This window comes from Mytilus trossulus, chromosome 3 (assembly GCF_036588685.1).
Source record: "Mytilus trossulus isolate FHL-02 chromosome 3, PNRI_Mtr1.1.1.hap1, whole genome shotgun sequence".
Lineage (NCBI taxonomy): Eukaryota > Metazoa > Mollusca > Bivalvia > Mytilida > Mytilidae > Mytilus > Mytilus trossulus.
The window spans coordinates 21,293,922-21,366,010 of NC_086375.1; the positions used below are offsets into that span (position 1 = coordinate 21,293,922).

The 72,089-nt window shown below is 31.9% G+C and overlaps 1 protein-coding gene across 1 annotated transcript; it reads right to left on the bottom strand.

The window, feature by feature from the left end:
- Positions 1-29,369: 29,369 nt before the first annotated feature.
- LOC134710368 (melatonin receptor type 1A-like) lies at positions 29,370-46,419 on the bottom strand. The gene is made up of 2 exons (XM_063570723.1): positions 46,222-46,419; positions 29,370-31,107 (listed from the first exon to the last, which is right to left on the bottom strand). The coding sequence occupies exon 2, from the start codon at positions 30,614-30,616 to the stop codon at positions 29,519-29,521; it is 1,098 nt and encodes a 365-aa protein (XP_063426793.1). The 5' UTR covers positions 30,617-31,107; positions 46,222-46,419; the 3' UTR covers positions 29,370-29,518.
- Positions 46,420-72,089: the final 25,670 nt, after the last annotated feature.

Below are 72,089 nucleotides of genomic sequence, written 5' to 3' on the forward strand. Positions count from 1 at the left end.
TACATGATTTGTCAAACCTCACTCTGTCTATCATGTTCTATCACATTGTCCTCCACATTTACATACGTAATACTGCCTTTACACATTTGCATTTCCTTAGTAACCGTGTTCACTTTGACTTATCAGTTAAGCGCTTGCTGCAGGAAGTTATTATAAAGTCATATGGTATATTCATCCCAGATGACAAGGACTGTCATCTGAGGACTTCATATGTATTGATATTTTGGTAGCCATTTTGAATGATGGCCATTTTGAAAACATGAATTTCCAATATAACATTATTCGCTAATCTTATTTATTCACTGTTTGCATTCACACTTTTTTTTACTAATATGCATTAGATATTTATAAAATGGTCAGATAAGGCATGCACATGTTTACAAAATAAAGATATCAGTATAAGAATTTCTAACTGTTACTTACACGTTTGCCTAAGTAACTTTGTAAAACAGAAATTTTTGACTGAACGTTGTTGTTGGAAAATATCAAAATTGTAGATTTCCAAAACACTGGAGCTAGATATCAGAAGAATACAATGATCGTTTAGACTAGAAGGAATGTGAGAAACGGCAAGAGAGGACATGTGAGGGTTTGCATGCAATGGCAAGCAGATCCAAACAGAACAGACATAGACATTTGAGCTGGCAATCACTCTTTTTGATGCAGGCATACAACAATGTTGGGTCTTGAATTTGTTTTTCTACCGCTCAATTTGAAACAGTTGAATGAGGGTTATGGAACTGCAGAAGCACTCCAGACGGCACAAATCCTGTCAAACAAATTTTCAGACCTCAAAATATTTCATCAGTAAAAGGGAAAACATACTTCTGATGTTGAAGATAAATTGCCAGTTGAAAGAAAACAAGAAGTAACTAGACACTGTTAAGTGATACTGAATTAACACAAACAATGACTGCAATGTATTTTTTCTGTGGTGATACATATCTGAAGATCTCCATGATACTTCGAAATTTAAAAATCGACAAAAATGGGACATGACTGTGCACCTGTACTACAAGACATATTTCCTTAGCCAAAGTAAGAGCTGGAGATGTCAAATCACCAGTATCCTGCTTAATGATTGATAAAACTTGACATAGCAAATAGGCAGAATAAAAGACATAGAAAGAAAGCCAAGAATCTTTTATCCTTGGAGTTGTGCTTTTCAAAATAATAAAATAGATTGACGACACACGGTCTGGCAGAGGTATTGTACCAATCTCTAAGCTTGCAGATCACGCTAAATTGTACAATAAACGTCTGGAACAACTTGTTGTTATCATGGAAGGAAGGACTGATGCAACGCATCTAACAAAATAGGAATGTAACTAACAAAGGATATCTGCAAGCATACAAGGTTCCTTAATATGTAATACAGGATGGCCAACCATCGAGACACAATCTAGTAGTATAGATGAGTGGAAGACAACATTCACCATTTCTCAGCTATAATAGTTCAATTGTGCAACTCGTCATCGAAGGGATGCAACTGCAACTGATCAGTCCTCTGATAGAGAGTAAGATGTCTCAAAGATTGTGGAACGGATTCATTTTGAAAGCCTACAATGAATGTCCCTGTAAACCTTTCTATAGTAGCAAGCCTAACCATGCTAACCCTTCAAACTATTCTAGTTACTTTGACTATGACGAGGCATTCTTCATCACGACTTAAACATTTTGTAAAAGACATGGCCTGTTTCTGAACTTCCCCAACATATTCATTGAGAATCCAGAGAAAGAAGCAACCTTTCATGTGTGCTTGCATATCATCTATGGTAGCTAGTATTCAATTTATCATAACTGTTGTATTAATCATTATTCCTTCCATGACAACTAATATTTACTAAGGACGTTTACTGTACCATTTTTCCATATCATCAATTTCAAATATTAAAACAATATCTGTTCCAGTCTGTGAGCCGTCACTGTTTTCTATTGTTTTGGCAAGCCCTATTGCAATGGATAACAGATTTTTGACTTTCTTTCTGTGTCTCTAATTCTGTCTTATTGACTTGTTGTGCAGTTTTAACACACATTTAGCATGAGATCGGCTCCTGAAATATTAATCTTCAGCACTGTATCAAGTTAAAAGAACAATGGTTAGTAGTTCAAGTGACAGTCACATACTCTATTGTCAATCACAATTGTTGATGCTTCATGATGATAGTCAGATACCTCATCACAAAGAAATAAAGAAATCATTGTTCTTTTTGATTCATCACAACTGTGGCTGGTTATTCTACTGGGTTTTTCAATCCTTGACTCATTTTGTTTTTCCTGACTATATATACTAAGATTTGCTTTGACAGGATTAGTACCTTTTGCCTTGTGATTCTCCCATTGTATGGCCTTCATCAACGTTGAACAGTTGTATGCTTACAAAAAATTACTGATTACCAGCTCAAATGGTTATGTCTGCTCTTTTTGTATTTGATTGGCATTGTAAATCATCATGTGTCCTCTCTTCCCGTTGCGGAATTATTTATTTATTTATAAGATTTGTTCAACTCTAGTGATTTTGATACCTACGTATTTTTCCTGTTCAACATACAGTGCTCATATTTTATATACGGATTTTTTTAATGGTAAAAAATTACCTAAGCCCTTCATACTAAATTGCAATTAAAAGAATTAACTTATTTCTTTATATACATTTATTTGTTAACATAAGCATACCTTATTTGAGCACTTGGTGAATATATCTTATATGAAAAGCAACAGTCATTAATAAATACTTAGCCAAACTAGTTGTAAATGCATATAAAACTAAGTATTAATTCAAAAAACAATTTAGGATAGCGAATAATAATATATTGCAAATTTACGTTTCCAAAATGGCCACCATTCAAGATGGCCACTAAATACTTCAATAGTCCTCAGTTTATATTCTTTGTCATAAGAAATACGAAAGTTTATCAAAATTAGTTAAGTAACATATTTTTCATATTTTTTCTAATAATTTTTATTGACTTTTTGGACATGATTTCAAAATGGCCGCCCAGAGCCGCCATTTTGATTTTCTGAATTGGGTCCATAGCTATAAATGTTAGTTATGACCCCAACTAACACTCTGCAAAGTTTGATGCTTTTACCACCTTCTGAGCAATTGTTTCACATTTCGACTGGACTATTGTTAGCTGAACCGTGAAGTCATTGTTAGGCAAGGTAAACTTCCCTCCTTTTAAAGTAGCTTAGTCCTACAGGGAGATAGATTTTTTATCTGTTGGGCTAGTCTACTATTAAAGGAGGGAAGTTTACCTTACCTAACAATTACTTCACGGTTCAGCTAACAAGCAAGCTAACCAAATATTTCCATTAGCTACATACTGACTGAAATGTGCTGTAATTCCTCCATAAAGAGAGTCTTTCATATATTTACCTTGCCTAGTTAGTTTGTCTGTTCCTATTTCTGTTTGTTTGTTTGTCCGTTATTTCTTCAAGTTGTTTATGTTAGATATTAAAAAAGCGAAAATGTGTTGCAAATTTCAGAACATATATGTAGTTTCTATCATCACTTGCAATCAAATAAAATAGAGAAAAAAGAAAAAAGTAGAAATTCCATCCATCTTAGAGAAGGACTGTCAATGAGAAGAAAGCCGGATAATAGTTTATATAAGCATCATAAACAAGATATGTGGTATAATTGTCAATGAAAATTTAGCCGGATATATAGTTTATATAAGGATCATGGACATCAGATCTGTTATGATTGTCAAGGAGAAGTAAGCCAGGATAGTAGTTTATATAAGTATCATAAACAAGAGATGTGGTATGATTGTCAAGGAGAGGTGATCCGTTTGGAAGTTTATATAAAGTATCAAGCTTAGGTATCATTGTAAAGGAGAGGTGAGCCGTTTATAAGTTTATATAAAGTATTTTGAACAGGAGCTGTGGTATGATTGTCAAGGAGATGTGAGCCGTTTGGAAGTTTATATAAAGTATCATGAACAAGAGCTGTTGTATGATTGTAAAGGAGAGGGGAGCCGTTTGGAAGTTTATATAAAGTATCCTGAACAGGAGCTGTTGTATGATTGTCAAGGAGAGGTGAGCCGTTTTGGAAGTTTATATAAAGTATCCTGAACAGGAGCTGTGGTATGATTGTCAAGGAGAGGTGAGCCGGATGTAAGTTTATACAAAGCATCGTGAACATCAGATCTAGTGTGATTAAACTCACTGATTGAACCAGGATTGAAGTTTTATATGTATGCCAGATGCGCGTTTCATCTACAAAAGACTCATCAGTGACGCTCGAATGAAAAATGTTAAAAAGGCCAAATAAAGTACGAAGTTGAATAGCATTGAGAACCAAAATTCCTTAAAATTTTGCCAAATACCGCTAAGGTAATCTATTCCTGAAAGTAGTGAGGCCTTAGCTTTTAAAAAATTCAAAGTTTTGTTAACAGTTAATATTTATTATTACGTACATATCAATGGTAACTCAAGTCAACACAGAAGTGCTGACTACTGGGCTGGTGATACCCTCGGGAAATTAAAACTTCACTAGCAGTGGCATCGACCCAGTGGTTGTAAATAAACTCATCAAAGATATAATGATTGAAGTTTAATATGTATGCCAGACACACGTTTCGTCTTTAAAGACTCATCAGTGACGCTTGAATAAAAAAAATGTTAAAAGGCCAAATCAAATACAAAGTTGAAGAGCAATGGGGACCAAAAATTCCTAAAAGGTTTGCCAAATACAGCTAAGATAATCTATTCCTGTGGTAAAAAAGCCTTAATTTTTAAATATTCAAAGTTTAGTTAATAGTTAATTTATTATTACGAACATATAAATGATAACTCAAGCCTACAAAGAATTGTCAATGAGAAGTAAGCTGGATAGTAGTTTATATATTAATATAAAAAAAGAGATGAGGTATAATTGTCAATGAAAAGTAAGCTGGATGTAAGTTTATATAAAGTATAATGAACAAATGATGTGGTATGATTTCAAGGAGAAGTAAGCTGGATTGAGGTTTATATAAAGCATCATGAACAAGAAATGTGGTATGATTGTTCAGGAGAAGTAAGCTGAATTTAAGTTTATGTAAAGTATCATGAACAAGAGATGTGGTATGATTAATAAAGAGAAGTAAGCCGGTGGATATTCATACGATTATCATGAACAAGAGATGTGGTATGATTGTCAAGGAGAAGTAAGCCGGTAGATGTTCATACAATTATCATGAAAAAGAGATGTGGTATGATTGATAAGGAGAAGAAGCCGGTGGATGTTCATACAATTATCATGAACAAGAGATGTGGTATGAGTGTTAAGGAGAAGTAGGCTGGTGGATGCTCATACAATTATCATATACAAGAGATGTGGCATGATTGTTAAGGAGAAGTAAGCCGGTGGATGTTCATACAATTATCATGAACAAGAAATGTGTTAGGATTGTTAAGGAGAAGTAAGCTGGAAGGAAGTTTATGAAATAACTGTTTCACAAATGATATCGGATATGTTCCTTACGTCGTAACTACAATCCCCTTCCCTTTCATGAATGTGACCTACCAAATTAGACTATTTACCGGATTTGTTATCACATAAGCAACACGACGGGTGCCACATGTAGAGCAGGATCTGCTTACCCTTCCGGAGCACCTGAGATCACCCCTAGTTTTTGGTGGGGTTCGTTTTGTTTATTCTATAGTTTTCTATGTTGTGTCCTGTGTACTATTGTTTGTCTGATTGTCTTTTTCATTTTTACCCATGGCGTTGTCAGTTTATTTTAGATTTATGAATTTGACTATCCCTTTGGTATCTTTCGCCTCTCTTTTATATCAGTATCACGAACAAAAGATGTGGTAATATGATTGTCAACAAAATGTAAGCCGAATGGAAGTTTATATAAAGTATCATGACCAGGAGATGGGGTATGATAGTCATGAAGACGAAAGCCGGATGGAAGTTTAAATAAAGTATCATGACCAGGAGATGTGGTATGATAGTCATGGAGAAGAAAGCCAGATTAAAGTTTATATAAGTATCATGACTAGGAGATGTGGTATGATAGTCACGGAGAAGAAAGCCAGATGGAAGTTTATTTAAGTATGATGACCAGGAGATGTGGTATGATAGTCATGGAGAAGAAAGTCAGATGGAAGTTTATATAAGTATCATGACCAGGAGATGTGCTATGAATGTCAATGAAAAGTTTGTATAAGAATCACCAATGGTATTCGAACCAAAACAGTTACAAGAGCAAATCAATTAAGAGCATACATTTGAAACCAATAATTCAAAACAATGATATCAAATCAGTGCAGCAATTTTTTACCTAGAAGTGGAAACACTTAGTTTAAATTAGTTATGTAGTACATTGTATATATAGCTTCAACAAACTACTTGTGTATGTCCAATTTAATCATGATTTACTGATAACTGGAACTGTTTCCAAAAGTTTATCATTATCTTGCTTAAATCATATGAATAATGATTGAATAAATCTAATTGTTTAGGCACTACAGAAATGATTTAAACCCCTGTTGTTTGCATCTTTATAATATACTTTTCGTCTTTGGTTTTGAAAGTTGGACAACGCTTTACACAAATATACCTTTTTAAACTTAGCAACAATTTTAAACACATGAAGAACTTAACTTTATCATTTACATATTCCAAGTGAAGACATCACCTGTTGTTGTTTTTTCATGTCTAAGACTCTTAAGAAAAATTTCATCAACTTTAAATGTTATGTGCATCAATACAATTCTCATTTCAGTAGCTCAATGTATGCATTTTCGTGATTTTACCATGTATGAAAACACATGAAACATAGACACAAATACAAGTTATACAGTTTTGATGAACTTATAGTAGCGTAGTAACTACCTGCAGTTGCATACTACAAAATGTTAATGCTATTAACAACTAATGAAGAAGATAGTGTTTTCAAGCAATTATGAATGATTGTGTGTGGTGTAAATAATATTATTTAATTTGCATTCAAGATAAAAAGCGCACCAGCATCTATTTGCAATGCATGAATTATTTGCATACCTTTATCACTAATCTAATACAACATACTATACTAAAAAGATATATTGAAGACACTATTTTTATCCCTTACAGTTATTTTTACTGAAATATGAGAAATAAACAATTCATCAAGTTATTAGATGTATTGCATATAATTGTGTTAGTACATAATGTTAATTGGTTAAACGTATGTGTTAAAAACGTGTAATCAGTATGACCAATTTTGTTATCGACATTATCAAGAGTAATAACCGAATTGTAATCTTAATTATTAACAAGTAACATAGTTCCAAATAAGTATGGTTTGCTATATTGATATCATAAATTTTCGTTTTTTTTGGTGTTTTTTTTTAAGAAAATAGCCTCCGTATTCATTGCTCATTTACATGTTCTCGTCAATGAAATGCATTCAGCTTGCCACGTGCTGTATATTGTAAAATGGCTTTTGCGGATTCACTTATCTAACAACAAATATACTAACGTGGCTTTGTCAAACGCCCTGTTTGTTTTCACTAATACATTTAATGTCGAGTATGAATTAATATAAGACATACTCTTTTGATTTCTTATTTCCTCCATTTTCGAACTTTATTAATTTCTGCAATCTAATTAAAATATTGATCTCTGATTACGTTATACTGCATATGAGATCTAACAACTATGAATAGAGGTTTCGCTTTTGTGACCTTTTTTTGACCCGAGAAAGTATTTATATTGACCAATCAAAATCGTCCTAATGAAAAGTGCTTGAAAAGAAATTGAAGATGGCGACGAAGAAAGACGATTTGGAAAACGAATATTTTGCCTCAGCACAAAGTTTAAGGGCTAAATTGTGAGCAAAGTCAAAGTTTGCAGGTATTTTGAGGCACAGAGATTGTATAGTCATGCTTCCTACGGGCAACGGAAAGAGTTTTTAAAGAACTAAAGAAACAAAATTATCTCACCAATAATTTCTTATACATTAACATTTTAAAAGACACTTGAAACTGGAGAAACACCCATTACAGGAGTGGAAACATGCTAATGTAGCCCCAGACTTTAAAAAGGGGTAAAAATACAAACCCGTAAACGACAGGCCAATATCTTCAACCTGCATACGTTGCATGCTCATGGAGCACACGGTCATCATTAGTAGCATCGTGTCTCATCTAGAAAACATAATATATTATAAGGGGGGAGAGGGTAGGAGGGGTCCTGATCTTGAAATCCAAGACTGCTTTAAAACTGGAAATCCTGATGTCCTGAATCTATTTAAAATTAAATTCCTACATCCCTAAATTTCGAAAAAAAGAATTCCTTAGATCCCAAAATCCCGAGCTTAAAAATACCCTATTTAAGAGTCCTGATAAAGGTCCTATCCCCCCTCATTATAATTCTTCAGCAAGGCTTCAGAAAATCAAGGTCGTGTGAGACACAATAGACTTCATTCAGGAATTAGCACAATCAAATAATAGAAACACACAAATTGACTTAATCATAATGAACTCAGTCTAGAGCTTGGATACATGTCAACTCGTACTTTCGGCAACTCGTACTCAGCCAACTCGTACTTTCGGCAACTCGTACTTCTACCAACTCGTACTTCTACTAAGTCGTACCCTATATTTTTTTAGCATTATAATACAAGTTTTCTACGTTTATATCCGTAGATATGGATATTTTAACTCCCTGAAGTATCCCAATGCACCCTGAGGTAGATCCATATAGAATATGAAAAGGATATTTTTTAGTGAACATTGCGTTGAACATGTCTTAGTTTTTTCATGTAAGTAGTAAATATTTATCTCTTCTTCCTGTTGTACTAGCTGATTATACAACTCTTTATAAATGCCTATAAGAATTAAAATGTATTGGTTTAATTTTTATACGACCGCAAATTTTGAAAAAATTTTCGTCGTATATTGCTATCACGTTGGCGTCGTCGTCTGCGTCGTCGTTGTCGTCGTCGTCCGAATACTTTTAGTTTTCGCACTCTAACTTTAGTAAAAGTGAATAGAAATCTATGAAATTTTAACACAAGGTTTATGACCATAACAGGAAGGCTGGTATTGATTTTGGGAGTTTTGGTCTCAATATTTTAGGAATTAGGGGCCAAAAAGGGCCCAAATAAGCATTTTCTTGGTTTTCGCACTATAACTTTAGTTTAAGTTAATAGAAATCTGTGAAATTTTGACACAAGGTTTATGACCACAAAAGAAAGGATGGGATTGATTTTGGGAGTTTTGGTTTCAACAGTTTAGGAATTAGGGGCCAAAAAAGGGCCCAAATAAGCATTATTCTTGGTTTTCGCACAATAACTTTAGTTAAAGTAAATAGAAATCAATGAAATTTAAACACAATGTTTATGACCACAAAAGGAAGGTTGGTATTGCTTTTGGGAGTTTCGGTCCCAACAGTTTAGGAATTAGGGGCCAAAAAGGGACCCAAATAAGCATTTTTCTTGGTTTTCGCACCATAGCGTTAGTATAAGTAAATAGAAATCTATGAAATTTTAACACAAGGTTTATGACTATAAAAGGAAGGTTGGTATTGATTTTGGGAGTTTTGGTCCCAACAGTTAAGGAAAAAGGGGCCCAAATGGTCCAAAATTAAACTTTGTTTGATTTCATCAAAATTGAATAATTGGGGTTCTTTAATATGCCGAATCTAACTGTGTATGTAGATTCTTAATTTTTGGTCCCGTTTTCAAATTGGTCTACATTAAGGTCCAAAGGGTCCAAAATTAAACTTAGTTTGATTTTAACAAAAATTGAAACCTTGGGGTTCTTTGATATGCTGAATCTAAAAATGTACTTAGATTTTTGATTATTGGCCCAGTTTTCAAGTTGGCCCAAATCGAGGTCCAAAATTAAACATTGTTTGATTCCATCAAAAATTGAATAATTGGGGTTCTTTGATATGCCAAATCTAACTGTGTATGTAGATTCTTAATTTTTGGTCCAGTTTTAAAATTGGTCTTAATTAAAGTGCAAAGGGTCCAAAATTAAACTAAGTTTGATTTTAACAAAAATCAAATTCTTGGGCCTCTTTGATATGCTGAATCTAAACATGTACTTAGATTTTTGATTATGGGCCCAGTTTTCAAGTTGGTCCAAATCAGGATCTTAAATTATTATATTAAGTATTGTGCAATAGCAAGTCTTTTCAATTGCACAGTATTGTGCAATGGCAAGAAATATCTTATTTCACAATATTGTGAAATAGCAAATTTTTTTTTAATTAAGAGTTATCTTTCTTTGTCCAGTAAAGAAAGCAAGAAATATCTGCAAGAAATTTTTTTAATTGGAGTTATCTTTCTTTGTCCAGAATCAACTTAAATCTTCGTTATATACAATATACAATGTATATTCACTTTTTACTACCAACTGATAAATTTAAATAATCTTTACCATTCAGTGATAACAAGCAGTTTTTTTACATCTTAATATTTTATGATGTATTTAAATGAGTAGTAATTGTTGCAAACTCCATTAGAATATCTTAATTGAAATTAGTTTTGGAATAAGGGAAAGGGGGATGTGATTAAAAAATTGGGTTCAATTTTTCTCATTTGAAATTTCATAAATTAAAAGAAAATTTCTTCAAACATTTTTTTGAGAGGATTAATATTCAACAGCATAGTGAATTGCTCTAAGAGAAAACAAAAATTTTAAGTTCATTGAATACATTCATTCTGTGTCAGAAACCTATGCTGTGTCAACTATTTAATCACAATCTAAATTTAGAGTGGACTCCAGCTTGAATGTTGTGTCCATACTTGCCCCAACTGTTCAGGGTTCAACCTCTGCGGTCGTATAAAGCTACGCCCTGCGGAGCATCTGGTATAGTGATATTAAGATGATAACACAATATTGACTGCTGTACCCCTATTTTTGACCTTTTTACTCTTTGAGTATGTTTGTTTTGTTCATGCATCGTTGACAATGTAATGGAATTTAATGCGACTTGTCATACAAGTTAGAGGTTTAGCTAACTATAAAACCAGGTTCAATCCACCATTTTCTACATTAGAAAATGTCTGTACCAAGTCAGGAATATGACAGTTGTTATCCATTCGTTTGATGTGTTTGGACTTTTGATTTTGGCTTTTTCTTTTGAATTTTCCTCGGAGTTCAGTATTTTTGTGTTTTTACTTTTTTTCATACATCATTTCAAGGAGAAAGTACCTATGCTTATATATTCCAGACCATATAAGTATTTGGATTGTACGTGTACCGTCCAGTACGAGTATACTCATATGATCTAGTACGAGCTTGACCGTACATGTATTTGGAACATATGGGTTTATTTTAGACACATATTTATCAAAATACTTTTATTGAGTATTACTTATTAATATAAGCCAGTTAAGGGAATAAAGTGGAAAACATTACATCAATTGAAATTGAATAATTCTGTATTAAATTGTCTGTTTCAATCTTATTTTAGCATTCTCGTCCCTGGTGACATGTGCTGACGGAAGGAACATCATATTTCTTACATTTACATGTCTTACATTTCCATGTTTTGTTCATGCCTGTTCCTTTGCATTTGCACCCATGCTTGTTTTGCAGCAGCATGCAATGAAATTCCTTTTGTTTTACAGATTGCATTTTCAATTTTGTATGTCAAAAGTTCTATTGCACTCATAACCTAACAATATGCCAAATAATAGTTTGTATAAAATTACATCCTTACCAATAATATCAGCAACCCTACATCCAGAGTTACTCTTCTCATAGTAACAAATATAAAAAAGAAGATGTGGTATGATTGCCAATGAGACAACTATCCACAAAAGACCAAAATGAAAACTTTTTCATTCTTTGCTTACTTTTTAACACTATTTTATTATAGTTTTTATTTTTTTGGGGACTGATTTTTATATAATTTATGTCCATTTTCTTCCATGATATACTGTACAGGAGATTAACTTTTAAATAGTTATAAGTTAAAAGTTAAAACATTAATTTTTTATTTCAATTACAATTGAACTTTTTATATTAATTTAAGATTTCGGTTATGTTGAACTGTGATGTTTATACTTTTAATGATATACATGTATATGTATCGAATAAACTTGACCAACGTCTTATAATCTGGCAGACCGTAAGTGTACATTCAGACCATATGCATATTTTGAAAAAGTATGCATACATGGATCGGACCTAATTCTTTATTGTTATTTAACTGATATATATTTATATGTAAGAGTGGGAAATTTAGATATTTGTGCAACAGATTAGTTGATAAGGTACATCCTACATTTGATTTGCAAGAATTTGGATTGATCGTTTGTCAACAACAATTCATAGTAATGAGGGAAGTTTTTGTTTATTTTATTTGACTTGTTAATATTTTTTGTTGTTGTTATTTGTTTGAATCCTATTAAGTGTCCAGAATTTTGGTCATTGCTATATATATATGGTATAGAGGCGTTTACCACATGCACATCTAGGTTGCCCAAATTTCAAAAGTGTCATAGGTTTGATATATTGGTTTCGAGTTGGAACTTTTTGCAGGTAGGGGGGGTGTCACCGGATATATGTATCAATTTTGTTTCATTATTGAACATATTGTGTTATTTGTGTTATCAGTGTTATATGTTTCACATTCATATCATATTCATATTAATGTTTCTTGACGATTGATGGCAAATAGTTTTACGCTGCATATTTTGAAACAATTTATTGCTTTGTACATTATGTTTGGTTTTACGTACTGAATATTTAAATTAGTACAATAGAAAATTAAAGCAATTCTTTATCATTATTTAAATTTCATTTATATATATTCAAATGGCATGAGTTGTGCATGAACTCAAAGCGCGTCAAAATTAACCATATATACATGTACACTATTATAAGCACTTTTCGAGATAGTGACTGGTCCATATTACACTCAGGAAGGTGGAAGACGAAAGTCACTGCTTCAGGTACAAAATGTACTTGTAACTTTATATATTCTTTTAGCCTTGTTTAAAATGTTTCAATTAAAGTTAAGTTACTTTAGGTTTTTCAAATATATAGAATTCAGTATGGCTTGAAAGCCGCATTTTGGTATACAAGTTAATGACAGAATAGAGCTCTGTTGCATGCAAATATTTTAGTCAAATATATTGTTCATATTTATTAGAACACAATTGTAAACTTAGTTTTTCAATTTACAATTTTCATACTTTCAGATTAATATCATAGGATATCTTAAAATTGGACAACTGGGTTAATGCAGAAAATGGCCCACACTTATCACCACGCCTAAAGTCTTTGTGCTTTATGGTGTCTTAATCTTCACCCTAGTCTGCGATATTGGTGTCCCATTTTTCCAGCGACAATAATTTGCCCTTAAGAAACTCCAATCTCCACCACAAAACATATGCATCAATTGAACTGCCCATCTTAATTCTATACTATAATAAAATGCCGCACTGAGCAAATCCTGAACAGTTGACTTTGGATTCAAACAAATGTTGTCATAGTTCTTGAGAAAAAAACAAATATAAACCCCTTAAAGAAATTGGAAAGAAAAAACGCCACCCCCTTGGAATAATTTCCTCCAAACTCAATGCCTGCCTTTCATTTGTAGTATGGAACCATGTTGTTTTTTTCGGGGTTCGTAAACTCGGTAAATTGTAACAAAACCCTGCGATTGAAAGTTGGCCACGGTTCGTTTTATCGAGAAAAAAAAGGGGGGACTGAGCGGAACAAATTAAGATTATTCATGTCTGTTTAAGCTTCCTACTTAGAGAAACATCTCAATTGAATATTATTTTGTAATGTTAATTCGATGTCAATGTCTACAAAACTGCTTTATTTATCGACTTTGTTTTTGAAGCGAGTAACAAACTGTCGGGCTTTATCTTTCGATGTTCTCAGGACATATCCTCATGATATAGATAAGCCATATTATACATTTAGGTATCGAATGGACTGCAAAGATGTGTTAAGGTTGATTCTAATTGGTTTAAAAAGTCACGTGTGAAATCCTCAGAAGTGAAACTACATATTGATAGTTGTTAGATCTCAAATGCAGTATAACGTAATCAGAGATCAATATTTTAATTAGATTGTAATTTCTGTTTCATTTCAGTGTTATCGTGTGAAGAGTTGTCGCATTGGCAATCGTATCACCTCTGCTTTTACATATTTGATTTTGACATCCCATATTTGATTCTCTTATAATGTGGGCTGTAACCAATCTTTTCATTTGCGAAAAAAACCCAAAGCAAACCCAACCATTTTTCTGTAGGAATAGAAAAAGAAATCATTTGTTTTGAACTTTAGTAACAATAAATCAGTGAGCAAGACAAATATAGTTCCTCAGTGTGTTGTTTTTGTTTCATCACTTAAATATTACTATTGTAAAGTCTATTGTGCTTATGACATACATATGATGTATCATACTTCCGGTGATGACCGTGAGTATTAATATAATTTTACTATTCAAAAAGTCTTAATTTTCCTAAACATTTTTTTCTCTCTAAAACATTTTCTAATTGTTTTTCTGGTTTTGTTTTCTAGTCTAACATTTATGAAAATATCACATAAAGCCGGTAAAATCGTCTACCATATAAAACTATATAGTATTTCTGCTTAAAAGCAAAATGTCAAACGCATGTGTTCTCAGAAGACATGTGAATTTATTTTAGAACATGATCTATCCTTGAACCGAAAAAAAATAATTGAAATAGACATCTCTATTAAGAAATCATTAAGATGCCAATATGTAAACTTGTTCGGCCCTGTCAAATGCTAAATTAGTTTTGTGAGCCGTCAGGTGTTTTCTCGATAAGGCTGTTCGTTTAAGTATACAATGATACATTTGATCGAAAGATATCAAATCTGGCCAGCAATCGTTAACATATTCTGAAATATGTGTCCCATAAATTCATTATCTACTCAATCGTATAGGTAGAGAAAACCTTTTTATTCAGGGTTAACATTTACTCTTTAAAAACTTGAAGATTATTTTACAAAGCGATATACATGCTTATATATTGGCAATAGATTATCTAAATCGAAAACTCAAAGGGTTGAAGGTAATTCATGGACTTGTTAAGTTGCTCTCGTCTGAATTTGCATGACATATTTGTTACTGGTTGCAGAGCAAAGAAGAAATGACCAATCAGACTCAATCCAGCGTTGATTCAATGAAGAATCGATCCGAAAGTCGTGTTCTGAATCCAGGATATGGGACATTATAGATCGCCTAAAATTATTTAACAAAGTAAACATAATATATGACCTCGACTGAAGTGTAACAGTAGTTATATAAACATGTATATTATTAATGTCTAGGATGGCACGTAATGAGACGGAAATGATATACTATCAGAAAGCTAATGTAACGTAGCAAAAAATCTCTGACAATTTTCTAAGTAAAATCATCAAAAAAACACAAGTTAAAGTGATTAAAATATTATCAATCAATTAATATTGTACGTCACAAGATAAATGCGTATAGACAGTCACATCAGAAAAAAAAGTAAATTAAAGGCGGCTGTCTATATGATACTTAAGGAATTTGTCATTTCCTGTCGCATTTTAAAGGTTTAAACATTTTGTCCCAAATAATATATGTTAAAGAGTAATCTAGTGACCTTATACCAGATATATGGGTCAGTAAATTCCAAATGTAGCGAGAGCGAACGAATTTGGAGCCATATATATGGAATTTACTAACCCCCGCAAATATCGTAATAGGTCACTAGCACACGGTGTAACGAATTTATCTTACCGACTACTAGTATCTTAACATGATGAATTCAGACGTAGTCGTAAACGCTGATATCACAATTTCAGATAAATACCTCTTACCATAACAATCAAGATTACAGGCTAATGAGCCTTGTTCACTGGGCCGTCCTCAATGAGACACAATGTTAAGCATCTAGTACACCACCAGTACATACTTGTTGGGAAAATACCGAGAGTACAACTGTTTTCGATGACAAAAATATTTATGGTGTTCTTTACAGAATTTAAGAATTTCATGGACTTTTTAATATTTAAATCTAATGTTCTGAAACTTAAAATCTCATACCGCATAGTCAACCTCAACGGTATCATGTGTGTAATACCCAACCTACGATAGTAGAGGGACATTATGTTTTCTGGTTCGTCCGTCCGCCCGTCCGTCCGTGCGTCCGTTCGTGCCACTTCAGGTTAAAGTTTTTGGTAGTTTTTGAAGTTGGAAGTCCAATCAACTTGAAACTTAGTACACCACATGTTCAATATGATATGATCTTTCTAAACAAAAAAATAGATTTTTTCCCAATTTCACGGTCCACTGAGAATATGAAATGATAGTGCGAGTGGGGCATCCGTGTACTGGGGACACATTCTTGTTTTGTTTGTTTTTGCTTAGTTGTGAAATTTATCAATATTTCAAACAAATATGCACAGGTGAAGTATCAGCTATCATGAGTAAATGATTGTTAATATCTGCATATTTTAAATTCATAAAAGAGCCTGCTAATAGAATGAAATGTAAACCTTTCTCTCTGTTAATATTTCTTTAAAATAAGACTATGATTCGGTATAATCAATAAAATTTAGCTTTTGTCATCTTGAAAAACTGATTTTGCTACGAAAGTTAAAATACTCCAGGGCTTTATTTGGAGACAACATTGCAAAACTGGTTCTGAATTAAAAAAAATAGACAAAAAGGCCACTTTACGCTCGGAAACTTGTTATCAGGACCTTAGTATCAACAAGGGCACATTTATTATATTAAGTTTCAACAAGAGGTTGCCATTTTAATAATAAAAAAAGAAGAAAGTGAAACAAAATTGCTCTTTCTTTTTTATGTATTTTCTGGCTTATTGTCATGAGCTAGGATGGCGACCATAAATATCGAGAATTGGATACGCTTCCATTTTCTAATAAAATGGGATCTTTAAGTGGAATATGTCTTGCTGTTTGACGACATAATGAATGTCATGAAAAAAGATTTATGATTGTAATATATTCACTGAAATAAATACTAGTTAAAGAAATTGGTTAATGGGTTAAACACAATCTTTGAAACAGATTGAATGAAATTGGTTTGTGATTTATCTTCTATCTGTTTATCGTTCTTTTACTGGAGTTAATGGACCCCTCTTTTTTTAAATTCCATTTGGTTTGATAACGTATGAAGATTTTATGTGCTAATTTTCATAAAAAACGTAAATAGTGCATTTTTTTTTAATTTGATAAATATACAGCAAAAAATGAAAAAAAAAATTCTTTCGAAAGGGAATATACGGCCCCAATCCGACTTAAGAGCAAATATACAAAATTTCGACCTCATGTCGACCTCATTTCAAAAAGTAGCACATGAAGGTATATTTTTTATCATATTTTTGATTTAATCAGGTAAAAAATAGTCTATATGGGAAATTTAATCAAAATGTAAATACGGGATCAGAACAAGGAAGCCGTGATAAGAAATTAGGGATCTACTGAGCAGGATGACATGAGCGTATGGAAGGACGATAAACTGATGAATCTTCTGTGGTATTACGTCAAACTGTAAAAATGAAGTTCCCCTGAATCTAGACTCCTAATAAGACGACTATTGAAAGGATAACCGATCACCAAAGAATTAACAGACTGGCTTATCGGGTGCTCAAAACCACACATTGCAACACGAACTATTCTGCGACAAATCATGGTTTATCTCCTTTTGAATGATTTGCGTGCCGATCTGAAGAGTCAATTCTTGCCAACCGATGCCTACAGTTTGTTTTTTCCACTTATGATGTTACAATAGGTTTAAGAGAGAATTGTGCGCATGTATATTTTTTTTTCTTTCATCGCCGCATCCATTATTTTTCTGCGCAATACCAGGAGCCTGTCTTCTAATGGTTGCCATAAGTTGCTGTTTATTGTTTCTATTGTATTATTGCTATACCGATCTATAGTTTTTCCATTGATGAAGGTCATACTGTGTCCTTTTCGTGTTTATATTCACTTGTTGTGGTCTCTGATGAATATTTGGAAATCATACCACATCTCGTTAATTCATTACGAGACGACTAGACCACCTTCGTCCGAACGAGCCAAAAAAAACCGCCATTTTATTTAGTAATGGAACAAGATACATGTATCGAAAAGCTTTATCAATAGACCTGTTCCTAAAATATGCGTCGTAGATGTGAAGATGTAGTTGAGTCAATAGAAGGTCATAAACTGTATTAAGTCATGCTAAACTACATTATGCATTGGAACTTTCATCCCTCAGGGTTCTATTTCATATTTTCAGAGAAACATATTTGATCATGTATACTATATTGCTATGGATATTTTCTTTATTTACTTATAAGTATTAAAAACAATATTGATTTCTAAATTTATGTTTTTTTTTATAGACTAGTTAAAGGGAAACTCCGCAAAAAAATGAAAAATTGATATTTTGTTCTTGAAGCATATTAAACAACATGTTCATCAATAAAAAAAATTAATTCTGTATGTTAAAAGATCAAAATCGATTTTTGAAATTAATTATCAGTTCTTGGAAATCGCCATCTTGTCGGTATGTCCGATAGAAAATGTCACGTGACTTCTGGTGATATCTATAAACCACAAAGAAAAAAAAACAGATTCGGGGATTACCGACCGTGCGTTATCATCAATCAATCGGGTATTGCCGCAGACGTCATACATTGTTAAAATGTCTTGCTATTAAGCGTAGGGTTGTTCTGTAAAACAAGGTTGTGACAAAAGTGTACATTATTTTCCCGATCCCACAACACAAGAAAGACATGCAATGCATGGTTGTGCAGCCTTAAAGTAATAGCAAAAAGTTTCATCTATAGCAAGCTCAGTTGGTGTTTGACAACCATTTTGAACAACCTTCTTTCGTGAGAGATTGGTAATTGTATTCTTTTTATAACAAGTGTGGACACAGATAAGTGTGGATAAATATAGGAAGATGTGGTGTGAGTGCCAATGAGACAACTCTCCATCCAAATATAACAATTTAAAAAGTAAACCATTATAGGTTTAAGTACGGCCTTCAACACGGAGCCTTCAAGTTGGCTCACACCGAACAACAAGCTATAAAGTATAAAAGTATGTTTGGATGTTTGACAGTGTCTTATGACAAAAGGAGTTCTGTGTTTTTCCTATATGGTGTTATAAACTGTCTTGCACGGTGACAACAGAACGGAGCATTAGGAGTGTTATTTATTTTATTTTTTTTATGTTCAAGACGGGCATGAAGGAGACAATAATTGCATTAGTTACCAAATTATTATGATAAAATATGTTCTACATCTTTGAATTTTGATAAATTTTGTAGCTAGGAGAGCAACACATAATAGGTTCATTTATCACATGTTTTTTTCCTAAATTGGAGATGATATCAAGATTTGAGAAAATGATATAAGGAGCCTGTAACTCAGTGGTTGTCGTTTGTTTATGTGTTACATATTAGTTTTTTGTTTATTTTTTTAACATAAATAAGGCCATTAGTTTTCTAATTTGAATTGTTTTACATTGCCATATCGGGGCCTTTATAGCCGATTACGCGGTATTGCATTTGCTCATTGTTTATGGCCGTACGGTGACCTGTAGTTGTTAATTTCTGTGTCGATTTGGTCTCTTACGGAGAATTGTCTCATTGGCAATCATACCACATCTTTTTTATATGCAGCAACCATTGTTTTTTTTTTAACTTATTATGGTAATTTATCCCTCAGGTAAAGTTGATATCTGACATTTTTTTTCTAATAAATGTTTCATATTTTTGGTTTCACAAGCTGTTGGTATGGAGAAAATATATTATTTCATTAGTACTTGTCGTAGTATGATACACGTAAGGGCCATGTTGGGGCCCTGTTTTTGAACAACTGATTAAATTTTTCAAGCCTTTCAAAATGTTGTTGATTCTCTTGATAATTTAGAAAGATTGTATTCTGGAGACTTTTATTTTTAGTGCAAGAAGGTAAAATATATCTTGTAAATTAGCAGATTTACAATAAGAAGTTTGAATCACCAATGCAAATATAAACAACATGATGTCTTCACCATGATGTCTTATAAAACATGTTATATGATAGATTTATTGAAGTATTTTGCTTATTCAAAACTCAAGTTTCCAAACGGAGGCCTTATCATAAACCTTTTCCTTTCGATTAAGATATATCTTCTCGGTTATTTTATCCTGTTTTATGCTTCTATATGTCCTTTTTAGCCAAAAGAGTCGGTGCGTTAAAAAAAATATTAATTTGATACAGTAATAATTCTTAGGATTTATCCATAAATTCATCCAGAAAAACTTGAACATTGTCATTAAATCGTCATTTCTTTGATAAAGTCGGATCACTACTCCTTCTTTGGAATTCATTCCTCTATAAATCTGCTAAGTAATGCCTCGTTGATTCGTTTTAATCGCTGAACATAATGGGTTCTATACTTATTAGAAAAGATAATTTTGTCATTACAATTTATCTTGGGAATACAGATATTCCATAGAAAATGAGATTATTGCGACACCGTGTGACAGTTAATCACATAAGAAACCTTTTACTAAGATCCTTCCACAACAACAACCGAATTAACCAAGTCATAAATACACTTATAATGAACTACACGTGTTTGCATACAAAATCTTAAGTCTGATTTTTAGTTGAAACAAGAAGGAGCTTAATTTTATTAACCAAAAACATATTTTAGAATTAGAATTATGGTTAAATTGGTGGGAAAAAAGACCGCAACGATTTAAACATATAACTATGTTTTCATTGATTGCTGATAGACAAAATCTTGAACTTACTAATTGGTGGGTGAGTTTTCTAAAACTGCTGTTATCGGAGACTTTATGAACATCTTTCAATATGTCTTTTTCAATACACATACCTAAACATTTAGCTCCGTCTCCATTTTACTTGGTCCTTTAATGTTTAAAGAAGAAAACATTAAAAGTATGCGAATATTCTTTCCTGTTGTGGACAAAACATATATAATTGATATTAAAATATTAAATAAGATTGAGAATGGTAATGAGGAATGTGTTAAAGAGACAACAACCCGACCATATAAAAAACAATAATAATAGCAGAAGGTCACCAACAGGTCTTCAATGTAGCGAGAAATTCCCGCACCCGGAGGCGTCCTTCAGGTGGCCCCATAACAAATATATACTAGTTCAGTGATAATGAACGCCCTGTACTAAACTCCAAATTGTACACAAGAAACTAAAATTAAAAACAATACAAGACTAACAAAGGCCAGAGGCTCCTGACTTGGGACAGGCGCAAAAAAGCGGCGGGGTTAAACATGTTTATGAGATCTCAACCCCCCCCCCCTATACCTCTAGCCAATGTAGAAAAGTAAATGCATAACAATACGCACATTTAAAATTCAATTCAAGAGAAGTCCAAGTCTGATGTCAGAAGATGTACCCAAAGAAAATAAACAAAATGACAATTATACATAAATAACAACAGACTACTAGCAGTTTAATAACTGACATGCCAGCTCCAGACTTCAGTTAAACTGATTGAAAGATTATGATTTCATCATATGAATATCAGGCACAATCCTTCCCGTTAGGAGTTAAGTATCATACCATCATAACATATATGAGAAGAACATAACCCGTGTCATGCCAACAACTGGTTTTTGAATAAATATGTTTAGTTCCGATGCAAAGACCCTATAAGTAAAAGCTACTTGATTTAAAAAAAAATCTCTGGTCTTTATTATAAATGGAAATATTTCATATGAAATATTTAATTTGCTTTTAACAGTTTTATATAACGGAAGCTCTTCATACTAAAAATGTGTGCGCGATTAATGCTTCCACAACCCTATAAAAGTACAAAAAGAAGTAATTACATATATATGCTACAACCATGAAATAACGAGTTAATTCATATTTTTTTTTATTTGTTTCCCTATGCATTTCTGTTACGTTTATAGGAAGCAAGTGCAGTCGTGCGTTTTATTGAGAATAAGATTCTGATTTTAGAATGATTTGTAATCGTTTTCACCCAATCAACGGAATATGATGAAACATACATGTAATAATGTAAATATATGTGAATGATAATTGAAAATTAAAAAATATTTTAAAAGCTAGCTTTTTTGAAATCGATACATTCCTAATTAAAATTTCAGCATCCATTCTCATTGAAATAATGTAAAATGCACTTGCTCTCCTTTAGTATGAATTCAATAAATAAAAATATCATCATCAGATGTTATACCGTGTTCACAAGTACACGTATGAAGTGATTGTTAAAACCACTTTACTTAATTTAGTCCTGGTATCTATGATGATATAATAAAGAAGATGTGGTATGATTGCCAATGAGACAACTATCCACAAAAGACCAAAATGACACAAACATCTATGATGAGTTTATTTAGTGTTTCTTCAAAAGCTAACTGTAATTTGGTTTGGGTTGAGGATTTATCAGTTCAAGTACTGCATTTTTGTGCATACTTTGGAACAGAGTTTCCTTGGTTTTTTAGCGGTTTTATGGCAAGCCGTTTTTCTATTGATTCTTACTTCAAGATATCTCATAAACTTTATAAGATATCTTATATAGTTTATAAGATATCTTATATAGTTTATAAGATATCTTATATAGTTTATAAGATATCTTATATAGTTTATAAAATATCTTATATAGTTTATAAGATATCTTATATAGTAGTTTATAAGATATTTTATATAGTTTAAAAGATATCTTATATAGTCTATGATATATCTTTTATAGTTTATGAGATATCTTTTTATAGTTTATAGGATATCTTATATAATTTTAAAGATATCTTATATAGTCTATGAGATATCTTTGATAGTTTATGAGATATCTTATATAGTTTATATATCATATACTTTTCTTTGTAAGTTATCTTCTTAAGTTTATAAGATGTCTTATAAACTATATGAAATATCTTATTTATCATATAAGATATCTTATTAAGTATACAAGATATATCATATGAACATATTTATAAGATATCTTATAAACTTTAGAAGATATCTTATATATATGAGATATCTTATAAACTTTATATTTAAGATATTTTATAAACAGTAAAATGGCTTGCCTTACGTTTTGCTTTTGTTGTGGTTTTTGTTTAAATTTTTTTCTTCAATTTGTGAGTGTGTGTTGGTGGGTGGGTGGGGATATTTAGTCATACACACATAGGTCTTATTTCAGGTGTTATTTTACAGTATAATTTCAGTTATATAGATATCAAGATTTTTTTAATCTGTAATGGTATATGCAGTTTTAAAACTACTTGAGGTATGAAATGGTCAATATGGTCATGAACTGGTATATCAATGTTCAATTTGTTTTGTTGTATATCGTTCACGTTCATTATAAGTTCACCACTTTCTGTATTCAGTCGTTAATTGCTATACTGTGTATATATACTGAAAAAAGATAACAAGAATTACTTGAAGTATTGGGCTGTACAACATACAATACCAATCACCAACCGAATACTTTAAATGAAAATACGTTCAAACATGGACAAAAACTATCAAATAACACATGGGGAATATAGACTCTTTATAGTGTGATATATATAAAAATAAGAAAATGAATAAAATTGAGAATGGAAATGAGGAATGTGCCTAAGAGACAACAACCCGACCATAGAACAGACAACATCAGAAGGTCACCAACATGTCTTCAATGCATCGAGAAATTCCTGCACCCGGAGGCGTCCTTCAGCTGGCCTCTACACAAATATAAACTAGTTTAGTGATAATGAACGCCATACTATACTCCAAATCATACACAAGAAACTAAAATTAAAAATAATACAAGACTAATTTAATGCCAGAGGCTCATGACTTGGGACAGGCGCAAAACTGTGGCGGGGTTAAACATGTTTGTGAGATCTCAATCCCCCCTATACCTCTAGCCAATGCAGAAAAGTAAACGCAGAAGAATACACACATTAAAATTCAGTTCAAGAGAAGTCCGAGTCTGATGTCAGAAGATGTAACCAAAGAAAATAAACAAAATGACAATAATACATAAATAACACCAGACTGCTAGCAGTTAACTGACATGATAGCTGCTGCAGACTTCAATTAAACTGATTGAAAAATTATGTCTTCATCGTATGAATATCAGGCACAATCCTCCCCGTGAGGGGTTTAGTATCATACCATCATAACATATACGAGAAGAACATAACCCGTGTCATGCCAACAACTGTTTTTTAATAAATGTGTTTAGTTCCGATGCAAAGACCCTATAAGTGAATCAATATTAACGCCAAAATATACAATCGTTAATGACCTGACAACAGTATCGTAACTATGTCCCTTCTTTAAATAAGTCTATTTAAAGTATGTTGCCAAATAGACAACTATTCACCAGAGAAAAATTGACAATGATTCGAAATTAAAATTAAAGGTGATCCTTCAACAATTAAGTACAGTATCGATCAGTTCACAAAACACAACATGAACAATTAAAGACTGAGCAACACGAACCCAACTTCAAAGCGCGGGAAATTTCCAGTGCTTCAGAAAGGCAATTAGTCTTATTCGTTAGGTCACATTCGGGATTGTGATTTTGACAATCGAAAAGTATCCATCGTGTGAAACAGTCAATGCTTTGAACAACGAAATTAAAGGCTGCACACGATTGGAAAATAAAGGTTAAGAATGCATTCGCGTATACTGTTTTTTAATTGCCATTCGCCATGTTTATGGAATAAAACATAGGAGTAAAGATTTGTGTTTTGAAGTAATTTGTTTGTTTGTTTATTCTGTTTTTGTTAAATGATAATATCAAATTTGTTTGTGGAAATTCCTGCTTATTGTGAACAGGAGCATAACATATATTCAAAGAATTCTCGCATTTATTGAAAGTAAAACAAGAGCCTATTGTTTTGTTGAGGACTTTGTCTAATTCTATTTGTTCACTTGATATAAAGTAAAGCAACTTGAAATGTTTGAAATATTGAATCACAATTTAAAATTGTATCGATAATTGGAATAAGTATTGAAAGTGCATCGTGGTATATCTTAACTAAAAATGCAAGTCTGGCACAGAAACAGTTATATGGTTTTACTTTTGAAACGCAGTCCACAAACCTTTTAACTCACTTCCGCCAATCGAAGTCGGTTTATCTCATATCCGATCAGGTTTATCGCTCTCTCGAAAAGGATTTCATCAGAGTTGTGTAATTAATTTAAATTACGGTACTGAAATTGTTTTATTTAGTTTGTCAGTAGACAGTAAAATTATCGTCTTTCCATTTAAAATAATTAAGTAGAGCTTGATTCTGAAGGCAAATTCCTAACACAATAAATGTAGAAACACGAATGAATTAATGCACCAGAATTATATTTAACAAATGAACGTTCGTTGCTGCTTTTTTATTCTCGTGACAATCAGTAAACATCGTTTGAATGTGCTTTAAATGAACAAAATATATCATAAAATCACTTCCTGTTATTGTGAAGAAATATCTTTGTTTAAACTTGAACCCCCCCCCCCCCCCCCCCCCAAACCAATTATCATTATTTTTGTTTTTCGTATTTTGTAACGCTAATCGTTTTCTTTATATATACACTTAACTACTATAAGTTAATTCAAAATGCATGATGTCAAGCACATTTTGCTGAAAACCCTCTCATCTCGATCAAGAAATATCCTCTCGCTTAAGTAAATTAGACCCAAAAAAAAATCCAACTGATCTGGAAGGTATACAATTTACTTGCCAATACACAGCATGCACTGTGCTATAAACTTCTGTTTGCTTTTTCACAAATAAACTTTCAGTGGTATATACTTACCGTTATAACAAAATTAAACGGTACCAAAATTACTGTCCCGGATGCACTTTTCGACCTATCATGCCTTTTTAATGACCATCGAATAGAAAATATTTTAAAATCCAAAGCGTAATACAAAAAACGTTGAATAGTGGATATATACATATAAAAAAGTATAGCTGATCACTATAAATAATCAATGCTCTGCATGCGAGAGATACATTCCTTAACTCAAAAGATTCCATCAGTTGTTTTTTTCAACATCAACAAAAAAAAAAAACGCTTTCCAAATATTGTTGGTTTGAAAATGTCAAAATTCCGGAATTTTCTTGTTTCCGACATTGTATTGAGCATTTTTGATAAAGGACAAATATTAGAATTGATTTACGCTTTTGAAGTTGCAGTTGCTGGTGCTGAAGATGTATATTGTTTTGTCAGTTAAGAAATCATTTTATTTTCTCATCATTAAGAACATTTATTATTTTTAAAATCAATTTGAAATCTAGAGTACAACTTCTTCGTAATTTTACAATTTTTTGTAAAGTTCATTGCAAAATTAGATTTAAGATATCTAATTATGATTTAAGTTTGTTATTCTGTTTACTAATAAGATTTTGAGTGATTTCATTGGAACATAAAATCACATGCATGAACAATTAATAAAAGTACGTTAATACAATAACTGATGTATGCCAATGTTTTAAACTCAATAAACAGTAAACACAAAAGTTATTACAGTATCTACTCTGAGAGTATCTATGGGTACAGAGATGGTAAAGGGTACAGATAGAGATCATTCTTTAGACAAAAAATACTCATATTTGGAAATAATGTGTAATTAAAAGACAAAGTAAATAGTATCTTGTTTTTTAAATTATCGCCGGAAAAGGCATTGTATCTTAAATGGAAAGGTTACAAAAATAATGGCTGCTGTGATTTTGATTTTTAAGTAATTTGGTATTTGATGTTATGATGCGTTACCTTTTTAAGTCACGTTTGTCGGGTGAAGAGTGGGGACAATTTATAGTTGAACTTTACGTGACGTTTGTCGGGTGTAGAGTGGGGACAATTAATAGTTGAACATACAGTTTAATAATTGTTTTTCTTGAAATTCATATGTCGACGTAAAACAGTATTTTACTTATGGAAAGTTGTCTTTACGAACTATTACTTACATTACTTACTTGCTTAAATAATGCACTTTTAATGTTATAAATTATTCAATACACTTTCCTCTTAGTGTTTAAGGATAGGTAGAGGTACAAATACATGTATATGCATTAATTTAGTATTAAGGGAAAATAACTTTACTATCCATTTCATTGTATTTTTTTAGACAGCAAACATACCATAGAAACATTTTGTTTACCATAAGTGCTGTTCTGCTAACATCGTTTCCGGTTTGATGCTCTTCCCCGTTTCATATTTTAGACTCCTAAGTATCTGTTCTAGATTGACCTCATGAAAATTATTCCAGTTGTCGTCCGCACTTCGGGTTTATTCGTTTAGGTTCAAAATGGTCTAAATATATAATGTCTTTCACCGAAAGTTTTGCAAATCTGTTGGTTAGTTTAAATAAACGATGAAATCAAAAGCACTATGTTATGTTAGAGTGAGGCTGACGTCTGGATTGAGTGAATTTGTGGCCTGTCACCTGTATTGATAATTGATGACTTTTTGTTTGTTTATTTGTTTGTTTGTTGATTTTTATAAAGTGTAACCTCTTTTTCGTTGTTCATTGTTTAAAGATGTATATTGCTTCTACTGAATGGTTGTTGCTGCTACTGGCGGATTGTCATTCCAAGTTAACCATTCGTCCAATATACTGGCATTACTAAATTGAAACTGTTTTGTTTTAGATTTTTAGTTTATGAATGATTTCCTTATGTCACATTATAAAAATAAACAATGTTTTCTGTGCTAAAATCAGACAATAAAGATTTATTAGCATGCTGTCTGACATTTGCAAAGCAACATATGTGTCTTTTCATTGCACACAAACAAGTCCAAATAAGGGTAAATATATAAGCCGTTGTGCACCTATTGATGAGACTTTTTAAAGTTCCACAACATAAAATTCAGAATCTCGTACTGACCGTTCAATGAATGTCCAAGTTAATAGCATTTACATCTTGTGTTCAAGCGAAAATTAAAAAAGGCAAAAACAAAAAACAAAAACAACACAAACAGTAAAAAAAAAACCACAGCAAAATAACAAATACCAAAACCGTTATTGGTTATAAAAGAATTTCACTGATTCTTGACTCCGTTGAAGGCATATGGGGGAATTAAGCTCATTGATGCTAATATTTACTCCACTTTAAAAATAATTCAGTTATTATAACATTGTCATTTCTAAGCATCCTTAATACTTTTGATGTTACCATTAATCTGAAATATTTGTTCTGCAATTTAAGAAACAAACACGATGAAAAAGATAAATTTATTTTTATTTGTTTCATATAAACAGATATTTTTTAAGGAACAATACTTGTTTAGCATGTTCCTTAATGTATTGTATTGTATTAGTATAAATGAAAAATCGTTGATGTCTGTTTATTTAGGTAACACTCTATAGACTACCGATATGATTAATCATATATCAGCTGGAACATTGACAAACACAAATATTTCAATAACTAATGTACTGTGTAATTTGTCAGTGGACTGTTAAACAATTTAGAGAGAGATATTAGTTGTTTTAATGAAGTTTCTGTGTGATGTATTTATGCTTTTAGACCACCAGAAATAAAATACAATATGAAATCAACGACTCAAGATATTGGCGTGAAGTAGGTTACACTGCACCTTAAATACCATTGAATATAAAGACTATTTGTTCTCAAAAGATAATTAAAAGGGGGAAAATAGAATTACTGACAATAAACTTGATAATTTAAGACCAGTTGTCACTTTCAAAGTTTTTCATTACTTACTTGGTCAAAGTAAAACTTCGAAACTACACGTGGTGATCTATCACCAAAAAACTGAATTTTAAATAATATTTTAAGCGTGTTGTAATGACCAAACAGCTGCTGAATACCTTTCTTTTTAATAATATAAAAACATTTGTTTATGACTACCTATGAATGCTTTAGGCATTATTTTAAATTGCGTGCAGTAGTTTGTGAGATATTAATAAATATCATCGTCTCTTTACAGATTTTCAACGGTCAATCGGTCAATAATATTCACATATCATAATTACACAAAGTAATTTGACGCATTGCAATTTTACCTAAAGCAATGGTGCAATTAAATCTAAATATAGGAATTAGCAAAAACATTGGAGCTAATGTCAATGCTTTATACGAAAGCATAATGATAAAATAAGATGAACTGAATTGGAAATTCATTTGAAAGAAATAAGGAGACGTTTATGGAAGCTAGGGAAGTAATATACAGCTTCTATACTTCCATGATGAAGCAAAACATCGTTGTCTTCAGTTTTAATGTGCATGACTTCTTGATTTTATACAATATATAATAAATTCTTTTACATGATGACTGAAAATATGTATTTAAAAAATTGAATATAAAATAGATTTTACTATTTTTTACTACATTCATTGGTTGAATAAGTCATAATATGAGAGCATAGCAAAAGAAATGGTTTTGAATGTTCATTATTTTTAAAAACAACTTTGATCAATGAAAAACTAATAACTTATACAGCTTTTTAAAAATTCTTTGATAAATAAAGAATAAATTAATATCAGCTGTTGAATATTTACAAATATATACAAACTGATTGTCAATACATGATTTCAGTTTTTTCGGCAATTGAAAATGAGCAAGTCACAACTATTCTTACACTGCTTTTCCAGGTGATGAATTCAATGGTAAATCTTCAGTATCAACACACGTATCAGCGTGTGATATTTTTGAATGCATTGTAATTGGTCCACCGTTTTTATTTACATCTACTGGGCGTAGCCCCAAAATCTGGAAACAAGCACTTCGTATTTGTTTATCCATGATACCGTATACAATTGGATTCGAACTATTTGCAACAGCAAAAAACACAGTAATAGCTACATAAAAATCGCCATTCCATTGAAGCTTTTTGTCAATCGCTCTTGTGATTCCATAAGGTAAGTAGCCAACTAGAATCAACAAGAAAATCATTCCAAACATTTTAGTGATTTTGATTTCTCTCTTCAACCAATCCCGCTGTCTTGATCCTCTAAAAGACTTCGATGACTGGTGAACTTTGATGAATATGGCTATATAACATAAAATCAGAATCACCGATGGTAACATCATTAAAAATACAGAAACAAGCAGAGTAAATGGTCCAAAGTCTTTCTTTACAACGCAACGTATAAGTTTGGGTTCATAGTAAGCCATGCTTCCGAGTGAAGGTTGCATTATGAACAACAAAGGTACAACTCTGGCAAAAATCAAGACAAAAATGGTGTATGCCTTCTTTGATATTTTCTTGTAGAATGTATTAAATACAACTACGATGAGACGATGTATGGCGATAAGGCCAGTATGCCATAAGGACGATCCCATCAGCAAAACAGTTAAATGCTGAAGGAGCTCACACACTAACATATCTGCCGGGAAAGTTCCCAGAAAGTACGACAACAGAACTAAACTGTTGTTAAATCCAAGGTTGATAATATCGTTTATGCACAAACTTATGATGAAGATGTTGATAATATTACTCAAGTCCCGCTTGGTGAAACATACGATCATGACTAGAAAATTACCGAACAAACCACAAAGCAGAGCAATCAACATAATGATACCACCAATATACAGCGCTGTATCTGATGGTCCTCTGTTTTCTAGGTTCGTCATGTTAGTTGTGTTCACTGCATATCCAACAGAATCATTGGTAAAGTAACTTGGAAGTACTTCAGGTCTGGAGTTCAACGAAATAGCAGCCATAGTTGACATGTTTTTTGCGTATGTCCTTAAAATTAATAAGATGAACTCTAAATGACAGTTTGGTCAATATTAATAAAGCGCTCCAATAATTCCAGGTTCTAATCCTATTAACTTTCGATATCCTGTTGTTTAACTTTGTGTTTCAATTATCGCTTGTAACAAAATGTAATATAGCAGTAATTATTACAAAAAAATCTATTTTCCCTGTTCTAAATCATCTATCGTTATCAACCGTTTTCCAACTGTCTTTTTATGAACGGTTAAACAGTATATTTATCAACGCTTTACAATAAAGACACATTCGGTCAAATTAAATGGTCAATTATTTAGTAGCAAATTATATTACTTGCTAGACGAAAAAACTACAAAGTCCTCCAAGTCCACTATTGTAATTACTGTTATGTAATATTCAACTTGCTTTACGTGCTTTAATCCGTCGTCTGCACCGCCAGATTCCCGCTACTTATCTCCTGTCTCACTATATATACATCAGCTTTGACCTGTTGGTAGAAAATGAAACATAATTTTATGACAAGATAGATGATGCAGTAAACTACATTGATCAATACCTAAAAATCGCTTCATCTTCCTACCAATATCAAAACATTTTTCTGCCGAGTTAATATGTTATTTACACTATAACAGTTTCCTAATTATAATCAAATGCGTATTCAAAGAACATTAATCATAGAAGTCTAATTCAATAGTTGAATATCTTACGGTTACTTTTTTCTGTTTTCTTCATCATATTTCTCCAGAATTAACATTTATCACTTCTGTGTTTATATATCTATTTTTCTCGACTGCTTGTTCAATAATATATAATCGTTTTTTATTTATTGTTATTTGGGTCGGTTAATTTTTCTCTTTTGAGTTTCACGATGTTCAATCAGGTTTTGATTGCAGCAACAGTGGGTAGGTAATTGTTTAAATTTGAAAGTAATCACTGCAAGACCGGGTCGCATGTAAGAGAACTGGGAAAAGCATTACTTTAATTCAACAGCTTTAAATCAGAAGTTATATTGTCCACAAAAAGACTGATTGGATCAAGTACAAAAACATTAACACAGTGCTCTTTTTTATTGTTAAGATTTAAAGGGAAATCTGCTATTTAAATTACAAGCCCCCTTTGCACTCAAAGGTGAAAACAACATGTGACCAGTATATATATTCGTATATCTCGAAAATAAACCACCAGAACAGTTCGTTATTTAAAGTTAGTTACTGTTACAGGTTTTTATGAGCTGATTAATGACGAGTACTTTATTTTTTCTGTATCTTCATTCTGTTGTTTTTCCTCTAATGATACAGATTAGTGACTGTCCTAATTCTATGCAACATGTTGACAATTGAGTCCTTTTTATATTGATTAGTTATTGGACTTCGAATTGTTAATTCCAGTTTCAGAATTTTTCTACACAATAGAGCAGTTTTGTAAGGGTTCGTCGGAAATCCCATTATCACCTTTAATTGGAGCATTTATTGTATACACTTATCCATCACCTGTTTACAATTTAAAACACTTCAGTCAATTTGGAATATCGATTTAATATCATCTGTTTTAATTTGAGATGTTGGTAGATGTTCCAATGTAAATTTGAATCTATTAAATGACAAAGCATTTTTGTCTTGTTACTTTTACCGGAATCCGAATCGCAAAACCATTTAAATCAATGGCCACTATTCTGCCAACTGAAGCAAATAAGATGATTCCTGTATCGACTATTTTTTTTAGACCTACCGATGCAGAGGAAGAAAACTTCGTCATTCCGTTGCCTTGTGATCTTTTTGTAATCGCTTATATTAAAGTTCAAGCGTATGATATATATTCACATTGCAGTAACATTTGGTTTAAGTTTTCGTTGTTGTAAATCGTTTATTTCTAACTTGGTGGAACTCTAGATAGGTACTGCTCTTTTCAAGTTTTAGTAATTGCTTTCATGGCATGAATGGAATTTTTGTTATTTAGACTGCAACTGGTTCTGTGTTTAATCACGTTCTGGTGGCATATATTACATTTTGACTATGGTTTAATGCCACTGTTATGTTACATCTTAATTGATAAAACATAAATTCATTTGATTTTGATACAGAATGATGGAATTTTTTCCAAATGATATAATATCTTTTCGTCGGAAAATGTATGTTCTGTGGACAAAAAAAGTTGTCACCTTTATATTTTCTAATTGAATCCGCATTTGATACCCACATAGCATTGATAGAAGTATTTTTAGACAGATTACAAATCAATGTCTGACAGTGTGTCAAGAGAATTCTCTCAATATCAAAATATCGTCTAAACATAGATCTAAAATGACACACTCTGAGAAGCAATCAGTTTTAATATAAACAACAATCATGTCAAGCAGAAACTTCATAAAAAATTATCATTTCCAAGCGACTTTTTATCTACAAATCACGCAACATCATTGACCGTCATAGCAATGCCGCCTACAACAAAAAGTAAATCCCTAAAGAATACTTCAAGTCATGTAAATGGGGTTTATCAAGGGTCGTATATCAGGGATCAACGAGAACAAAATATACCAATGTCATGGACCTAAATCAAGTGAGACTATGAAGGGCAAAATTAATCAAACTAACAGGACAAATCTCGTTTCGTGTGTTAGACGACATAGTGAATCTTCGCAAACCTATTCTAAATGTGATATAAAAGTGAGATAGTTTCACATTTATAGGAGCACTTTAAAGCATTACAACAGGCTTCTAATGCTATAATGAAATACTGTATGGATTTTCCATCGTTCTCGTTGCACCGGATTTCTTGCTGATTATCTAATTGTTCACCGTGATGCAATACTAATTTTGAAAGATGTATGGAATTAGATGAAATAGTTTTTGATTGAAACAGACGAAATAAAAGAATAATCAAATGCCTTCAAAGTTATTTATACACCCGATAAATCGTTTATATCAAACTTATATAGGACTGATTGTAACTTATGTTCAAGCTGTCCGACAATACAAAATTTATTGAAAAGCATAATTGCATTCATATTGGTATGACGTTACACGTTGAATATCAATATTAAAGGCATTTTTTTTCGACAGGCACATACATAATATGGCGGTGTTTGACTAATTTGCTGGTACAAAGCCACCCCCTGACATCTGACAGTGGTACAACATAAGAACAAACTATAAAAATCAGTTGAAAATGGTATAACTCATCAGATCGAATCAGAAAAGCAAGTTATAAAAACACAGATAGAGCGTCGCAGGGAAAATTTTGACCTTGTGCAATGCAAAGATACAGGTATCGACAGATTGCGAAACCGTGAAAGTGCAGATATATATTTATCTATACTATTGATTTGGTTTTAATTTACTGACTACAAATTCAATATATATACCTACTTGTATTTAAAAATCTAGTTTTCCGGGTCGTATCTCAAATTCCGGGCTCTGTAAACGACATCTCCGTAAAAATTAGGATGTGCTATCCGTTTGAAGAAGAAGAAAAATCTGTGTATCTAATTGAAGGATTAAGTAAAGGTTTTAAGTAATTTGTTGTGACGAATTCAAATGATTATTGGTTAAAAAAGATTTAACAAAAAAATGAAATCGAAAACGTTACTATTATCACGGGCATGGCGAACAAACTGTGATATATCAACAACGTAAGATTGTGCCAAAGGAACACCACCGTACAAAAATGGAAAATTAATAAAAGGGAACGAAAAATCGTCAGCTTTATCGTATTTTTTATGTAGAGTTTTCTGTGTATTAATGAAATACCAAAACATAAGATAGGATGGTGTAATTGTATATGTTAGTGTATTATGATTACCAGTAAGGCAACCATCCACTTACTACGAATATGGAGAAGTATGACATTCAATTACATAATGAAACCGGCTAGTAAATTAATAAAAGGCCAAGTAACAACAACAACATTGGTTTCAGTTGCATTTTACATGAGGTTCTGGTTTCATGTGCATTTTACAGGAGCCTGTTCTCGTTTATTTTTCAAATGCTTTTGTGATAAAAGCTTCATTTCAAAGCTGTTTTTCCAAAGCACATTTTACAATAGGGATAATTGATATTGATGATCTGCCTAATTTTCTTTAACACTTCAAAAGCAACTGTTACACAAACAAACTCACAACTCTGTTAATGAAGGAAATCATTTTGACGGATTTTGACAATTTGGCTGTTTCAATTAATTTGGATTTCATAGCATGCAGGAACTTATGATGCATATCATATTTTTATATTCACTCAACATAAAAGTACTGAATTAATATTCACTGTTTTAATAGCAGTCCAAATGAGGAACTTTGCAAATTGCTTGGTTCCTTTTAATAGGACTGCAAATTCTTGTATTAATCTTCAGTCTTGTACTGAAAGGAACAGATATATAAAAAAAAATGAAATATGATTTGTTTTTGTTCAATCATTTATGAAAATTCGCTTTTAACAGCCAGCTGTATGGTTCGATTTTGTCAAAATGAGCTAGGAAACACCAATGATGAATTATTCACTCGCATTGAATCCATATTCACGTGAACTTCAACTTAAATCCTTATCTAGAGATGGATATCGCATGAATAATGCGTGTTCGGTTATTAAAAAGGAAAAGAATGTCAATATTTAAAGTGAATTGTTTGACTGATTCGCTCCACAAAAACTCTTTATTTTATTCTTTTATGTTTTTTGCCACGAAGAACAAAGCAATGTACAAAAATTTACACATTAAACTATTGTGTTAATTCGAGAGCATGAATGAGTGTTGTTTTAAAATATGTCCATACGTTTCTGTCTGCTTTCCCCCTAAATTTCAAGATTTTTAATATTTATCAACACTTTGAATATTTCATTCAAGAGTACATAAAACTAGTAATTCAGGAAACGAAAAGATTAAAATACTTTTTGTTATTTGATTTAAACGGCATACCACACATTTTCTTTTGCATGGTTGAGGTTAAAAATGTAAAATTCATTTAGATATCAATAGAAAGATATACATTAGAAGTTATTATCATTTCTTTTGATATTCAAGTAATTGAAATGTTAAGCTTTTCTTTTCATTTCTAAGGAGGTTAACATCCAGTTCAACGTTTATTCTAGATACCCTGGCAAATTCAGTCTTTATTGGTAACTGACATTTCCAATGAAAGAGATTTTCTTAGCTATTGTCTTAATTTTACTAAGTTATACAGAAAAAAAACATAATACTGTGCAAAACTTGGTTATTTCTTCAGAAAAGATTGTAAAATTGATTAGACTTCAACATAGAGCCATGGGACTTGAATATGTTATGTTAAAGGAACTTTTCTGGTTGTTGGTGGATAGACGAGGTTTCCAAAGATTGGTGCGACAGCAAATCACCCGATTTTGTTTCTCTTAAAGGTTAGAACCTCTGTTTTATATTCCGAAGACGGGTCAATCGTTTTCCTAAAAGCAATCAAATTCTAATTATTCATAGAGCAAAGAAATCAAAACCCGATAACAATACAAGACCAATTCGTTTTTCTGGACGTTTATGTAACCTACTAAGTATTTAAGCGATATTTTTGTCTGAACGACTACACATTACGAACAAAACCGATAATTCATTTTTGACAAATAGTGTTTGTTAGAAAAGCAATGTTGTATGTTTGACATTTGAACACTGATACTGCTTGTAGTGCATATACTGCGCAACGTTTCCATTAGAATGTCAGTAATGTGACAATATATACAAAATTGAGCAACAATATGTAAAATGTCTCGTCTTTAAAAAATGAATAATTTATACTCATGGTACGTAACTAAACCAGTGGAATTGGCAGAATATTGACGAAAATGACAGGTGTTGCATTTAATCAATCATTTAACCAAGATTTAGATTGATTTTTGTCTATAGAATTATGCAATATGATATTAAATACATACGTTAAAGGATATAAGTGTCATATCATATGTTCAGTTATTGTCTACGAAAACGATTGGTCTTTATCACACGACACATTAAAAGTATCGCTGAACTGAACGCAATTTATAACATTACATAACCCGAAATTATTACAACTCAAGACTTATTCAATCGAAATAAAAATAAATGAGGTTATAAGGTGGAATCAAACTTTTTTTATATTATTGAATTGTGATTTTTACCATTTACAGTCTATATCTATAATGTTTTCGGCCGAAACACGTGTTGATAGTCTTTAGAGAATAGTAAATGTATGAATTATTTGTTCAATTGTCTCTTATGGAAATGTTTAAACTTCAAGTTTTGTTCCTGGTTGTGATATTTAAGTATTCCAATTAGTTCCTAACTCAGCCAGTGTTTTTCTTTAGAGTTGGTCTTAAAGGCAGCTTCGGCTATCCAAGGAAACAACGGATTAATATTTCAATGTTTTCCATGCATCACACGTTTAGGTTTATTGAATATATTTGAAAACCGAAACCGTCGTAATTAAACCTTAGTGGGTAAAACATAAATACCGGTATCTAAATCAATTCTAAATTGAATCGAAAAGATTAAGGGACACGGATACAGTGATAACAGTCGGAATAACATTAAATCCACAACGGGGTAAAAAAAAATGTGCGATGACTGAGTATGGATTCATTAGAGACTTTTCATATAGTCTAGTGTCTTTCCCAGGAAAATAAGGAACCGGGTTTTTTTTTTCACTCATAAAATTGAGGAACGAACAGATGTACATTAAATCTTATCCGACCACTTTACTTTCAGAATTTCCACATTCGATTATTTTAATTTCCTACTCTGTGAACAATAAATGATTTATTGTTGATGTCAAATGCCATTTTCGGCACTTTTGCTATACCATAGCGACCACTTTCATTGAAGGAAGAAGTCGGGTACCCAGAGGTAACAAACGATATTAGACAAGGAAACTTGCAAACCTGAAAAGTCAATAATCATCCAGTTCACAATAATGATGTTCATTGTCAATTCATAGTACTAGTAAATTGTATACAGAAAAAAAATTACATCGAAATATGAAATGCAAACTTATAAATTGCTCCCACTGAATTAATGGATCAAGTATTTAGATTATAAACCATTGTAAAGTTTATTGGATTTAATTTGTGAGAGATTATAATAGCATATCAATTTTCAGCAAATAAGATTTTTCCAGCTCGACATTTTAAAAATATATATTTCTTTGAACTTTTTATACTTGACATTTTCTGTTTTGTTCCGAGGTACAATTAGGAAGTTAAATTTAAATGAACTAAAAATTGATAATAGTCCTTGAACTTCTTGTGTCTGACAATTTATTTGAAATACCAGACATATCTACGATAGCATTAGATTTTGGAATTGGTTAATATCTTTAATGGATATTTTGAACGTTTTATCTCTAACATTAAGTCCTAGTCTTGTTGAACTTTTCAGAAAATTCTTGTTAACCCGTTTTATTCAAGAAGAGAATTTGTGTAATAATGTGATTTATTAGAATGCGTCCAAAAGAACTCTTCAGTTTTCTAACATTTCAAGATGAAAAGACATTTGATTGAAAACTGATCAGATTTGCAGACATTTTAAGACTATAACAGCCCCATATTCCGCTATAATTGGCCAATTGATAATAAAAATTGAAATTGAATTGACTTTTTCACGGTTAATATAAATATAAGAGGTAACAAATTTAAAACATGGTTTGATATAAAACATATAATGCAAACAACAGTGAAAAGAATGATAATAAAATTGAGAATGGAAATGGGGAATGTGTCAAAGAGACAACAACCCGACCAAAATAAAAAACAACAGCAGAAGGTTACCAACAGGTCTTCAATGTAGCGAGAAATTCCCGCACCCGGAGGCGTCCTTCAGCTGGCCCCTAAACAAATATATACTAGTTCAGTGATAATGAACGCTTCTTTTTCTTTGCAAAATCGATAAACAACCTTGGAGAGATGTCGGAGCAGTGAAAACGTCTATTTTTCATAACCACAAGTTACAGTCATAATGTTTCAATTAAAATGTCACCTCCTTTCTTCTTCTTAATCTATATGGACATTCAAATTAACTATAAGTAAGATTATCTGTTTGATTCCAGAAGATTACATTCACTACATTTCTCAATCGTATATTTATCACCAAGGTGGGTAACATTTTTTAAACGCTATCAATCAAATTATATTCATTATTTAACATTTTAAGGTACGGGAAAATCTGAAATCAGAACATTTTTGTTGGCATCTGCTTGATCAGAATATTTATTAAATTGGGGATCCGATTTTTTTTAAGAACCTTACCACCCTCTGCATGTTTTCATTCTGTCATTTCTGTTGAAGTATCTAATATGTAAATATGCCATGATTGCAATAGCAGTAATTTGTTATCATAAAATTCAGACTAGATCGGGGATGAGTTAAAGAGACAACAACCCGGAGAACGAGCAGATAAAAGCCCAAGGACACTAATGGGTTTTCAACATAGCGATAAATTCCCGGATGAGGGCTTTTGCTGGCACCTAAAAGTATAAATATCTCTTTGTTTTTCGAATATAGCGGTGGTTAAAACTCCTCTTTCGTCATAATTTTTTTTTCTGACTTATAGTTTGCAGAATAATACCGTCTCCAATGTTTTACCAGCTAACCACTATCCTCTTTTTCATTGTACATTGATGTGTCCATCCCCACTTTAAGTAAACTCATAAGCGGTCATCAAATTTTCGGCTAATTATAGATATATTTATGTACGTGGCGGAAGAATTTTATCGTATGATAATTCTATTAATATAACAATAGAATTGTAACAGGTTTTATGAACCCGAGTGTATTTAAATACGGTGGACTCGAATTGAAGTATTCGTACAGATCTCAGCTCAACACTACTCACTCACTTTTTGGACAATCATTATGGAAATACCTGATGAATTGAATGCTCTTTTAGCAGCCATGAAGTTGACTGGAAAGGTACCTGCCTGGAAGTTCTCGGCAAGCACTGACCAGGTGACTGTACAGCTAACGTGGACAAAGGCTACGGAACTAGAGGTATCCTCCGGTAAAGCCAAGCCGGCCCTGAAAAGTAAACCTCCATCCACCAAAAGAAGGGACGCCAAGCGTTACAACCAGTGGGTGCAGGCCAAAAGCACTGCTGCGACATCGGCTGAGGTCTTACCACACACCACCAAGGTAGACCAGAACCAACAAACAGAAGCCACAACAGCTAGAGATGGAAGCAGGGAGATAGTACCCACAAAATATCAAGGGGAACCTGAGGGCATTTGCATCAAGACGGACACTGCCATCAGTCCGTACAACCCCAGGAAGGCATGCCATCGCCAATACTACCTCCAGCCAACCAAAGACAGAGGCAAGCGATGCCGGATCGACTACGACGAGGGATTCGACCTAGACGATCCCAAGTTGCTCCGGACAACACCACCTCACACATCGCCACTAGTGATGCCATCTCCAGAGGCAGTTACATCAGCTCTTTTGATCCTAGAACGGCCAGATACGCCTTATCACACACCTAGAAGTAAAGTAAAGGCAAAACGGTCAACAGAACCAGACACTAAGTAGAAAGTCCGCAATACCCAAACAGGATAGTCGGACAGAAAAACCCATACATCATCATCATTGAAATTATCGATAAGGGCGTTGACCATTCGCATGTACACACGTAGTTTTTGTTAGTTAAACTTAAGCACATATATATTCGAAAACAGTATTAAATGTACTTTTTGTAACATTTTTTGTTTGTTTTTTGTAGATTGTTGAGACAACCTTTTTAAATTTATTTAAACAGAGGACGTATATATATTCTGTGATGTGGACTGTATTTGCCAAATTACAAACATTTGTAATTTGTTGTTCATTTGATAAACATGTATTGTAATGATTTGGTATAATATAAAAGAGAATGGTCATCGTGCCTGACAAATTCTAAAACTAGTGTTTTAGTTATTTATATATGAATGAGATAAGAAAAAGATTGGGCAGAGGTATATAGAAATTATATAGTCTAGTACATAAATAATTTATGTTCGTTTGATCGAAGAGAATTTAGAAAAAAATTTGTATTTATATGTACCGATTATCAGGTTATCTGCATGTTGATATCGTAAAATATCAGCTGCGAGACATAATATGAAGCTTTTTGTCGAGTGAGCGTAGCGAACGAGATAAAAAAGCCTTCATATAATGTCAAGCAGCTGATATTTTACAATATGATATGCAGATAATCTGATAATCGATTTATCGGGCTATATTTGCGTGTTTCAGATGTCTTTTCTTTGTTTCACCAGCACACAAAAGATGACTTGATAAGTTCGGGTCAAAGTTATTAACGTCGGTTCAAACATTATGACGTCGCTGATATGTCCGGGTCAAAGTTATTAAGGCCGGGTCAACGTATTTGACGTCACAAAGACATGATACGGAATAATATTAAGAGCTGAACAGAGTGATATAGACAGTGGGACGACCGATAAAAGTTATTATCATATACTTAGCATTAATATGATAGCTTTTGCATATGTGTAACGAACGGAAGTACACAAGCCATAATTTCCCACCCAGGCTGATAACCCATATCAGCCCGGTCTGATAACCCATATCAGGGGCGTCTCGTGCAAAAACCCATAACAGTGCTTCTCGTGCAAGTTACTTCCGGTGTTTCCGGTATCGGTTGTTTATTTTTCCATTGTGACGTCAGATATTGATGACGACGTCAAAATTTACGGGAACTTTTGTGGGGATAGTTTAGTACTTGCTAACAAATGCCATTGGCAATTATGAATCATTTTATAGTATGCAACAAACATGGAGTAATAATGATCAAGAAACTCTTCCAAATATCAATGTTTCAAAATGCCTCTATAGGAAATGTTACCATACAATGTACATATATATGGAGGTAGTGATGCTGTTAGTTGACAATTATAGTATATCGAATTTATAACTTAATTTCTTAATAAAGTTTTTGACTGTTTTAGTTGTTGCATTTGTTTTTTTTTCCTTACATAAAACTATTGTCGAAAGTATATGATAAAGCGATTAATACATGGCCTTTTCCATATCAGCCTGGGTATCATCCCTCGACCCATATCAGCGCCTCGACTCCGTCTCGGGCTGATATGGGGGTCTCGGGATGATACCCAGGCTGATATGGAAAAGGCCATGTATTAATCTCTATTTATTCTATCTGAATTGGTCTTTAATATTTTTTGTAAAGACTGAATTTGTTGAAACTCATTACAAATGCCATAATTGTTCTGAACTTAAAAATAGTTTTTATTGGATATATTGGTACTGATTTGTGTTGATATTGAATGGCAAGACTTTCTCGAATTTTCATATATTAAATCTCAAATAACCCTAAAGTGTTCGTAAAATAAAAAAATAAAACCAAACTTCAAGAAGAAATGCATTTTAGCATAATTTCCAACACCTAAGATTTCTGACTTCGTGTCAGGTGTCAAACCTTTTCTTTCATCTTATTGTTATCAGTTGTGCTCTATCTTCATAGAAAAAGATAAGTGTGTTACTTTTCAAGGTAAAAGATAATTTTATCGGAAGTTTGTCAGCAAAAACAAATATATTCAATTTAAAAAACTAGCATGTAAACAGGTTAAAGAACATTTCGGGTTATGGTTTAGATCGACTTCAACGCGGGAACTCCGAAGTATATAGGCAGCAGTAGTATACCGCTAATCGAAAGTCATAAATTCATTAAGGAAACAAAATCCGGGTTACAAACTTAAACTGAGCGAAACACGTCAAATATAAGAGGAAATCTAAGAAACAACAGAAACACTTAAGCGCAACAAAACAAAACAAAACGACAATAAAACACATACATAAACGAACATATAACAATTGTCATTAATTACAATTGAATACGATGATATTTAGAACTTGATGCAATTGAAATTGAATACAATTGAATACAAATGCCATTGAATACAATTGAATACAAATGCCATTGAATACAATTGAATACTGTACAACTGAATACAGTTGAAACAGCTTCTCCAGCTGAGTGATAGAATCTCCTTGATTTCACAATGTTCGTTTGTTTCTTTGTGGGAAGTATCAATACACAATCAATCCATTAGTTGCAGTTGCTTTTCTTATATACTCATTTCATACAAATTTTAGCCTCTTTGTTATTGGGTTTAGAACACTAATAAACAAGAACGGAGAATTTTTTGTTTTTAAGTTATTTTTTTTTTTTCATGTATTCGACCGAATAAGTGCATTTTATAATCACCAATTTAACACAATCATAACAAAGAAGAATCATATTGTCATTGAAAAAGTACGGTATCTGTAAACTATAAGAAGTATGGTATGATGCTAATGAGACAACTGTCCACCAGACACCAAAAGAGATAGAAGTTAACAACTGTAAGTCATGATGCGGCCTTCAATAATGAACAAATCCCAAACCGCATAGTAAGTTGTACAAGGCGTAAAAAATTTACAACAATTGAAACGAGGAAAGTAACAGCCCGATCTATGTTAACAAAAATCAAGTATAATAAACAACAACAAACTCCAACCACTGAACTACAGTGTTCTGACTAAAGACAGACAGAATGTGGCGAGTCACATGTTTGATGGCATTAAATCATAACCTGGGACATTGAAATAACAGTGCAACATAATAACAAACTATAGAAAAAAGTCCAAAAGGGTTTAACTCATCAAATCGAAACAAAGCACATACAATGAAAAATAACACACAAAGAGTACTCAAATATACTGAAAGCTAGTTCAAAGCCGATAACAACTAAATAAAAATGTGTCGAAGACCAGAATATCAATCGGTACACATCGAACATCTAATGTATTTATTGTGAAGACGTTAGACAGAATATGTGGAACACTTCTACCCCGACACTTTCTCGTAATAAGAATATGCAGAGTCCTTATACGTCGTAACATAAACCTACGTCATATGAGAATAATAAATATATAGCGTTAAAGTACATGAATAACTTAATTTGTTCGTATGATTTATTTCTTCTTAAGACCGAAAATATCATGACCTTTGAAAAACTATACAATGGGTTTATTTAACATCATGCATGTAAATAGATGTTTTGCTTTGGTTGAAATTTTGAAATTATAAGAAGAATATGAGTGTATTGATCTAGATTTTATGGAGAGCATTGAATCAAAAGATATTTATCATTTTGCTATACACGCCTAATTATTCTATTCTATTAGTTCGACGACCTGGAAAAACATGTAAATAAGTCTTCCAAGTTGGTTTGTTCCAGTGATTTCGTCTCCCTTCCCTAAACAGACTATTTAGTTTAAAAAAAATATCACAAGGACAATGCTCTTCAACAGAACAAATTTGCAATTATAAATCTTTTGTTTAGAACAATATTCGTGTATGTGTTTAACCCTCTCTCCGTTATTAACAACTCATGTTTGTACAACTTTAAAATAACTTGGCATGTGTTTTTATTAAAACCTTTTTGTGTAACAGAAACGTTTTTAAAATTGTTTGCAGCTGAAAAGACATTTTTTAAAGTCATCTGTTCGATTTAGACGATAGTTTTTTTGTTTTTTTCATAAGCAATTCCTTGCACATGATGGGAAAGAGAAAACTTGTATTCCAAAACTCCAAACGTCATAAAATGTCACGCAGGAGAACAAACATGCATGATCCCCATATAATGTTTAATAAGAAATTTAAAATAAAAAGATTTACAGAATATTGTCCTGCGAAATACAGAATAGTCGGGAGACAAAGTTTCACGAAAGACCTACTAGTATCTCAGTTTAGGTTATGATACTTGATTCTGTAAGATTCATAACGAGCTGTATGTGCTGATCTTGTCAATCTACCGTTATAGATAAAAGTACGGTCTTCAACACGGAACATTGGCTCACACCGAACTGCAAGCTACAAAGTGCCCCAAAAATGACTAGTGTAAAACCAATCAAACGGGAACACCAAAGGTCTAATCTATATAAAAAATGTTAAATCTAACATCCCGATTGTTTTGCATTTAAAATATACTTTTGCATAATAAAATATCTTAAAAAATTAATATCTCAATTAACAGTCATGTGACAATATTAACAAATTCGTTTTCGTATCTTTCGTATAACTTCGAAGCATTCAGTCCATCTCATACTTTTCAAATAAAAAACCAGAAGCACATTTTTTTGTTCTGTCTGTTTTTCAGGCTCTTCTTTGGGGTCTGATGTTTTTCGGTCTGTGCGTCCGTTCGCCCGTCCGCCCATCTGTCCCGCTTTAAGTTAAAGTTTTGGTCAAGGTAGTATTTGATAAAAGTTAAAGTTCAATTAACTTTAAACTTAGCACACATGCTCCCTATGGTATAATATTTCTAATTTGAATGCCAAATTAGAGTTATGACCCGAATTGCATTGACCACTGAACAAAGAGAATGATAGTGCAATTGGGGCATCCACTATGGACACATTCTTTTTTTCTTATTCATTCTATTTCAAACCTAATAGTATCATTACTTTTCCATGATGTTTTTTATAACTCATTGTCTATTTGGGGCCTGAATTATGCATGAAATATTTTCCGCTTGACGTTGAGCAAAATATAAGTAATCAATCATTCAGTATATATATATTTGAAACATCATAACCTCATTTCATGCGTGAAAAATAATTGATTTTCCTAACTATTTATACAAATTTATATTCGAGATAAAACATTTGTTTTGTTATATAAATATAAGTAGATATTGGGTAAACGAAACAGCAACTTAACATCAATTGACTTTTCAGACATCAGAATGTCAATTTACAATATATGTAAGGCTTTTTTTAAAGCATTTCATAGAATATCACTTCACGTATAGACATGTTGATATTAGTCTGCATTTATTTGTTTGTACTTATACCCATTTCGGGTTTTAACTCTCACAGGTATTAGAAGTGAAGTTAGAGCTACGAAAAGTAAGAAACTTTGTATACTCTTTGAAAATAATACAATGTTGAAAACGCGTTTATCTCTTAAAAATGTTAATGCAGAAAAAAATCAATCTAAACGAGATAGTAAAACATATTGAAAATGGATAAATCTTACAAAATTGACAAGTCTAAATATTTTTGGAGCGATCAACTTATGATCAGTTTTATTATTACATAACAAAAAGACAACCAACATATGTTATTTATCACATAGATGTTTTTTGTAGTAATAACCATTTGTCAAACGTATTTCTCAAGTGTGAAATTATCATCTTTTCTATTTCTTATTTAAAAACAAATTCCTTGTAGACAATCATTTGGTCATTAATATTTCATTGTTCTCATTTTTTAAACAAGACTGTAGTTTTTCAAATTAAATTTTCAAGTATGCAATTCATCAACAAAAAAAGAAAGAAAGAAAAAATGAAAAAGAAAAAGGTTTATACGATAATGTTATTTGTACAGCTAATGGACATTTTCTCAAGTGTCTGGGGTTCATCATTTAAATTAAAATAGAAATAATTGATAAGAATTTTGTTAAAAAATGTCTGTGCATTAAATGAAACAGACACCTGTCAAAAGCAGACTCGAGACTATACATTGTCAAAACTGATTCCGACATGCAATATAATTCTCCCAGTTGGGTGACATAATGTCAATATTTCAAATTTTTCCATATTGTTTTATGAAACAAGTTAATAACCTACCTTTTCTAGAGCAAGTAGACTAATTCCATGTCTCAAATTTGCGTGCTTCACTGTTTCTATCTTAAAATGGTATTGAACGCCTTGTCAGTAAAGGCTGTAATTACAACATATTTTAACTTCAGTGCTTCAGATTATTCATGATTACTGTTAAGGCTGCGAGTTAATGAAAGCTGCTAGAGTAACAACATGCTGATTGTATCTAAATCATAGTCGAAATAAACAACTTGTTAAACTCATGTCGTTTTTGTTTGATCTAGAGAGGTTACTGATTTATCCAGTCCAATTGGATGAATTTGTCTCGTCGTGGTGTCTTATTTCCATAATGTAAGCTAGGTTGTAAGTACACTGAGCCGTAGGTGTTTGGTTAATCTGTGCATTTCTTAACATATTAAAAAATTGGCGTTTTCTATCTTTGAATTGATACTGTAATAAATTGAATTATGAGCAACAGTACTTTATCGATGTACAAATCTTATTAATCCATTAACAAGATACAAATAAATTTGTAAAATAACAAAAAGCTGGAGAAATTTCATGAATTCCAGAAGGAGCGATATTGAATGTGTCCACTGGAAAGCCTGTTTTTATTTATTAACCTCTTTTATCTTATTTACCAACCATGTTGATACATTTTTCTATTTCGTTAACATCATATTATCAGAACACAAAACCTAAAATGCTTAAGAAGTGATGCTTCTTTTACGCATATATTATGTACTAGTATTGTGTTTTACCTTTCGCAGTGAAATTAGTATTGTGCAGCAGTTTCTTTTTTATCTTTGTTTTACGAAAAAAAGTTGCAATTTTGTTTGGTTAATTCAATGTTTACCTTTTGAAATGGTTCTTGCTATCGCCACCATATCAAACACCATATTATAATTAACATAATATGGAACTTGTAAATAAAATTGAAATATCTACACAGAAAATTGACTTGATTGAAAGTACATTAAACGTTTCGCATATATCCTATTGCCACTGAGAACAAAAAGATCATCAGTGATTGGTTGAATGTGTAAACGTTCTCCTGAAACCACTGATTAAGTAGATTAAAAAGGATGTTCTAAAAGCTCGATATTGTCTTTTAACATTCTTGTGTTCAATTTCTGGTCACGATTTAGCGCTTTTGAAATTAGATTTTATCTTCCTCAAAGTTAAACTGAAATGATAGTGAGATTTAATTCCTAATGTTCTAATTTTTTAAATGTCGAGAAATTCCTATTAAACCGAGAATCTGTCAATAGTTACAAGAATTAAGATGGCGTAGCTTGATGTGTGTGTAAGAATATTGCTTATTGGCAAGTAATTGTAATCCTTCAATCCCCAAAACCATTAGAAGTTACATGTAGAGAAACGTTTTAAGATTTCACTCATCAATATACAAAGGATTTAATTACTTTACCTTGAATTATCGATTATCCGGATAAGAATTGTATTCCGATAACTAATTTACAATCATAAAATTTCCATTAGAAAGACGTCCCATCATATTCAATATAGAAGCTCCTTAAATTGTAAATAAAATAAGAACAATGCCATTCGAGTATCATTTAAACCGGTAATTTATTCTTTCTTCCAAAGACGTTGACAATATATAACAAATTACAAGCCATTTTTTTGGTTTCTTTGCCATATGAAAAAATGACGCAACCACCAAGGCGCAAAAGGAAGACATTTAATATCTACACTTCTACACGTCACTATTGATATGAAAAAGCAAAAACGCATACTTTAAAAAAAATATTCAATTCATTGGGCAGCATTTTAACTGCTTGACCTCAAGAGCATTTGAATCTCCAATTTTTACAGAACATCGTGTGGCTCAATCGGTAGTTTTATCTGTAGTATTTGTTGGACTACTATTCGGCTGTTGGTCCTTTTTCTTTTTGTCGATAGTTTTTCTTCAACCTATGGTCTTTGATTGTTTTCCTGACAGTACCAACGGAAAACAGATAAAACACGATTATAATAACAACTAGAAGACAAACGGACTCGTGGATTATTAAGGGTTCATTTCTTTCCAACACGGCTACAATTTGTCGTTCGTCGTGTGTTAGTACAAACGCTACATTTGTTTCTAACTTGAACTTGATTAAACGATATATTTTTTCTACGTTTGTAAAAAAATCTGTTTACCAACAACATGTGCATGCATAGTTGAAAGTTCAAACAGGGTCAGTAAAGACTTATTAATCGTTGTATTTGTTTCTACTTTCGTGGCGTTTAGAAAACAACAACAAACGCCACACAACGTCTACAAAATCTTGGTTAGAAAGAAATGCAGCCTTAGTAAGGAACATTGCGAGTGCATGTTCACACGCTTTATATTCAACATCTTTGAACTAAGTTTATAACTGTACGAGGCTTCGAATTAAAAAATAAAACAGTACTAGATCTTATATAATTACGAAACAAGCTTACAAAATCAAAGATATAAGTGAATTGTTTCTTTTGATAAAAGGAATTCGTAATAACGAAAAGTTTTTGATTTATCAGGTCTTCGGTTAACATAAAATAAAAATAGATAGACCACTTTCGAGTTCATCCGTCATTGGAAAAAAACTCGTCAATTATGCGCGCCTTTATGACGTCATTTACCAGATAGAGGGGGTCGCCTGTATCCCTGCACTATTTACGTTCATCAAGCGTCAGTGATCGTCATTGTGCAGGATAAACTAGAAATAATGGTTATTCTGTAGGTAATAATTGACAATTCCCTAATGACAGCAGTGCTTATTGTCAATTTTGAGATTTCAATTTGCCAAATAATTCCTACAATATAGATTTAAAGTTTTCCAACCACTCGCTCAACATTGGAATGGAAGTGACGACGCCCCTACACGCTCAAATGAGGTTCACTAAAACCAGAGTTTTTGACGGAAATCATCGAACTCGAAAGTTGTCTCAAGAACAGGTAAAACCCGGAATTTCATCCGATTCGTAACTGTTGATACATATTTGAAATCAAAATCAAACCTTGGACACTGAATTAATATTCAAGTCAGTATTTAGGTTTCCTCAGCTTGATATTTATTTGTTACTTCATTGATCCTCAAATGAAATAAAATATACACTGGTTAACCTTATATTCAAGATAACTGATTGTTATTTAATTGAATGAAATATTTGAATTTACGACACAAGACACAAGACTGTAACAGTTTCCACACTCTCATACAGTCGAAAGTCAAGAAAGAGACGTTCAATGAATTAAATTTTGTTCTTTGTAGGAGTTGTTGGAAATGTCAAAGGGATTTTATTAAAAGTTCCAAAACAATACATTTATTTGACTGGGAAAACAGTTGTTAGTTATATGATTTCAAAGGTAGGGATTTTGATATGTAAAAAGACTGTTTTAACAAAATTGAATTACAAGCAACATCTCTTGTCGATCTCGTAAGAAACGATTTGATATATATTATTATAAGATGAAATGCAGATATATCTACAGTATATCTAAACATTGATAAAAGCAAAATGTCAAAAACAGCAAATACTAACAAACAAACTGCTTCATGGCGAAAATTATATTGATTGAGGTTATCTGAGTGTTTGAATGTGTTACGTTCAAAGAAAAAGTAAATGTTATACTAAACAAAATTCATAATCATTTGCATTTCATTCAAGTATAGGGAAACACTGAATAGCAATCAATCGAATGATGGGTTATAAAAGAAACGTGTATAGTGACATGACATGGATGATGAGACATTAATCCAAGAAATACCATAGAGCTGCATGTTAAATAACATCTAGTACTTTATCACCGATCGTTCAATTGATAACTACAATCAGTGGGAAAATCTAACACTTAACCCTACTTTAACCGATTAACATTGCAATAGATCTTATTGCAATTAATATTAGCGATATCTATGCATCGCATGGAGATATAATTCCATCAAACGGAAACCATATAAGATATTGATGATTTATAGAACTACAATCTTTACGTTAACAAGCGACAGTGCATTGAACTTCATTATCCCATTTTATATTGAAAAATTTATACATTTTTGTACTTCTATTTGTCATGATATTTTGTCCCTTCGCATGTTTTTTTTTAATTCTTTTTATCCTCTCACGTGTACGAACATATTTTATTCTTCACTCCCTATGACATATTTTATATTTCATCATTAGCACAATATTTATAGAGTAAGCAAAACAGTATTGCATTTGCGCAATGATAGATTTTTTTTTTTGTAGTTGCGTAAAAAAACAGTTTTCTTATTTTGTGCTATATGAAAGACGATTAGAGCCCAATCTGATATACACTCTGTACGCGTCTCGTGAAATGTCTTTAATGAATTGTTCGATTTTCACTTTATTATTGTTTTGTGATGACAATGTTTAGAATGACCAATTGCTTACCGTACAGTTGTAAGTATATCAGGTTTTTTTCCAGAGATTCCCCGGAACCTTATAAGTAAAAGTTTCCATGACTTCTCTTCTCTGCGGTGATACCACATAAAAAACAACAAACAAACTAACAAAAATTTTCTCTTTTTTCTCGATGACAACGTTTTTTAAAAGTTAGATACACTGCCTTTGTTTGATCGCTGCTAAGAATATAATTGTACATTTGAAGAACCCACTGATTGATATTTGACAACACTCATACTTTCACAAAATATTTTCAAATACACTTTTCATTAATTAGCCTTGTTTTGCGAGAAACATAATCACAATGACTTTCTGACAGACATGAAGAAAGTCTGTGAGCGGATGAAAGTCGATGTTGCTACAAATATCCGAGAAGGTGTATTAGAACTACATTAACGCTATAAAAACTTGTTTCATTTTTACTTTGTCTGTGTAATTGCTTTAACAAAAAAAGGTGATAGCTAAACTTTGATGTATAGTTCACCATGGATTATAATGTAATTATTCTTTATTGACAAAGTTGTTTCTTGTCTGCATTAACTATACACCGGTCTTCCAACATGTTCACCTTTGAGACTAGTTAAAGAGCTCAGTGTTTGAACAATGATTTCAAAATATTATCATAAACTTAAATACTTTTTACAATTACAGTGATATTAAAAAAAAAACGAAATGTCAAATTTCATGTATCTTGTTTGATTGTATTACAGGTGTTATAACATTATATTCTCAATCATACATGTGAAATAAGAATAAAGGAATAAAGGCTTTAATCCATAGAGTATCTGACAATATAATAGCAGAATAGTAAACTTGTTCTGTTTGTTATCACGTACAGACATTTCTACAACGGATGTTTATACGTTACAATTTGGGTAAAAGAAAAGAAAAATTACATGCCTTTGGAAACTATAGCATGACAATTCATATGGTAATTAATTTGCCTGACAAGAAAAAAAAAACGAAAGTGTTCAGGTGGCAGACACTCTTATCTTACAATACGAAGTCCTTACATGAGAGTTCATGTTCTTAAAAAAGGAATAGCATATACTTTGAAATAAGAAACCAATTAGTTTTACATCGTCGTGGATCAAATCTAACTATTTCATGATTTTTTTCACCTTTGTTTGACTTTATTTTTAACACTGTTTCTAGAAAACAAGAATAAGATCTGTTAGATATATTAGAGATATCTACAATTATAGAAATGTTCCATTATAAATCCCAGTATGGTTTCCTTTATAACTAATATTCCAATTAGGATAAAAATGAAACCCGTGGTTATACTGTCATATGTTTCCGTATATGATTCTAATATATCCTTTATTTACCGTAATCAACTGAACTCATCGTTAAAACACGAGACGAACACAGCCTGATAAGACATACAAATGTAGAAAACGATATCTTCGGCTTTGTTGTATCTTTATTTGATGAATTTCGTTTCATATATATCAGTCCAGGAATTGTATCTATTCCAAGTTTGGAATCAGTGAAAACATTAAGTTGGTCTTTCTTTAGAACGGACAAAAAGCAAAAGTGTGGGACAAAAAGCAAAATTATCGGACAAAAAGCAAAATTATCGGACAAAAAACAAAATTATCGGACAAAAAGCAAAATTATCGGACAAAAGCAAAATTATCGGACAAAAAGCAAAAGCGGACAAAAACCAAATTGCGGACAAATCTCACCGTATCAGACGGCGTAAATTTAGAATCTAATGATCTATTATAACTTTATGCATAAAATGATAACACGAATTAGCAAAAAAAATCAACAGACTTCATCATCAGCACACGATTCCTCCGAATTTTTTTTATTCAAAACAGTGACTTACAAATTCAAAATGAAGATATACTACACTATTTGTCGAAATGCACATCTGGTTCAGTAAAATTGAAATCGAAGATCCTAATTTATTTGAATAAAGTATATTACTTTAATGAATTATGAACGAATTAGATTTTCGAAAACAATTTTCACGGAACACTTATTTATGAATTGAACTTTGACTTTTTAACTAATTCCAATATTAACAGTTTAAAAATAACAGACTATATGGTTATTAAAAAAATAAGAACATTTTCCGTATCAAGTTAGTTAGTCAGATAAAACAACCGTACGATTGACAAGATATCGACACGTAATTAAGACTACATCGGTTACTGTAGTTTTGTTTCTTTGTGGTTTATAGACATATCGTGATTTTTATTTGGACAAGATAACAAAATGGCGGAAGGGATAGAACTGATACTCAAAATTTAAAATCGATGGTGATCTCTTATCTAGCGGAATAAAACTCTAATATTTATAAATTTGAGCATTTTTATACAGAATGGACATAATATCAATTTTTGATTTTTTTGCGAAGTTTCCCTTTAAACACATTGAACAATGTTATTGAAACAATGAGATTTCATTGTAAAACCTTAAAAGTTTCATTTTTCATTTGATGTAGCGATGAGTGAAAAGATGCCTGCATATGCTTGCATACTAGTATTATATAGCAAAAAGAATTTAGTGACAACTCATCATCAAATCTTATAAAAAAAATATAGAAAAACGTTGCGACATCTTATCAACTAATTTAAAAGTAACGACGATACATAATTAATTCATTCATGTTTTCGGCTGATCAATGCGTTTCAGCTTTCAGCTAGCTATAACGCATGCTTAATTGATGATAAATAATTACGATTTTTTTTTTTAAATGTAAATTTTTATTGTGACAATCAAACCTACTGGGTTGCTCTTTACGACAAAACTTTTCCCATTATTCGTATAGCGTAGACTGTAAATAACGAAAAAAACTAAACCGTTACTTCTTTCTTGATTATTTTTTGTATCTTTCATTATTTTGCGAAACTTAACATCTCCCTGTAATCGTTTTTCTTAGAACAAATAAGCAGGCATGTCTTTTTTTAATTTCAATTAAAGCAACTTGAACACTTTGTTTCTATGCATAACAAGGTTTACTACCTATCCCAAGCATGTGGTAGGACTTTAGGTTCGCATACAGTGTGCTGAATCTTTCTCGTCTCACGTGCTTATCAAGATATGTTAACCTGTCCAGAGCTAGTCAATTCACTGATGATTTGAGCCAAGTCTGAAATGTTCGTATCGTTTATCATTTTCATATTGAATTTTGGTCCCCATTTCCGTCTCATCTTTTACCATGATTAGTTCGGTATTTTCTACTTGTTGTATTTATAGAAAAAGTTTATGTAGGTTCCCAGCAGCTAAACGATATAAAAATGAATTTATATTTATAAAGTTATAATTGCTTCGTATGAAAATTAACCTTTAGATAAATTAACTTCATCAAAGTAATAAAACGAAAGCCTTACAGGATATATTCTGAGCTTCAAAAAATTGGCGAAGCTGTCTAACGACGAAATTTGATCTTAGACAGAATGAGAAATATTCCCATGGCACTAAATGTTCATATGTTATTGTCTGATTTTTCAAATTGATCTCTACAAGACTTAATAATCATCATCACGTATGTCACTGAAATATAAATCTAAATAATTAGGAATGACAATTTCTAATATCACAAACTATCTTAGACTTACACTGTTGGTTTCACGAGATAAGTAATAGAAAAAGAGAACCATCTTATAAATTTTGTGTTGTTCAAAGGATGACATGACATGACTTGATTCTGTAACTAGCTTTGTTAACAAGACTTTTGTATGTTCGTGTTGTCTGAATATCTGTCTATTTTGCAGCATAAAGATTGTCGACACGAACAAAAAAGTTCGTCTCCTCATACTGTGTTTCATTGTTCGATCAAAAGAAAGGTGTGTATTTTCTATACAGAAAGAGGCAGATGCATGGTCGTTATCGAATTCATTTTTCCTAGATTAAAAAAAGTTTGATTTACAGTCGTTTCATGACGTGTCAACATTCGTCTGCAAGGTGTAAATTTACTTTCTTAACAAGTTTGATATAAAACGGGCACCATGCAGAAAAACATAATACCCAAAAGTACAACCGTGTGAGAGTTATACAATCAAATAACCTAGTAATAAGTATCCCCAAAAAGTAGAACACACTGGATAAAAAAAATATACTAGCCTCACAAATTTATAGACTGCTCAGTCTTTTTTTTAAATTTGTTTTAAATTTGAATTTGAAATAAAATAAAATACAGATAACTCTTTTTTTACGTTCCCCATTTTTGTTTCTTCGCTCGGATGAAACAAGAAAATAAACTCTCTATAGACACCGGGATTACATTTTGTATTTACGGCACACGCGTGTTTCGTCTACAAAAGACTTATCAGTGACTCTCGAATCCAAAAAAAGTTAAAAATGTCAAATAAAATACGTAGTTGAAAAGCATTGAGGACCTAGATTCCTTATAGTAACTATTCTTACTAAGTAGTTCTATTCGTTTTAAACAATATTTAAATTTCTGTCTACAAAATTCGTTGTTGATACCACTTTTATATTTACATATTTCTCCAATTTCTGCCTCCATGTTTTGTGGTTGATTTTTTTTTGCTGTTTTTTTACAAAGGTTATTTTTCCTTTAAACTATTTCATGTCCATAACTTACTTTATTAAATCTGAAATTGAATAACTGTTAATGGTTCATGTACATTTCTTGACAGTTATTACTATATTTTACAACTGCAAACTTTGACCGGGTCATCATATTAATACTAGTGCTTGATGCAATTTATCATGTCAATTTCTTTTAAGTCGATGCCAACGTTGGGTGCGCGATTTCTTTTGTCAACAATGTTCACGTTAATGGAAAAGTTAATTATTTTGATTGGAGTTAAACGAAAACAATTTGTTACTATAAACCCATGAACGTTTGTAATAAGCCAAGTCTGCGCGTTCATACCAAGATTATAATTTAGTACGTCATACGCACGTTTCGTCTACATAAGACGAACGTACATATTAAAAAGAAGATGGAATATAATTGCCAATGAGACAGTTTGTTTGTTAATTACTATTACGTATAAACAAGACAACAAACTGCATAGAAAACAATAAAACATACAGAGGTCGTCAAGTCGTCAAAGACAAGTGGCGCTCATATCAAAATAGTAGTAAAGCCAAGCAAGAATAAAGTTGAAGAGCATTGATGATTCAAAATTACAAAACGTTGTGCCAAATACAGCTAAGGTAATATATGCTTCGATAAGAAAATCCTTAGCTTTGTTAAATATTCAAAGATGATGTACATATGATGCAGATGCACTTATGAAGCAGGTAAGGGAATTCATTAGCTGAAGATTGAGAGAACTAATTTCATATTCATAAAGCACATACATGTTCTAAGACGGATATAAAGATCACGAAAGATGAAGCAAAAAGAAAACATTCTCATAGACCACCAACAGATAGTAGATAGATATAAGAAAATGAGAAATGAGTGTCAATGAGACAACTCTCCATCCAAGTCACAATTCATAAAAGTAAACCATTATAGGTCAAAGTGTGGTATTCAACACGGAGCTTTAGCTCACAACGAACAGCAAGCTATGAAGGGCCCCAAAAATTACTAATGGAAAACCTTTCAAACGGGAAAAATAAACGGTCTGATCTATATAAAAAACGAGAAACGAGAAACACTTATGAACCACATCAACGAACGACAACTACAACATCAGTTTCTTGACATATGACAGGTGCAGAAAATTGCAGCGGGTTTCGACTTTTAAATGGTACAAAACCTTCGCCCTTATCTGAAACAATAGTATAACATGACAACATTGAAAGAAACACTATAAAATATCAATAAAAATAGCTTAACTCTATCAAAAGACAGATCAACACAAGTAGTATACAATGAACGAGTACACTTTTCTCGCAAGAACTTCTTACACCAAGAAACCAGAGAAAGGCTTTAACTACAATAAAACGGAACACTGGAGAAGAAAATGTCCTGAAGTGACAAAAGAAGTCAGAATCAACAAAGTGATAAGATAGGTACAGGTTTTTTTTAATGATATCAATAAAAGTTATGGTAGCAATACAGACATAAAGAATTTGCAATGAAATGTGCAACCACACAATGATATTTATTCTGATGTAAACATGATATCATCAGTAGGTTTTGATAAGTCACGAAATTGTTATCAATAGTCCCCAATTATATATCTGAAATAAACAAAAAGGAGATAAAATACAATTTATGGATATACCAAATAAGCAAAACGCAATAGGTCAGAAAAGGAAAATCTTCACTTTGATTTAAAGGAAATAAACAGTTAATCCCTCAGCAGTGACAGAAAACAAAATAGACTAACTGAGACTTGTGTTGGTTTAAGATACATTGATACTTATGTTTTCAAATTCTGATATAGATTTGAAGATTATAGCACAACAAGATATTGAAGTTAAGTGGATTTTTACTTTTCTTATAATTTGCAGAGAGGCTATCATTATGCTTAAATTTGTTTTGCTGACAGAACTCATTAGGTTTCAAGTAGGAAAATAAGAGTTTTACCATTTGGTTTCTATACTAGAGAAACATGTTTTCCACAGTCATTAGAGGTACTTATGTCATTGCATGAAGATGTGGATATTGTATGATTGAAATGGCTGTTATAAAAATTTGGAAATCATTTCCATTATAACAATTAAATAACATATATCTCCCACTTTCCAAGCTCTGGTTCCTTCACATGATTTGGCTATACTCTTTGTCATTATCGGTTTCATAAGCTCTTCAACTTTTTTATTAGGTTTTGTCTTTTCATATCAGCCTCGAGCTTCACTGAACCGACCTTAATTGTCGAAATGCGCACCTGGTGCAGCAAAATGTGGCTGGAGTTATATTCTGGTTGATAACTAAGTTTTCGTATGATGGAATGTAAGACAAAGCTAGCTGAAAATGTTTGGCGTATTGGCAGTTGTAATTTTAAATTTTGGTCTGAGGCTCAATGCAAACTGAGTCAGTGTAACATCTGTAAACATGTTTTGTGATGCTTCGGATGTGTCTTCGATTACCATATGACTTCAGATTCAACTAAGCTAAATTGTTTAGCTCAACATCACATTCTTTTTTTTATATCTTTAGTAGGTTTCAAGATTATTGAAGCAGCAATTTTGGATATAGAGTGAATTCAGCAAGGACTAGTTTTGTCCTTTGACCCTGATTTGTTTTGTTTTTCTCAATCGATTTATGAATTTCGAACAGCGGTATACTACTATTGCCTTTATTTGTATATAAACTTTGTTCCAAAAATATACAAGCTATTATAAGGTAGCAGAAGTGACAGTACCATAAAATCTTGGGCATTGTTTACCAAACCCATTCATATGGCACTTAATTTTTACTCATCTGTTGGATAAAGGTTTATTAAAAAGAGAGGCAAAATATACCAAAAAGACATTCAAACTGAAAAAGTGAAAATAAACTAACAACGCCTTGACTAAAAAGGGAAAAGGCCAATATACAAACAATATCACACATAACACAACATAACTAAAGACTGAGCAACATCAACCCCACCAAAAACTGGGAATGATCAAAAGTGCTCCGGAAAAGATTTACAATTAAATCATGGAACAAAGATTAAAACGCCATAACGACATTTTTCAGATCAATAATTTTCACAAACAAATTATCCTCTTCGTTGGTTTTTTTTTATTTATCAAATCTTGTACGATTAAATGTATGAATTTGAGTGATAATGGCCTCCTGAACTCGTTGTTCTTCCTATCGATATGGTTATAAGTAACGGAAGGATAAAAGTGATAAATGGATAGTATGGAAATTCGATTATGCTCAATGAATACCGCATGTTTCTAAGAAATGAACACATTTACCCAGAGACAGAACAATCACACTTGTCATCAGAATTTTGAACTAAAACAATTATAGTGTTTTCCATTTATTTTTTAATCGAGAGATAGAATTTGTCATGTTGAAAACAACTAAAACAAACAATAAAATGTCAAGATACTGTCTTCAACAATAGACAAGTGTCTACACTTGCCAGCTTTTCATAATTAAAGTATTGAAATTTGTCGGAAAAGGCAAACCAAGCCGAAAAAAACAATTTACATTCTTTAAATCTATATATGATATTTAATGATCTTGATACTCCATGTTTTATGTATTTTTGATCCATATTGGTAGTTATTCTAGAAACAACATAGTAATAAGTTTGTAGTCTTGTTTACGCTTATACCACATCTCCTTTATTCATTTTCTTATTGTTGAGTGTCCTGATTAGGAATAAGGGGGAAATGAAATTCATGATAGCAAAGTAAAATGGCAATTTCAACGAGAGCAGGAACAAATGTCCAAAGTTATCAAAGGTACCAGGATTATAATTTAGTACGCCAGACGCGCGTTTCGTCTACATAAGACTCATCAGTGACGCTCATATCGAAATCGTGTTTGATAATCAAAATTCGTATCTATAGGATACATAAACTAATCATAGATACCATGATTGAAAATTTGTATTTGCACCAGTCGCCAGTTTGGTCTACAAAAGACTGATCAGTGACGCTTAAATAAAAAAAAAAGGTTCAAAAAACCAAATGATACATGCACTACATTTATTATTGCAAAGGAAATCGCGGAAGAGATTTTTAATGCGTTTTATATAATTGAGTATAGCCACTTGTCTTTGACGAGTTGACGACCTCTGTATATTTTATTGTTTTCTATAGTTTGTTGTCTTGTTTATAGAAATTAACAAACAAACTGTCTCATTGGCAATTATATCACATCTTCTTTTTCATATGTACGTCCGTTTTAAAGTAGTGATTGCGCGCTGGTTCTCTCGCTTACAATGAAAGCAACGGTAGTCATTTCTTAAAGTAGTTATACATCAGAAATCTAACATTTCTTTTTAATTTGCGTTCTTTATATTGAAAAATGCCCACGAAGATATACGAAAATTGGCAATGATACACACATCAAACAGAGTCTAAGTAAAGCACATGAAGGCTACTATACGGCTTTGAACAATGACCAAATATAGACAGTATAGTCAGCCATAAAGTCCGACATACATGTGAAACAATACAAACGATAAAAAAAAAGACAAAAAACTAGAGGCTCTAAAGAGCATGTGTCGCTCACGTTGGTCTATGTGAATATTAAACAAAGAAAGCAGATGGATTCATGACAAAGTTGTGTTTTGATGATGGTGATGTGTTTGTACATCTTACTTTAATGAACATTCTTCCTGCTCACAAGTATTTCTATCTATATTGAACTTGGCCCAGTAGTTTCAGTAGTAATGTTAGTTGAAATTTACAAATTTTATGATAATTGTTAAAAATTAACTATAAAGGACAATAACTTCTTAGGGGGTCAATTGACCATTTCCAAATGTTGACTTATTTGTAAATCTTACTTTGCTGAACATTAATGCTGTTTACAGTTTATCTCTATCTATAATAATATTCAAGATAATAACCAAAAACAGCAAAATTTCCTTCAAATTACCAATTCAGGAGCAGCAACCCAACAACGGGGTGTCTGATTCATCTGAAAATTTCAGGGCAGATAGATCTTGACCTGATAAACAAATTTACTTCATGTCAGATTACTCTTAATGCTATGGTTTTTGAGTTATAAGCTAAAAACTGCATTTTACCCCTATGTTCTATTTTTAGCCATGGCGGCCATTTTGGTTGCTTGACCATGTCACCGGACACATTTTTAAACTAGATACCCCATTGATGATTTTGGCCAAGTTTGGTTTAATTTGGCTTAGTTGTTTCAGAGAAGAAGATTTTTGTAAAAGTTAACGATGCAGGACGACGACGGACGCCGGACGCCGGACGCAAAGTGATGGAAAAAGCTCATTTGGAATTTTAGGTCAGGTGAGCTAAAATATGTTTGAAACCAAAACATCCCTATTAGATTATTATTTTAAAGTTTCTATAATATTGAGCTGTAACTTCATTGTTAGGGTAAAGAAGGATTTAGTACTTCTCAACAAGATAATTGCCCCTTCCCAACCACATTCTTTATATGAATGATCTAAGCCAGGAAACTGCAATCCAGTACTTGCCTTCTACCACAAGTGTTTTCTAGTAATGCAATTATCATAATTCAGTTTCGCTATTTGCTTAATTAGTTCACATTTTATTTCCCCTGGGTTTCTAGAGCTTACTATACGGTATTGGTTTAAGTCAGTACGGTGAAACATATATGTTTACCTGTTCAAATGTTTTTGGTCTTTGGTGGGGGTTTTTTGGGGTCTAAGACAGTTGTACCACATCTCTGTTTTCCCTGTAGAAAATCTTTTCTTTAATTGGGAGAAAGTTTTCATGAATGTACAACTGGTGTAAGTATAATGACACTGATTTTGTTTCAGTGACCATCACAATTCTTTATGAAATAGAATCAGCAGGGATTAGAAATACATAAAACATAGAGTATCAAAATGTTATGAATTAACAAAATAAAATATTTCAAATAAATCATGTCAATACCGAAAAACATATATCATTAAACTGTAACTAAGCATGCTATCTTTTAAATCAAAATTGAAAACAAAAATTATTCTGTCATAAATATTGGCACACTTTTAGATACCAACATAAAATGGCATTAAAATCAACTATTATTAACCAGTAGTGAAATTAAATTTGAAAATAAAAAGACGGGCGAACATTAAGTCGGCTTTCAAGGACTATTATTATTTCCTAAAAGAGTTATATATTTATGTAACGAATCAATATAATTTTAGATGCAGATGCATTGTACAATAAAATGATATTTTCCTAATGTATTAAACTTGATTTTACTGAATAAAGCAGACCTGCGGGACTTTAAAATGTTATTGTAATTACATGTAATGAATGACAAATTTTAAAGAAATTAAAGTAACATGTTATTACATTAACGGTCCCTGTTCTCTCTGTAATTGATGCACAATAATTTCACCTCTCTTTGATATTTGGCTCAATGGAAATCATGCTGTTTGTAATGGCCCAAGGTGTGGCGATAAAACACACATCTGCTCATTTAACTTTAACATAGATTCCGGTGGTAACTTTAATACAGCTATAGCTCAAATTATGCATTATCTTTAACTTTTTATTCATATATAAGCAAGAGATAATCAGGAATTATACACTTTGATTTCCTATACTGTATACCTTTGTTTCGTATATACTGAGCGACAAAAGAAAAGATACACTTATTTATTATAAAAATTTCAAGAAATAGGTTTTACAATAAAATTAACAATAACAAATGTATGAATGACTGACAATCAATTATGCATAATAAAAAAAATAAAGTACAGCGGAGTAACAGTTTTGGCATTGAATAACATAAAAACTACAGTTATTATCTAAATGTTTTATATAATAAGTGTCTCGGTGAGATCATCCTACTGGTCTATGTCGTGTCTGATTTCTTTTAATGTTTTTATGATATTAAATGTGTGTCATTGTAAAGATTGAAAAGTGTTTGTCGTTGCTAAAACCTACTCCAATACCAGTTTAAAACGTGCAAAAAACAAATGGACTGAAAATCCTTCAACAACCAGTTTATCAAATATAAGGAAGCATTTGAAGGGATATAAAAAAACTTGCCAGAGTTATTAAGGTACTTCAAACATCTCATTAAACGGAAACACAACAGAAGAGTCTCTTAAACAAGTGATAATCGATGGTCATATCCATTTCATTTGAATTGTTCATGAACTGAGATCAAAACGTCTGTGGGGAAAGTTAAACAGAGGGGTTTTGATATTCTGTTTTCCCCTTTTCAACACGTTTTATGTATTTCACTTCCAAAACATAAGATCCAGAATTTAAAGTTTACAGGCATAGATTACCTTAGCCGTATTTGGCACAACTTTTTGGAATTTTGGATGCTCAATGCTCTTCAACTTTGTACTTGTTTGGCTTTATAAATATTTTGATAGGAGCGTCACTGACGAGTCTTATGTAGACTAAACGCGCGTTTGGCGTACTAAACTATAATCCTGGTATTTTTTATAACTATTTATACCAAAACACGTGTTATGATTACAGAAAAAGGTAACCTACATTTCCTTTCTAAATAAACTCATCACAGATACCAGGATTTAAATTTTGATTTTGCGCCAAAAGCGTTTTGTCTACAAAAGACTCATCAGTGACGCTCGAATAAAAAAAAGGTTAAAAATGCCAAATAAAGTACGAAGTTGAAGAGCATTGAGAATAAAAAATCGTAAAAAATTTGCCAAATATAGCTAAAGTAAATAGATCCCTGAGGTAGAAAAGCCTTGGTATTTTAAAAATGTAAAGTGTTTTAGACAGAAAATCTTTATTTATTACCATATCAATGATAATTCATGTTAACACCGAAGTGCTGAATATAGGACAGGTGATACTCTCAGGGAATAAAAAATCCACCAGCTGTGGCATTGACCCAGTGGTTGTTAATAAACTCATCATAGATACCAGGATTGAAATTTATTATTTACCGCAGATGCACGTTTTGACTTCATAATGCTCATCAATGACGCCAGACGCCCATTTCTCTTCAAAATATTTATTAGTTACGCTCGAATAAAAGCAATTTAAAAATGTCAAATAAAGTATGAAGTTAAAGAGCATTGTGGACCAAAAACTTCTAAAAAGTTTTGACTAATACAGCTAAGGTAATCTATTCTTGAGGAAGAAAAGCCTAAGTATTACAAAAATGTAATTTTTTGAAAACAATTAATTTATATTTATTACCATATCAATTATAAATCATGTCGACACAGGGCTGGTGTTACCCTCGTGGAAGAAAAACTCAACCAGCAGTGGCATCCACCCAGTGGTTGTAAATAAACTAATATCTATTGGTTGACAATCGTAATTATGAATTATAGCTCGTTCTTTAACAATTACAACGAAGCACTTGTGCAACAAACCATAAATTAATTTATCTCTCTAATGACAACGATTTTTTTTATTGGCGTGCTTCAGGACAACTCGTAACAGTTTTTCTCTCGTACCTTAGATCAATTCGTAACAGATAGTTGGTATACCCTAGAACACAGCACAAAATATCGTTTTTAACTCTCTACAGCTGAACTGTTATTCAAAAGTGGTTTATATATTGAACACAGACGAATATACACTTCGATTTAACTGGTGTTCAAGTTAAGGGCAAATTCGATAAACATAATTTGGTGTTATTTTGAATTATAAAATACTTTTGGTATGTATTGTAATTCAACTATATAGTGTTTCATGGACTGATTTTTATCTTTTTTTATTTGGTGTAGAGGAGGTTGGGTTTAAATTGAATTGTTGTTATTGATTGCATTAATTGTACATGTCTCAATTTCTTGATAAACAAAATAAACACTGCATTTGGAGATATGAACATAATGAATAATTGACATACAAGTTTGATGACATTTATTTCACCTTCATTTGAATTTACAATCAAAAATGTTTTCGTGATAGACGCATTTGACACAATGACCGCTGTATTGCATGCACCATAACAATAACAAAGTATTCTATTACTATCAGTTTGCTTGCTTTAAGCCTTGACCGTACTGTGTTACGCGCGCTAAACAATTTTGTCAATCCGGAAATTATCTGTAGATTCTTAGCCAACTAGTCTTTGAACTTACTTCTTAATGACATGATCCATTAACACAATTTTCGAGTTTGGCATGCGATCACTACCTAAAGGATTGTTTCGTATTAACAATAACTACAATTTATATAACAGATAAACTCTTGTAAGAGTAGGCTTGAGTACAAATAGAAGTTGATTTTTTTCAACAGAATGGTACGCGGTTCTAGGTAAGATAACTACACACGTTTTGATCTTATTCAATAATGTAATGTATTAGAAATGCGACATTCTTAACAAAAAAGAAATTAAATGAAGATCTGTTCAAATATAAAATTTTGATTATGATTTTGTTTTCAGAAACAACAAATTACATATCATATTTTATTATATAATGATACTTTATGTATAATCGGTACAATAACAATATGCTTTCCTCATGTAAATTTGTTCGGAGACAGTAGTACCTAATATAGAGATGTAGATGTAGAGATAGCAGAAGTAAAACAAAGACATAACGTAATATCTTGACATTGCACTACCTTACGTGGAATAGTCTTTTGGCACGATCATTTAGCTATGATACAGACGTCACAAATTATGGATATGGCGTTAAAAAAACATCTGTTTATTCAAGCATCAATAATTGTACTAAGGAATTGCTTTCTTGGTCTATCTTTCTTATAATATGACTAAAAAGAATTAAGTCGCACAACTACTTTTTAAAGCAAATATCAAGCAACATAGAAAGACGTTAAGGAAAATCTTGTCAAATCTAAATCCCACATCTTTTGCACACTTTTCAAAGTTTGACATCAAATTTATCCATTATTGTAACATCTTCATATTTTCTAATGAAATAATGATATATATATGTGAAAATGTCCGAATTAAACTTCATTCCAAATATTGTTTAGACAAAGAAAACAAAAAATAATTCTCTCTGTTTATCAAAGTAAAATAACAAATATTTTAGTATCAAAAATTAGAATATTCTTGAAAATGCGTTCAAAAAAGAATGAAAAGTTCAACGCAACCTTATATTCCACGGATGTATAGAAATATAAATCCCCGATTTGAACCCATTTGTTTTGGTATATCAAATGTCAATTTAAACAAATATGAAATGTGCATGATATTGAAATATCAAATACTTAGCCGAAAAAAAGTATATTTATCACAATTAAATATACAAATATCATCTATACTAATCTTTTTTGAAATGAGTGATATTTATTTTCTAGTCAATATACAAGTGTAACTCATGTGTCAAGTATCAACTATTACTTAGTGTAATAACAGGTAGTAGTAGTTTACCGATATTCTAAGATTGTGCCCTAATAAGAATTTTCAAATCAAGATTAACAAGAGTCAGTCATAATAACAGCAAACCGAATTTTCTTACACTTGTTAGTGTGTCATTGTTATATCAATGAAGGACCACAACTCCTGAACGACAAAAGTGAAACTCGTCAGTTTCGATTTTGATATTAAAAATAATAACAGATCAAAATTTGACATACATTTGGTTTAACCGTTCTCGAGTTCAAGCATCATAAAGTGCATTTTCTAAATCAATAAAGGACTATAACTACTAAACGGCATAATTGAAAATTGTCAATATAAAACTGTACTTTTACTTCTCAGTATCTGTATTAACATATCAAAATTTGAAAAGCATAGACTGAACATTTAATATATAATTAAACGGTAATCATTCAGGCTCCAGCCCGACGGATAGTATATCCTTCTATCTACCATCCCACCATAAAATCCTGATTTCCTGATATTGATTAAAACCATCATTAATGGCCCTAGGCTGTTATCAGTTATTTGGGCGGGTTTTTGTCTCTTTGAGATATTCCCCATCTCCATTCTCGCTTTTATCATTGTTGTGTGAACGAATTCAAGCTTGTTGGTTGGTTTATTTTAGAGTATGAGTACAAAAAACTGACTCGAAAGTTTTATGACTTCAAGGCCAGATGTTTCTACTGTCACTACTTAAGTAAAATTTTATGGAAAATTAGGACCCCTAATAAACCTTCGTAAATCTACTTAACATTTCTTTTTAAATCTTGGAAATAATTCCAATATTTCTTTAATTTTAAACAACACTGAATACTTTTAAAACAATACGAACTACATAAAATAAGAGTGAACTGCTGCATCAAAATTTTGTTTTAATCTGTTATGGGAATGAGTCGTAATTGGTTGTAAAATTTTCTTGATATTTCTACATTTTAATGAATATAGGAATAAAACATATTTCAATTAAATAGAAAATAAGACAACAGTAATAAACCTATAGCTATGTTTAAATCAATCAAGACTATATAAGTTCCCACCGCCAGTCATACGTAAGTTATTCGTTAGTTAAACACGTTTTTTAAGCTGGGAAAATGAAAAAGACAAGAGGACAGGGTAATTTGTCTCGGTAAAACGTAAGAAAATAATAGGACACTTCTTATGCTTAAAGAAAAATGATATGCTTACATGAAAACGAGAAACTGGAAATCCAACAACATCTTACTGTGCCTTACTGAAGTACCGTATTCCGAGGATAAATGGTTGATGTTTTGATTTTTTTTGTATTTTGTTTTACATATATTTATAAACTGATTTCATATTTTAAATTGCTTCGCTGGCTAAACAGTTCTCATAATCATCATAATTTCATAAGATGAAAGGCAACTGTTAAATTTAAGGAGAAATTTAACGTGCTAAATTTGATGTGGAAAAAACACAAGCTGTGGTTTGTGTTCCAATTATAACGTTTGAGATAATTTAAAACTAAAACACGGCTAAATTATTATTGTCATAACTTAAACATGTAAAACACAAAACCTAATATACAGCATAACATTATATGGATGTTAGCTAGAAGTGATTGATAGAAGAATGCCTAAAAGTTATACAAATGACTAAGCAATCACCGAAAACAGATTTCAGTTACATCACAGTAAGTTATATGTTAACACGACATTGAAGTTTAATCCCCCTTGTTAATAGTTTTATGTTTTATATATAATAATCGATTCACAAGACTAAAAATCTTAAAATATATAATACTACATTATAATACGAATGATTAACAAAGGAATTTGCTTTGTGGTTTGTTAACGTCACAGAAGACAAATGTCTGTGTTTGCCTGAATTTTCTGGATTAACCTTCATCAAAAACACCCAAGCCAAAGGTTTACAGCCATAACGCCAAAAGGGAAAAACTTTACTATAACCATTCGTTACTGAAAAGTTTCAGGGTACAAATAGGCAAAAAGATCAATGAACTTAGATTTGAAATAACAAAAAGAAATCGGGAATTCATATAAAGAAGTTTACATTGTTTTAAGGAACTTTCATCAAGTTTAATCCTGGTACCTTTGATAACTATTTACGCACGTCGTTTCCTTACAAAGGAATAGGTTCGGATAGCAGTTTTTCAAAATTGTGAAAATGTAATCATTTAGCTATTTACTGGAAAGTAGAATACTTCTGCTACATGAGTATGGGTTGTTTTTGACAATACAATGCACATATATCGGGTACTAGCATCATGAACTCATGCTAAATTACTGAAATCGTCACAATGTTATCCTTTTAGTTAAATTTTAGACGGTTTCCGTCATACATGAAAATGGCCGCATTCGTGTTTATTCATTATATTGAAAAGTAAATTGTATTTGATGATAATACATAACATATATTAAGTTTGAGGATGAACACGGATGCGGCCACTTTCATTTTTGACAAAAAACATCTGAATAGTGACGTTTTTTTTTAGGCATATTTGATAAATTTTTCACATTGGAGCTTAAATCGGCGCGTTTTTAATGACTAAATCAGTTAAAATCTTTCACATAAACTAATTAAATCAATCGAAATAGACACTCAAGTGATTAAAAAGTGTTCAAAATTTTTCGTTAGACGAACCTGAAATTTGAGGTCAAAATCGGCCCTAACCGGACCTACTCTTTTCAAACTATATACACAGTTACAATCTAATTGTTTTAATCTAAACATCTTATATACATACATTTTATTCATTGTCATCCCGTTTATTATAAATGTATTCAGAATGAGTTCAAAATTGCAGAGGATGACCCGGTATCAACATCTATGAAACTCCTATGATGACGGAATTGTAGGGGGAGGGGTATACATAGTTAAGTGTTGCCGCTAAGTCATATGTGTTCTAATAATTTTATCTGTCGTTCATGAGAAAAACTATCGAAATAAAACAACAATGCTGATGTCATTAATAGACTTAAAAAAATTGTATTAGAGTTTTATAGAAAATATATATTGCTATAACATTGATTTGCAGAAATCAAAATCTGATCACAGAAAGGTTGAAGTCGATTGTACGGGTAGTATGCAAGATTAATTTCATTGTTACAATTATATAGAATGCAAATGACATTTACAATGTATTATTCGTGCACATCAATTATGACATATGATAGACATCTTTTTAAGTCGTCTGCGATTTTCAAATGAAAGTCACAGTGTGTTATCGTAATTTGCTATATAAAATGTTGTATGGAGTCAGAAATCTGTCGGTTTCTTTATACGAGTTTATAGAATATATTCAAAATGGTCCTATTACAGTTTTTTTCTAATGTCTTATGTTAACTCGTGATGTAACTTGCTTACTCTCATAGTTAAACTTGCTTTTATTATAATGTTTTTATATCAATCATTAAAAAATATAGTCATATCATGCTTACAAATCTATAAATTCTTGTTGTTGTTTAAAGATCAATTAAAATACAAAGATGATTTTCTTTTAATTTCTCAACTACACACATGTGTTTGATCATTTTCATTTTCACATAATACTGTAAGAATATTAGAGTCACAAAAAAAGTGCAGTTCGTTTTTCATATTGAGCTAAAAAAAAAAAAGAGGCCTGATTGGACATATATAGCATTTCAATATCATGTTGAGACATTTCATTGTGTAATGTAAAACATATCCAGCAGGGTTATACGGAAGACCGGCTAAAAAGAAAACTGCAAAAATCATTACAGTCCCCATCATTGATGCAATATGTCTGTTTTTCAGCTCACGAGAGACATAATTTGTAGTCTCAGATCTTACAGATAGTCCGCTAGAACTATACTTTACAATATTTCAATATACCATATTGTGGCTTATTGCCTGGGGATACACATGGACGGTGATGCATGCGTACAATGTGACGATTGGCATGGCGACACACCCGTTCTTGTTCTTTTTAGAATTCGTGCGTTTCCCTCGATTTTTTAAACCAAGTTTGCTAATTTAATATGAATTTACGATATTTGTACATTATTCAACTACCCCTGTGTACAAATTCATAAATATGTGTGTCTGAATTTCTATTGTTACATAAAAAAAATATTTGATCAGTTAAACTTTCACTGTTTACAAGAACAATAAATTCGTGTAAAGAAAGATTTCCAAAGCATCTTTCAGAAGCACTCATTACCCGAGTGTAATTACTTAGCTAAATAATGGACATCGCTCCTGAATTCCTAATAAACATCCGTCCAATCAAATAAATTGTCTGATCCTCTGAGAAAAACAACATATTATGAAGTAAGGAAGTACTGTAAAACATTGAAAGAAGGTTAAACAATACTTATCTGGGTTATCACTAGAAACTAATCTCTTGGATTTCAATGATATTGAAAAAATGTAGATAGATGTCAAAACAAACTGTGAAACTAGTTTCTTGATAATAAAAATTGATCTTAATCATTTTTCTTTTGTTTGATAATTTCCCGGAAGGCTTCATCTTACAAAAACACACACTTTAATGTCAAACGAAAAATCTTCAAGACAAGATTCTGTAGGCCACATATATGAAATGTTAAGAATTTGTAACAAATAATTTAAAAAAATGTGCTAACATGTTTTGCTTTAAAAAATGAGAAGAAACTGCTAATATATAATTATAGGAGAAACTAGAAGAGATAGTGTCATAATGAAAAAGACAAACAGACGAACAGATAAAACAAATCGCAAAAGAGTGAAAACTAAAGCTTGAATAACACAAACCCATAAGGAAACGGCAATCAAAGAGGCCGAGATTGCAACATAAAGTGTAAAACATCCGATGTGATCCTTCTTTCAGTGACATGAATATCCCATTAATAAAATTAACGGTAACAATTTTCTTGCACCAGATGCGCATTTCAGTGATGCTCGTGGCCAAAATATTTGAAATCCAAAGCTAATATAAAATATGAAGAGCTATAATCCAAAAGGTCCAAAAATTATAGCCAAATCCGTGAAAGGAATTAGAGCTTTGCATGAGGGTGATACATTCCTTAATTTATAATATTTTGTAACAGCAAATTTTAATAACACAAAACAATCCGTATTTTCATGCCAGTACCGAAGTAATGGCTACTGGCCTGGTGATACCATCGGGGACTAATAGTCCACCAGCAGAGGCATCGACCCAGTGGTAGTAATAAAATTTACGGTACCAATTTTCTTGAGCTGAACCGAATCATGATTTCATTCAGTATATCAGCTATAATAATGAGACTATATTAAGGTTTTGGCTAAAATATTTTCAAATACAAGTAGTTATCAAAGATACCAGGATTGTAATTAAGTGCGCCAGACGAGCGTTTCGTCTACATAAGACCCATCAGTGACGCTCATATCAAAATAATTATAAAGCCAAACAAGTACAAAGTTGAAGAGCATTGAGGATACAAAATTCCAAACAGTTGTGCGAAATATGCCTTGGGTAAACTATACTGGAGATAAGATCATTCGAAAAATTAATACTTTTACAATAATTTTTTTTAAATGACCATCTAATTGATAGTGATGTCAACAACGAAGTGCTGACTACTGGGCTATTGGTATCCCGGAAACGAAACGTTCACCAGCAGTGGCATCGACCCAGTGGTGTAAATAGTTATCACAGGTACAAGTCTTGTAATTGATTCGCGTCTAGCTGAAAAGCATTGAGGATTCAAAATTCCAAAAAGTTGTGCCAAATACAACTAAGGTAATCTATGTCTGGGATAAGAATATCCTTTGTATTTAAAAAAAAAAAACTTTTGTAAGCTAAGAATTATGCTTGATCTTTTGTAGTATAAATTATAAAATTGACTTTCAATGCCGTCATCGTCATGAACATTGTTTGGACTGGTATTGTGAACATAATTGTACAAAATTCGAGATTGCATGTTCGTTACGTTTAGAAGTACGTCAATGTTTGTGATGTTCTGTGGTATTTTTTGTTGATAGAAGATGATCGTTATTGTTTCTGCGGTTTGCATGTTATGTCGTCTATTAAATTATTCGTGTGCGCGTTTCTCTGTGATGAATGTTCTAGAGTATGTTTGTGTTGTATTTCTGTCACGTATTGTTCTCATGTGAGCGATATTTTTAAACATTGTCATAAAAGCGGAAGGTTTGGCTAGCCATAAACCAGATTTTATCATTGTACTTGAAATGTCCTGTTCCAAGTAGTAGTTGTTATCAAATGGTTCGTTATTATTCATGTAGGCGTTAGGCTTTGTTGCGCTTCAGTGTCCTTGTTGTTCCTTTGTTTTCCTCTTATAGTTGAGGTGTTTCCCTCGGTTTTGGTTTGTAACCCGGATTTATTTGACTCAATCGATTTAAGACTTTTGAACACCAGTATACTAGTGGTTCCTTTAGTTATACCTACATTATCCCTATTAAGTTCAAAAGTAATGATATGGAAACATATATCTTGTTGATATCATATAAATAAATATAGATTCAACCACTGCATCAAGTGACATCATCAGACATGGTCGCCTTTTTAATGAAGTCACAATAGTAATGTCAAAGAAAAGCAAACAGTTTGTCGTCAACGTTGATTTTTTACTAATAAAGAACTGATTTCAAACGAACCACCTGTTGATAAAAATTTAAAAAAAAACCAGAAACTAATGATAAATCGGGTAAGAATTGGAGAAATCGACGAGTTCATATG

Excerpts from the sequence above, each read along its gene's own strand:
- LOC134710368 (XM_063570723.1), bottom strand. The coding sequence starts at position 30,616 with ATGTCAACTATGGCTGCTATTTCGTTGAACTCCAGACCTGAAGTACTT.